At 36.8% G+C, this 72,089-nt stretch overlaps 1 protein-coding gene across 5 annotated transcripts; it reads right to left on the reverse strand.

The window, feature by feature from the left end:
• Positions 1–6,011: 6,011 nt before the first annotated feature.
• On the reverse strand, positions 6,012–60,051 carry HACE1 (HECT domain and ankyrin repeat containing E3 ubiquitin protein ligase 1). 5 transcript variants are annotated; one of them, XM_072855580.1, is made up of 25 exons: positions 59,845–59,960; positions 56,664–56,898; positions 55,212–55,266; positions 53,911–54,000; positions 52,204–52,308; positions 50,766–50,841; positions 50,354–50,485; positions 49,085–49,167; positions 46,523–46,619; positions 43,944–44,045; positions 41,386–41,492; positions 37,262–37,508; positions 30,911–31,248; positions 27,879–27,947; positions 27,128–27,215; positions 25,246–25,357; positions 25,056–25,153; positions 24,771–24,858; positions 23,499–23,648; positions 18,393–18,589; positions 13,483–13,614; positions 12,675–12,773; positions 12,310–12,380; positions 7,328–7,441; positions 6,012–6,881 (listed from the first exon to the last, which is right to left on the reverse strand). In XM_072855580.1, the coding sequence occupies exons 3-25, from the start codon at positions 55,238–55,240 to the stop codon at positions 6,779–6,781; spliced, it is 2,727 nt and encodes a 908-aa protein (XP_072711681.1). In that variant the 5' UTR covers positions 55,241–55,266; positions 56,664–56,898; positions 59,845–59,960; the 3' UTR covers positions 6,012–6,778. The 5 variants fall into 5 exon arrangements, with proteins under 5 accessions (XP_072711681.1, XP_072711680.1, XP_072711678.1 ...); XM_072855579.1 differs by lacking the exon at positions 56,664–56,898 and having other exon boundaries at positions 37,358–37,508; positions 59,845–60,051; XM_072855577.1 differs by lacking the exon at positions 56,664–56,898 and having other exon boundaries at positions 59,845–60,051.
• Positions 60,052–72,089: the final 12,038 nt, after the last annotated feature.

The following is a 72,089-nucleotide window of genomic DNA, read 5'->3' on the forward strand; positions in this document are numbered from 1 at the left end:
TTTTGAACCCATCTATAACATTTCAAACATACTAAGTGAGCGTTTTAAAAATAATGATGTTCTCCAACTAAATTATATGCCATGTATGGAAAGACATGCAATAATGCCATTTTTTAAACCCAAACTAAAGTTTCATAGGAAACCCATTCTATTTTAATTCAAATTTTATTAATTTATTCTTAATAGAATTAATATTTTGGGTTATATGCAGATTTTTATAACTGCAACTAGAAATACTGCTTTATACACCTATCTAGAAATGTTTCAATCTACCTAACTGTATAGAGCTATTTTCAAATGAAACTAAGTATAAGAGTAAGCCAGTAACCTTGTTCTAGGTTTCCCTATATGGTTTTGATTCCTACTGTCTCTGAGCTCCAGCGAGTCCCACGGAAGTATATCAGCTCTGTTATTTGTCCTTAGAGAGTAAAAAAATCATTGAATTGACAAGTGTGTCTATAAAACATATATCACAGCCTCTAGTCTATCAGCTGTATGATTATCTATAGTAAGTCTAGGTATAAACAGATGTTCTGACTTGAAAAGCACTTATCTTTACAACTCAAGAATCCCTAAGGAAGTTTAATCTAGTTGATTTAAAGCTTTGGTTCTTAGCATCAGTTTAGTAGTTGGCCAATTTTACTTCTTAACTGGAAAAATACTCTTCTATAGACATGCTAAAAATTCTTAGTAACAACAGCTGCATATACAAACTACTGATTTGCCCATAATCTCAGCAGCCTAATTGAAAACCCACCCACTATTTCAAAATGAAGGTAAGGAAAACACAAGCATACACGCAAGATCCCCAACTACAAGGCTAAAATGGAAAGCCTACTTGATTTAATCTATACAAAAATAATCCAGTTAGTAGCATTAATAGAGGAAAACAAAATCTCCACAGACTAAAACACTCTGGTATGTAGCATTTTACTATAGTAGTAGTAATAATATTGTATATGGATTTAAAATATATTATATATAATTAAAATACTTTGGGTTTATGTAATGTATATATTTAATATATATTGTTGTTTTATGCTTATTTAAATATTTATTGTTATATATTATATATAATATAGCATGAAAACCATAGAGAAAAAGAAACTAGCCTTCAAAACCTGAAAAGCTGTCTTGGGAAAACACCTTCTTGTTCTCCACTCTTCAACATCTGCATCACATTCCAAAAGCTTGTGGTGGAGATAAAAGATGCTAAACACACATCACTATGCCTGCCTGGTAAGAATTAAGACCGGGTCATCCATTTGCTCTTACCACAGTTCATATTTATCAGTCTGTTAATTAATCAGTTTTCTTTGAACATTCTTTCTAACATGCAAGAAAAATTCCCATAGAGATGGTACCATCTTCATTTTCTGATTTCTGCAAAGGGAACTGATTACCTACTACCTGGAATAGAGGATACCAGAATGGCAGTCAATAAAGGAATATGTTCAATTTAATACTGTAGCTATTTGGCTTCCTAAAGTACCCACTCCAGAAAGACTTTCAGTAGAAAGAGAGGCTCCTAGCAAATAATCTTGGATCAGAAGTAGGGATTGACTAGTGTAACGGTTCCCAGGCAAACAGCTGTTCCTGTGCATTATATACTGACACCATCTCAGATTTCTTCTAGAAACTATCCGGTCTTCTTTTCCTCCTCACATCTCTGTTGATTGATCAAGAGACTTGAGGTTGACCTCAATCATGAACCAACAACTTCTGTTTAACATGCATAAAAAGAGAAGTATGTAAGATGGGGGAAGAGAGAGAAAACAAACCTTGAAGAAGTCCTGCTTTCCGCTCTGTCCTGCCAGCATTAAGCAGACATCAGACCTTATGGAAGAAGCCTTCCTTCTTAAACTACCAGCATTACTGTATTTGATCTCAAATTTCTCCTCTGCTTCCCCCATCACTAGGCCAGGAAGCACTATTCCTCTTTTGCCTTTTCTCACAGACGAAAACCACTCCCCAAAAGCTAAGGTAGAGAAGCAAAATGGCAATTTCGGAAGGAGGAAAAAAAAAAAAAAGAATCACAGCAAAACTCCCCTATCTTTACGGACTGTAAGCCCTTTAAGGTGAATATTGTCTCCACTCTGGAGACTGCGGTGATGTTACAACAGGAACAAGGTATTAAGATATGGCATTCCCTAATTCACTAGCTGTCTTCCTTCTTCATAAAGGTGCCTAAAAAAAAAAATTTCCTTTGTGAATTCACTGGACTTTTTAAAATTAACAACACAAAAGTTGTATTAGAAAGTGGGATATGCTAAAGTACTTTTTCAATACCCTTTAGTATTTTAATAATTGCTTGAAACATTTCTTTAATAGAATATTTTATAATAAGCAGTTATTTACAAGGTCTTCAAAATGGTGACTGGGTGCTCTTAGCAAGACTTCTGATTATGATGGGCTTTTTTTTTTTTAATTCTAGAAGAAACATGGAAAATTTATCAATTGAGGAATTTGCCTTCTATCAAGATTTGCTGACACACAATCAGCAGTAGTACACTGCAAGGAATTCAAGGTTACCCTAGATAACAACCAAGCATAACCAAACCAGGGTCTTTACTGAACCAAGAATCCAGAACTCAGCAACTGTATTTAAATAATACCAAGAATAAAACTCACACAAAGAACTAAAATAGCGTTATTACAAAAATAGTTAATCCTGTTGGGAGCATTCAGCAGCTGCATTCTTTAGATTCAATCAGCTAAAAAAAAAAAAATTAAGTCTTGATGATTGAGGGAACTCTGGATTTTGCTTTTCAGCCACAGACGCCTGGCTGGCAGAGGGCACTGGGAGGAATTGAAGCAAGCCAGTGCCGGCAAAAGACTTCAACTGCCTGAACAGCAAAGGGCCTCTTGTGTCCAGGGAGCAGAACTGCAAAGACTGCTTTCCTTCAGAGTGAAGGATCAACCCATTATGCACAAAAGGAATGGCAATCGCTTGGCTCAATTTCTACACCTGATTCCTGTGCCACACCGTAGAAGTATTACTGAAATATCACCTACACGTTAAGACCGGGAGGAACACCTACACAGTATTGCTTGTTTGCATATCATGAGGGACAAATAAGGTTTGTTATTTGTTTATTCACAATGTTTAGAAAAGCATTCTGAGCAACCTTCTTCCTCCTTCCTTGCTCTATGCACCGTACATCCAGGTGGGACGTCACTGAAGAGAGCTTCCCTCCTGCTCAGGTCTGGAAGGGGAAGAGCAAGGCTTTTCTGATGCTCTACTGAGCTGCACTTGCAGAGCTGAATCAGCTCATTAGACTTCAAGAACAGTCCAACTAAACTAAAACTACAATTTTGAGTTTATACTCTTAAATGGAGTGTTCACATGCTTCCAAAGCATAGGTGGTCCTAATATTTTTCTACTGTACATGTAGAAGTCTCCAAGTCTCTGGAAAATTCAGGCCAACCACCTTCTCCCTCTCCTTCCATTTTCAATCTTATTGACTATGGAACATACAGTAGAAGTCATTAAGCTATATTTCACAGTTTATGGTTTTAATGGTTTTGCAACATTAGATGCACAACACATTTTCAAGCATCAAAAACTAGGCTTTGCTATCTAACATTTCATAAAGATAATAAAAGTTAATGAGCGCTCATGATCTATGATCTGACAAGACATCTGTTCTGTTCTTCCCGAGATAAAACACTCACCCTGCCTTGTTCTGGCACAGTGGGAGAGAACAAATATAAACCAGTTAATCATTCTAAACTATAAGCTATATTAAGTTATAGTTTCTCAACAGGCTTTTCATACCCTGTTGCTAATAGGGCACAGGTGTCCTAAAAACAGTCTTTCAATGCAATAATTAAATCCTGCTAACTTCACATGGTCAACTGCAGCAGACAGTACTGTTTAGCATTTCAGCAGGAAAAAAAAACACCTGTTCAAAACGAGCAATAACAAGGTTGCTGGTATACCAAGAGTCCATTATCAAGACCTCTATTCCCATTTTTTACATATTTTCATCATGCTTTTTTATTACTGGAGTATTTTAACAAAATTTCTTTCTGACCTATCAAGGGAGTATTTGGTACAAATATTACAAGAAATACTACAAGATACTTCATATGGGACATGAGTAACATCACTGTGGGGGAGGAAGAAGTAATCTGCCTCCCAAGCCATTTGTGAAGCTGTACCAGGGAGATTGGTCACAGGGAACTATTGAGAACATTGAGATTCTGCACTCCACTACATTTTAAAACCAGTTGCCAAGCATTTTAGGAATACTGTTTAAGACCAAATTCAGCTTGTTGATACCTATGTCACCTATAGTATAACACAAAAGTATAAGTGCAAAAAAAAAAATGAATCTGATTCTTTTTTTCCCCTTCACTCAGCCTTACAGTGTGACATGTTTTGGACACTACGCAAGAGTACGCAAGGTTTCCATTTCCTGCAAACCGCTGTATATTACCACGAAACAGAACATGTGAAATGAAAAAAGGAAAAAAGTCTCAGATTGCATAGTAATCAACAACAGTATTTACAGTTGTAAACCCTCGGATAAAGATAAAATGCCAGTTTACATAAAGAAAACAGAAATACATAATTCCTGACAAATACCTTGTACACTCAAAAACAGTCTTACACTCAAAACACTGTCCTGCAATCCATCTGCCTTGCAGAGGCACACAAAGAAATAAGCTATATAGCCAGGGAACCAAGCACTGCCCAGCTGTGCAGAAAAGCAAAGTATTTTTAACTGAAGGATGCAAGATAACTGGGATTTAATGCTAAAACCCCCCACAGCCTCAAACATCTAGCCTATCTAAATAATCTAAGCTTCCTAGAGCATGCCAGAGACGAACAGCATCTCTCCAATGACTGAAGCAATAGTTTAACCAGCTTTCACCAGATTGCCCTGCTGGAAGAGTCTGCTCTTTCCGCTAACTAAAAGCAGTATTCTCCTATAAGTTGCAGTCACAAACACTGCGTAAGAATTTAAACCAACATTTATGCATAGATGTGCACAAACAGAACTAGAAGGGAAATAAAGCTAGTAAGTCTATGTATAAAGCTTAGCCCAAAGGAAAATTACTGCAGCACCACTGAATCAGATGGTCCACAGATTTCTCTCTCACACCCCCAGAGAGGTTATGTATGCTTTAGATTAAAATAAATAAAATCTGAAAAAACAGCACCAAGCAAGCAGCCTAGACACATCAGCTGGCGAACTCAGGCTACACATGTATTAGCACTTAGCATAGGATAACATGAATGGATTAGCAGCAAACACTTTGTGCTGAGGACCTGAACCTTGAAGTTTACACATTTGCAGGGTTCGCTATGCTTGAACTCATTTACTAACTCTTCAGATCACCTCTTCAGATCAGTTAGGTCTTGCAGACATAATTAGATGTTCATCCATTAGCATTTGGTACATTTTTGGATCATGTTTTTCTGTTTAGTTTCACCTGGAGAGAATCCAGTTTGCATTCACTGAAGCAAAAGCATGACAAGCAGGGACGACCAGATTAATTTAAAGGAGAAAAAAAAAAAAACAAACAACAAAAAACCCCCAAAAAACACAAACAAACTACCAGTCCTAGCCTGAAACAAAGCAATAATGCAAACCTACCCTAGGGTCCCTAAAAAGCAGTTATGCAAATGCATCACCTACCCCAACACGTGCAGCTACTCATCATCAAAAACACGGGCTGATGAGCCATTGCTGTGTATTTTTACATATTATGAGTAATATATTCTAATTTTATGTAAACTTTGACATGAGATTCTAATTATTATAGTCTTGCCAGTTAACCTCAATAAGCTCAAGTTCCCTCCTTGTGCATTTGCTTATGTCCATTCATACACTTTGATAATGCCTTCTCAAATACTGCTTCCATGACAATTTAAATTATAGTAAGATGAATAAAATCCTGGGGAAAAAAAGAATAAAGCACCCGCAAAGACACACAAACTTGTCACATTCAGATTCTGGTAAAAATATTAAAATTTAATAATACCTTTTGAACATATAATTATGTCAAGGAAAGAATAAAGGCATTCAAACAAATGGATATAGATCTTACACAGTATTTACAAATTCTAAACTGCAAGTTGACTATAAAGTCACAAATACTTTAAATATTTAGTAGAATATAGTGTAAATTCTAATATAAATTAGATATTAACTTCATCTGTTATTTTTTCCAGTGATAACAGTCTAATCTTTACATAATATATACATTAAAATACTAAAAAGTTATAAAATTTTATTTCTGTTACTATGCAAAGAAATGGAAAATACATCAGATCTGTCTTACTGTACAATATCCAAATTGAACTTTCTGCAGTGTCCTCTGCAAAAATAAACGGCACTTTCACATGCAACAAGGCATAAAGTACAAGTCTGTCCATTACCAGTATGCCATCTGAGTGCAAAGTAAACTAAAACACAAATGTCATTCAACCATATAGTTGAAAATCAAAAGTAAACTGTGGAAAGAGATTCTGACAAACTTTCTGATTCAGACTGAAGTAATAATAAAAAGCATGTAAACTGATTTCCATACAGATCTGTCATCTTAAAAAATGAAAATGCAGAATACTGAGAAGTTTGTCGTGACAGTATCAAAGTTACTTTGACAACACATAATGGAAGAAAAGCTGATGATCCTGTACGAATTCTGAAGCCCAGCCCTGCCAATGGGCTGCAGCATCTAAGCTGCTTTTCTATTGACAGTTTCCAAAATTACTTCTGCCACTCTGAATTGCACATCAGTAGTCAGATGAGTTTTCTAGACTTCATTATGCCATTGTGTAACCATAGCTTCCACAGTGCAATGCCACAAGAAGCCTGTCCTTAAGGATTTCTTTACTTGGGTATTCAGGTAACTTCAGCATGTTGATACTGAAAAGAAAGAAAAAAAAAAAAGCCACATCACAGTTCAGCAAGAAACCCAACAGTAAAGTTTTCTAAATTAAAACCCTGAAGATGTCACATTTATGGAGCAAAACAAACCTGTGCTGCATTACAGTACCACTGGGCATTCAAATACATCGCAGGAAATTAAGGTTTTTCACTTTAGTAAATTGTAATACAATAATTTAACTTCAATATTCCCTTATTAATTTCACTGCCTTTAGTAATGCAAAATGAAGTAGTAAACAATGAGCAAACATAATGTAACATCATCTGGGTTAAAACCCACCACTTTCATGTCAGATAGTGAATACTCCACAAACTGTCCAAATTTTTTTTGGCCTTTTAATGAGAATAGTCAAAAGAACTTTTGACTGCGACTGACATGAAAAAGCCCTGTTTTTAAGATATTTCAATGAGACTAGTTAACATACCATGTGCTTGATGTTGGTAAAAGATTTGCAGTATACGGCACAGCAGCAATTGTAAAATTTTGCAATCCACTGCCACCCATTATATGGGCAAAACCACCATGAGGCACTCTGGAACTGAGAAAATTCACAGAAATTAGACCACTACAAGAATGTTATAAGCCAAAAAATATGATCTCTACGCTGCAAATATCTCTTACTGATAGTAATTAGACAGTTACTAATACTTTTATCAAGGTTCCCCCTTTCTTACCCATATCAAAATTCTAATTGTCTAAATGCTTTTAATTACAATATTGAGTAACACATTTGTCCATTTACATTAGGCATCAAATTGTTTGAATGATATTTAAGAGAATTCTGTTTGCAAAAAGGAGTCATTTCTACAACCAGTTTTTATAACAGAATGTTATCTCAGTTTAGGCAAACATCTATGACTATTTATACTTACAGTTTAAGAAACACTGCATCATAAAAAAGTTTATTCTCCAACTACTATCCGTGGGACAACTGACCAAAGCGTTCTTGACGTGTCTTTTCATTTACTACTTCAGACCAAATATTTCAAGTAACTAATAAAACCGTTACATCAGTCACAAAACCATAAGTCATACTATCAGCCAGTGACAACCTATGGCAAAACCAGAACACACTAAAAAATTCACTAGCATCTTCAGGAATACATTCTCATTTAATCATATTACTCAATTTTTTTCATTTTACCAATATATTATTCAACAATTACTCGAGGTGTAAATGGACAATAGCCCTGGAGTCTTCAGAGTCCTTCCCTATAATTTTAATGTAACAGAGACAAACAGAATAAAATTCAGATATTTTTATAACATCAACTTAAGTTGGTGTTCATTGCAAGGTAACATGTTATTACACAGCCCTCACATTAAAAAAAATATATCAAAAAAACTATAATGAAAGGATAAGGACTAAAGAAGTTGAATGTGAGCCAGCAATGCATCCTTGCATCAAAGGAAGCCAGCAGCCTCTTGGGCTGCATCAGGAAGAATGTCACCAGCAGGCTGAGGGAGGTGATCCTTTCCCTGTACTCTGTGAGAAACATCTGGAGTCCAGCTCCAAGCTCCTCCCTTACAGGAGGGACAGGGACTTACTGCAGCAAGTTGAGCAAAGGGCCACGAAGATGGTAAGGGACTGGAGCACCCGACACAGAGGGAGAGCGAGCTGGGACTGTTAAGGCTGGAGAACAGAAGTCTCAGGGGAATCCGATCAATGTATATAATTACTTGAAGGGAGGAATAAATAAGACGGAGCATGAGTCTCAAGATGGAGCACCCAGTGGTGCCCAGTGACAGGACAGGATGCAATGGGCAAAAATTGAAATCCAGGAAATTCCATTCAAACATGAGAAAAACTTTTTTACTGTGAGGTGGTCCAGTACTGGAATAAGTTGCCCAGAGAAGCTGAGGGGTCAGCACCCCTGGACACAGTCAAAACCTGAGTGGACAAGACCTTGAGCATCCAGCTCTAGCTGACCCTGCTCTGAGCATGGGGTTGGATTAGACAATCTCCAGAGGTCCCTTCCAACCTCAGCTATTCTGTGATTTTGTAGCTAGCATAGAAACAATCTGATAAAACAAAATAAACCTTCCATAAAATACATAACAGCTGTTAGAATTTTAGATTACAGGTACTTACATTAAAAACAATGCTCCCATATTCACAAAACCAAAGTGACTGTAAAAACCAGGAGCAAGAATAGAAAAGAAGAATGAAGCAATCTTTCCACTCACAGTAAAACTACTTGGCAGAAATACAAAAGAGTAAGGGTTGCTACTGCCAAATGTTAAGGAGCTAGGACAGAGTTCACAGTAATACTTTTTAAACATACCTTTAAGAGCTAGCTATAGTATCCAACACATAAATCTGTATCACCTAGCTTAATGACAGCAATGTTGGGCATATAGTTCTAGCACTGGTACATAAGGCAGCCACTATGGAGGGAAGTACTCATTATTTGCAGCATACTATTGCTGACATACAAATGGAATTGCGCTCACAGCCACAGTTCAGAACAGTTGTAAAGATTTTACAGCGGTACTCTTTCATACCGTGATTTTGGCTCACATCTCTAATACAGTGCTGCCTCCCCTGCAGTGACTTTTTTTTCCCCTCTGATGAACCAAGAGAATTCCACATTCAAGTCAGCAATAAGACACAGACCTAACTGTTGAAAATTTTTCTTCACCCCACTATTAGCTAGAAGTTTTTACACTTTAACTTATTAAAATGTTTTTCATACAACAGGTCAAAATCGTACAGTATGATCAGGGCTTTGAGCATTTAAAAGTAACAGATGGCTGCCAACTTATGCCTCCAAGAATGAGTTTTCTTTCCAAGCAAAACACAGCCAATATAGTAAAGAAAGCCTTCTAAATATGTGCAAATAAGATCACAAGATCTTACCTCTCTTACTGCATGTGGTGCTTAGGGACATGGTTTAGTGGTGGACTTGGCAGTGCTAGGTTAATGGCTGGACTTGATGATCTTACAGGTCTTTTCTAACCTAAACGATTCTACGATCCTATGTGCAAACAGCCTTCAGCAAGAGTAACAATACGATTTCATAGCTGTGGAAACTTCAATACTATTAAAATGTTTAAGTTTACATCTGAATCCTAACTTTTCTACCTATTTTTCCACTTACAGATTTTGCATATACTTGAAATGAAAACAGTGTAGAAGACCAAATAGATCGGGAGGGAGTAAAAGCATGTGGAATTGGCAATACCATCTCAAGCAGGTGTCAGCAGAAAAAAGGAGGTGGTGCCTAAGTAAACTTTCAGATCCCCAACATGAGGCACAAGAATATTTAGGCTTTTTCTTGAGTGTGCCAAAACCTCCAAAAACACAGAATCTGCTATTCAAACATTGCTCACGACAATTACTTTACTGTTAAAAGATATCTTAAAATTGGTATTAACGATGAATGTAATGGTATCTCCACTGAAACTACCACAGCAAGACTTCATTACATTGACGAGAAAAAGGTGTAAGAATGGGGGAAGACAACAAAAGACAAAGTTTAAGAAATATTCAGAGAAACACTGAAGACAATAATAAATATAATTGTTTTATTTAATTCACTAGATTAATTTCATAGTCTTTGATTGGAAAGAAAGAACAGTACCACTTCAGACACACACAAAAACATCAAGTAAGTGAATATGCAGAAGAGATTAAAGGGAAATGGAAAAAAACAATGAAAATTTTGAATGCAGCCTGCCAACCAGTACACACAGAAACAAATTCTTCACTAAGGAAATGTGACTCCAGAAAAAGGTCATAGTTTGAAATCAGGTATACTTTTAGTATACAATTTTACTTAAGATACTGGCCTGTACTAGACTAACTGCTGTTTTAGCTCAGACAACTCAGCATCTAAATCTTCCATGCCCAGAAACTAGGACTGTCTGGGGATTTATGTGCAAAAATGCCAGCTGCATACCACTATTAGAGGTAACTTTCAAAGGTTACATTTTTATGGAAAAATACACCTATTACATTCCAATCACTGAAGAAAAAACACAATGGGCTCCTACTAGCCGATACAGAAAAAAACTAAGTGATTTGTTTTTAAATTCCAGCCCAGAGCACTTAAAAGACATACCAAAAATTTCTTTCCTACTAACAAGAAATGGGTAAGAACAAGTCAGTATGTGATTTGTGACCAAAATGAATGGTGCTCAAGCACGTATTAATCAGACAACATAATTGTTTACTTGATAGAAAGCATCCTCTAGAATCCAGTAGATTATCCCAAATGCCATGAAAACAGTGAATGCCACTTCAGTATCATTTGGAATGTTTTAAGAAGCATTTGAAACATGACCTTACATCTCAAAGATCCTTATTTGCTGTCTGGATTTAGCAATGGACTAGTCCACTAAAAATGAAAGACCAGCAGCTGGTTGCAACAGATGTGCAGTTAGAACTGCAGGAATCATTTCTGCAGCAGACAAAAAGAAAAGATCGATGTGCACAGAACTAGCTTCTTAAATTGTCTGTAATCCCTAAAACCAATGAAATTCATAATAAATCAAGTGAAACTAATAGAACTTGAAGACCATGCCATTTGATGATACATCCGTGACTGTGAAATTCCTTGATATAAGAGACAAGGTTTGATGATCTTAATTTGTATTTTACCATTGCTTAACCACAAAACTTATAAACAAAAGGTCAACTACTCTACTAATCCTAGAATATGAAGGGAACATCAGATTAAGAAGATGGTGCAATCTCTACCTGCCACCAGAAGAAGACATGAATTACACAGCTCAGGTGCCACATGTATGTCTGTGGATCCACTTTGCAGAATGTCGGTATACACAAACTTGGGAACTCACCCAGCTCACAGGGGCATTTATTGCTCAAAACTTTCCTCCACTGCCCCCAAACTATAAAAGGAAATAGAAGTGGCTTTCCCTGAAGAACAACTAGAATGTAGGACAGAAATCCTATACAAAGCAAACACAGTCTTGCATAAGGTTACATCTTCACTTGATCTCAACACACTGCACTAATGTTGAATTCAACTCAGCTTTAGGAGAAGGATGTTCTGTTTACACTGACTGAAGCGATACCTAGTTATCTCACACATTAAAGCCTATATTGATTACTGGAAAAGCCAAGAGCCACATAAATATGCAACAGGAAGAAGAATATAAAGCGCAGTTAAATTCACTACTGCCTTGTTAAAAATTGCCTGGGACAGCAACAAAGGCCTCTTGCAAAGTAATCAAGTACAATAAATAAGTAATCAATCATTTTGCTGGCAATATGGGCAGCAAAAGTATTAACACACACTTTGTCTACTTTGATCAACGTATAGAACACTGAAGTATGCAAAACAGTTTCTAGTTAGGTGATCTTGTATGGTAATCTGAAGTCTCTTGACTTATTTCAGAGTATCCAGACATTATATATGTTATTACAGAAGAGTTTCTCACCTGCCAGTAACAAACTGTAATAGTAATACTCTCTCTTCCTGAGTTAGTTCTTCCACAACATCCCAGAACCACTAAATGAAAAATAAGTTAGTTTGTATTTTCCATTAAATCCTTATAGTACTTGAAAAAGATAATGGTAAAACAATAAATGGAATATTTGTGTGTTTGTAACTTAAATGATGGAAGTTTTCATATGAAATTCATACATAACAAAGCCACTTAATATAGGAATATAGTATAAAGTACTTCCACAAATTTCAGCCAAAAGCTTCCATAAACACACATGGAAAACGACAATAACAACAAAAGCACCTTTTTTTGGATTACAATGCAATAGTCTACATTCTTGAAAAAAATAATTTTACCTGAATAACTTGGTCTCCTCTCTCGTAGCCACTGGTATATTCTGTATTTTTTAACCAATCATTCACATCAATTTCTGGCATACCAGACAACAAAAGCTCCTTCAGAAGAAGTACACAGATTGTGATTAGTCCTCCTGACTAACCATTAATTTCAAGTGTTTATGCTATTTTAAAAAATAACGCTTTAAGAAATATAAAAATTACAGTGCGTTTTCTGTTTAGTTGCAACCTTGCGGAACCTACAATTCTTAATACAAGAAGATTCTTGAATTGAGGTAACTTCATATGATCTGTTTAATTTAAGCACACAGTATCAAGATACAGAAATTATTGCCAAAGAAGTTGAAAGAAAGATCTCTGAGTTTTGGCATGACTTGAGACAAAACTTGAGATGTGTTGGTTACAGAAGATCAAACCACCACAAAAAACTTATTGGAATTTGATTCTGTGACTCAAAAAGTAATAGACAGCATCTCCTTACTTTTAAAGAACTTCTGTCCTCCTGAAAGAAAATATGAAAAGGCTTAAAGGCCAAATTATCCTGATTCCATTTTGAAATTACAATTTAAGGCATTTATCACTGGCACATGAAGTTATCACATTCCAGGAAGACAGTCATTCTAAGTAATTAGGATAAACAGGAATATACATATTGAGATCCTCACTGATAGATGCCCACGAAGTAAAACCAAAGTGAAAGATACAAAATGGTTATTTTGTGGGTACTGAGCTTTACTTCTACATCGTTACACTACTGATGAAGTATGCTGAACGAAGTATTTAAAACAGTATAGGCATTTCTGCTTACCAGTTCATATTCATCAAAAAGCTGGATCAAAGACGGTGGAATGAACATATGGAACCCTTGTAAAAAGGCATTTATCTGAGGCTGAATGGCTCTTGTCATTCTAAGCTCTGTGACAAGCTGGACATACTCAGCCTGCAACATAGAAAGTGACATTAAGACATACAATAGCAAACATACATAGTGCTTGTGCAAACACACACACGTAAATGCGGTCCTCAATACATTACAAATCTCATCCACTGTAAGATGTTAAGAGTCCCTATATGCACTTTTCACACATGGAAGCAACCCAAAATAATTCAGAAGGCCCCTCAGAGTTCAGAGCCCCTTCTGCTCTTCCCCTTTCCTACCTTCCAAAGACAATTCCCAAACAGAAATGTTTAAACGGTAACACAAACCAGTCAAAAAACAGGGACTTGGACTAAGATAAAGGAAGTGAATAAAATTCAGTTTGTCATGCCTGCATCTAATACAACCACTGTTGTGATCATCTAAGGACATAAACAAGGCAAAGTTTGTCAAGAAAAATACTCTATTAAGCAAACTGACATAACTCACTCAGGAAAAAGGATAAACTTCTGAAGGAATATTTGTGAGCCAAAAAGCTTTCTTGCTTTCCCCCTATCTCTAGAAGTCTAACAGAATATATTACTTATCCCTGCAAGCTTTATTGTCTTAATAACAATTTCATTTTTTTTAAGAAAGTCTTGAAAGTCTCCTCAGTTTTTAAAAAGGCAAAAAAGACAGAAAAGCATTTATACCATATAACATAACCATGTGAATAGACAGTATCATAGTTTGCATGCTTCAGAGATTTGGGGGTTCCATCCCCTTTAAAAGATGCCAGTTAGAAAAGGAATCCACCAGAACTTTACTTTTGTTGAAAACACAGAAGCCTAGGAGGCGGTTAATGGAGGAAGGTTTTTAGAATGAGATAGACAGAAATGCCTACGTTAAAGCTGTATAAACATGTCTTACCTACCCTGACAAAACTATGCCAGTCTAAAAGTTTCTTTACTCACGAAAAGAGATTTCTACTTGAGAACAAAATTTATTCCTAGATTAAGGTACTCTGTTTCAAAGTAATGCTTTGACTTCCTAATCATGATTTTTAATAATGAAATCATGAAACATGATTAACCTCCCAATTAAACCATCTCAACTATCACCTTCCCTCAAGACAATAATCTTACAAAAATATGACCTTGATTTTTAATTTTAAAAAAACATCAACCTAAACTTTTAGGTTCTGAACCTGCACAAAAGCAACCAAGCATTCTTTCTTTCCTCTCTTTCTGAAAAACAGTATGAAGTATGAAACATTTCAAAACAGAAGAATATTTTTGAAAGGCAATTCCTTACATTCACAGAAGTACAGAGGGGTTATCATTTGCTTTGCAGTTGGAAGATACTTTTAAATGCATTACCACCATTTTATTCAAGTGAGAAGACAATTAATTTGTGAAGTGCTCTGAAGAGGAACATTACCTAAGCATATCTTCAACTGCAGAGCTGTTCCCAAAAATCCAGTTTCAATCTAGTAATCTCCCTAGGTTGCTTCTACCGTCAGTGGAACTGAAGACACCTCCCTTCTCTAATGAATTAGAGGGGTAGCCAAAGGAGATTAACTGCCCTAGACAAAAGTCAGCCTCTAAATACATCTTACGAGCTCTAGGAAGAAATCAGAAACTTTAGCAATATCAGGATTAGCAGTAGTGTTAAATGCTGGTTTTCAATGATCAGAAATATTTGTCTCACATCTTGTAAGTTCCTGTTACATGAATTAGGCTATTCAGAAAACAGAGTTGTAGAAAGAAAAATTAACCATCTTATTTTTAAAAAAATACCTTAGAAAAAATATGACACATTTTCTGCATTACAGAAATATTTACATTGAACACTTTAATTATGAAAGAAAACAGTTGCTGTGCTTTAGGTGTAACAAGAAGTGTTTTAAATAGCCTGGAACAGCCAAGCATACTGACTATCAGCAGTGGCACATGCTGAAAGACCTGTACCACAGAATTTACATAATATATGCCAGTAAAAAAATGGTCAATTTGTTTTTCCCTCTGTTCACTTCATTTACATTTTATTCCCTCTCAGAAGCCTTAGGAGCACATTACAAAACAGAAATATCTACATAGTTTCAGACCTACATATGCATTCCTACATAGTGCATAAAAGGCACAATCCAGACTTCTTTTAAGAGGGGAGATTTGATTGAACGGGCATCACAAATACGATGACAAAGTCTGGTTTGGGTGAGGGGTTGTTCTGTATTTTCCTTTGAGGTAAATCAAGCAGAGATCATGCTTCCCTGATTTCACAACTCCATATACTGTGAGATGAGGATCAATGTTCGTTATGATGTTCAGATTCAGAGAGCAGCTCCATTCCAAAGCTGGTTGAAAAAATACGTAATTTTTTACTGCCAAACAGCACAGCCAGCTCACAGATAGACAAGTCCTGGGAGGACTGAGAAAGCCATAGGATTGTGGAGATTTGCACCATTTTTTTTAAATAGCATATGGTTAAACTTTGTCTCGCTCTGATTTTATTTTTTCCTAACAAGTAGAAAGCTGCAAAAATACACACAGCAAAGAACAAAGAATCCCATAGCATGGACACTGGAAAAAGCCTGACTTTTCCCTTTGAAGTCTCCCCATTACCATGACAAAAGGCAGCTGAACCACTACTATAACTGATATTTCAGTTGGAGCTACATGGACACTCCAATTGCAAGACTGGAACATTTGCATCATATGGTCCCACAACCATTCACCTATTACACAGCTGATGTAAAAAAAGAAAATGCCCTTGTTCAATGAAAACAACTTTATACAAACAGCTATTGCTACTGCTCCTCAATGGGGCATTTACTCTATTTGGGTTTTCAATAAGAGGAAGATGGATTGTTTGGGTGATTGGGGGTGTTTTGGTTTTGGCATGGGGGTTTTTTTTGTGAGTTTGTTGGTTTGGTTGTGGAGTTTTTTTAAGGAACAAAGATTCACTCATAATTTCATTTTTTAAAAATGCTATCCTTTAAACAGGAAATCTGCTAGTGTGCATACACAGCAAATTCCTTTAGAAGCTGAATTTTCTTCTCCCAGAGGTACAGCAAATACAATAAGTTTTAAACAGCGATCTTTTATTCCTCAGGTAAAGGCAGAAAAAAAGAAAGATATCTCTTTCAGGAAAAAAAGATGGTTTATAAAGTAAAGGAGACACTTTCCTGTTTAACCTGTTAGAACTGCTAAGCTAAAACATACTGCAAAACCACGTCACATTAAAGAAGTTGGGAAAAATTCCCAAACGCCAGTAAAACACAGATCTACAATTTTCAACAACTCGGTTCGCCACTGTCAAAATCAGTGAACAAGAGACAGTGCCGTCTTACAAATGTTTGTTGACTTCACATTTTGCAGCTTCAAATTTAAAAATCAATTAATACTAACAGTTTCAAAGCTACAACAACAGTCATCTGTTCCTTACCACCTTTCAAATAAAAGCTACACAAACTCCTGTCCCTTCCCTGCCACAGCTGAGGAAGGTTGATGAGCTAGAATGGATGCACCTGTTCTACACATGTTCATTCACCCTTTTTAGTCTGTGCCCCAAGTCAGAAGTTAACAGAGCAATGTAAGCTACTAATAACTGAAGATATCCTTGTGTAGGCAAACTTCTAATTTCATGCTAACTGATAACAGTTTTTAAATAGTTGTTATGATATCACAATTTATGTCAAGTACATCTATTTTATATATTGAGACGCCAAGACTGCCCAGAAACAAGAATGAACATCCCTGCTTTCTCTAATAGGTAATAAAGAAATTAATCATCCACTGCCTTCACAATTAGACTTGTTTTACCATCTGTATTCTTTCATGAATGACTATACTGCAGAAAACAGTGCAGAATCAGGCTAATAATATGTATTCCTGTTATTGGAATGACACTCTGCTTTAATGAAAGTGAGGATTAAGCAGAAAAGAATCCAGTGCCAATTGCTCCAACACAAACTAAAATTTTGTTAGAACAAATGCTGACACCAAGTGGCCATTTACCAATACAGCAACTGTCTACGCAACTGGTAGTGCTGAATGAATACTGTGTACACAAAGCAAGTTAGGATAGCTCAACACAAATGAAAAATCAACGCATAAACCAGACATAAGGATCAAAAGAGCCAACGATACAAAAAATTGCAGGTCTACCCATGACACTCCTACAGTTACTCAAAACTATCCAGTGGGTAACCGCAGAATTCAATTAGACTGATGTCTACTTTAATTTCCAGATGATTTTCAAAAGCTGGCTCTGTTTTTCCATATTCATTTTTTAACTAAAGCTGCAGAGAACTCAGAGACTTTCCAAGCTGTTACTATTAAAGTAAATTAAAAAGGTAAATTATTTCCATACACACCAAGTGACTTGCAAATGGATGAAAAAGCTTCCTGTAGCCTTTTACTGTATCAATTATCTGTATGTTACTGTAGAGCAATCCAGTGCCACAGACTGCCCTAGCAGCAGCACACTTTGCAACATTACCTACCAATTTTACTTGTAGCAACTACTACTGTTTTACCTTCCTGGTATATACACGCATGACTTAACTTTAGGAATATTTGTAACTTTTAAAATATACCCTTCATTTAAAGTTGATCCTATTTTCCTTCTAAAAGTTCTGTCAGAAAAAAGAACCTCAAACCTGAACACTTATAGAAATTTAATATAGTACTATTTCTATAACGTGCTAAGCTAGAAAAAAGGGGGAAGAGTGTTGGCAACTTTTTTATTTTGTGCATTTCCTTCAAAACAGGTATACCATTTATGCTTCCAGTTACTCAGAAAGTCAGTCCAATTGCTTTTCTTATACTATCAACTTCTGAATAAACCTGTATACTCACCTTGTTTTCCTGTGTAACAAGTATACTTGCACCCCCTGGCTTCAATGGCACTTCTTCCATTGCTCCAAACACATCAGTCTCAACAGAGAAGGTCAGCTCTAACCCCAGATCACTGATATCGTTATCTAAAATCCACTGCAAGTTCTTTGCATACTCTGGATCAATAGATGCTACATCCTGATAATTTACAGGTATACCTAGAAAAAGCAAAGAGACAAAACCCCCTCAAATAAATAAGATAAAGCAAAAAGGGTTCTAACTTAATATATGGTAGAAGATTGCCCTCTAGAGAGAAACCAGAATAATGCAGTAAGAGGAAAAGGGAAAAAGGGATTCACCATTACTAACTACAGCAGAACTGTTACTTACTACACTTTAAAAGTATTAAAGAATCAAGTTTCCTCTGTATGTTTTTCCTCCCAGTGAAGCAAATAGCATACCACTTGAGCCACAACAATTTGTACAATTTTAGATCACTAATGGATTTCAGTAAAAGCATCTAACCATACAGCACACACAATGTTAAATGAGTTTCCTAAAAAAATCTTACCGTTTTCTACGTAACTTTTAGAAACCCAAGTATCACATTGCTCTATATAATATCATCTTTTCCCCCAGAAAATTATTTAGAACTTGGGGGAAAAAAGAAAAGACCTTTCTGTACTTAGAAAACTCTTTCGCTCTTCAGTTTTCTTCTTTTTAATCATGCTGCTATGAGACCTATTATACAGTTGAAAAAAATTATTTATAGGAATTTTACATTTTCAAACTGAACTTGCAAGCCATTTAGAAGCATTAAGAGGAGAGTTGCTAGAGGTTGGACTTTCATCCAAATACCGAAACTGCCTACTTACAGCCCCTTCACAGACATGGCACTCAAACAAATTTGAGCAAAGGTGCCCAGAACAAGGTCACCCTGAGTTTGCGCAAGAGAACTACCCTCTTCACCTCACGAGAAAGCAAACCCCAATTACTTTAACTGTCTCATGATAGATACTTTACCAAGACAGATAAATACCTGGGAAAAGGGGCAGGGGGTGAGGGTGCTAGTAGGTTTAGAGAAAAGCAAGTTATCGAGAAGTACTCTCTTTGCTTCACCATCTTCTGTGCGTTGTGAAGTGTCAGAAGGGTGCCCATTAGTAGAAGTCTTAGCACGCTATGGACTGCAGAAGCAGTACCCCAGAGAGTAACACAAAATTCAAAGGTTAGCAGCCGGTGCAAACAGGTAAGTACAAAAACTGTTACAGTATTTCCCTGGAAGAGCTAACTAGTGCTGAAATGGTGCACACACAAGCTGTAAGGCATTGTTTTTCTAATAAAGTCAAGCAACACTCCAGTTTAAGGGAGGAATAGATAATTTACTAATGAATTTTCACTGTCTTCTCTCAAAAAAAAAAATCTAACAGCTGTCTAGTAGTTTCTAGAGGACTTTCACTTTTGCCAACTAGTAAGCATATGTGCATTTCACATATGAAATGTGGAAATAATGATGTCTCTGAGGGATATAAGCAAAACGTGGGAAAAGAAGCAGACTGAAAAGTAGGAATCAAAGACTCCTTTAGAGAAGAAACTGAACTAGAGCGTTATGATGAGACTACACTTATAGTCAGCATGTTGTGAGACCAAAGCACTAAGCTCACTCATTTGCTTGACATGGTTTACCAATCAATAGACTCAGGCCAGGCAGTTACAAAGAAACTCTGTCAGATTTATCAGGACAAAATTTGAATCCCATGAAATACTATGTATCTTTCTCCTGCTATACCCTTAAGGCACCTATAGTTTGAAAAGGAAGAGAAATCTATCTTAGCATAAATGTGATAAACAGGTATTTCTGTGCAACACAGAACTTCAAAAAGATACCACAGGTAAGCTCTGAGACAAGTTCAGTAACTATTCAAGGATTTAAGGCCTCCAGCTCAATATACACTGACTCAGAAATTAATTTTTGCTTTTGTTGATGCCATTTTAAGGAGCATTTTCTATTATACTGTGAAAGAGAGAACTTAAGTCTAACAGCAGAGAGCACAGTTAGGAATTTATCTGCTATGCGTCTTTGTACGTTGGAAGTGGAAGTTTCCTTTTCCAAACACAAAAGTAATTGGCTCCTTAGAAAAAAACCAATGTAACTGGACAACAACACTAGTGAAACTATCTTCTCCTCCCGTTTAAGCAGAACGCAGACAGGCAGTTTGAGAAAAACAAACCTAAGAGGCCTTATTAATTTCTGACTATATTTCTGCCTCAGTTCTACATCTGTAATACAGTGCAGCCCTAATAAACATGAAGACCTATGGAATAATCTTTGATTTCACAACACGCAAAAAAAAAATCATGCAGCTACATACCTAACATCTTAAACACATTAGTTGTGTGTTATCTGGATCATCACTTAAGCTGGTGATCTTTCCTTGCCTACCAGATATTGTTGCAGAAAGATCTCAGTTCATCACAGTGAAAAAAGGTGATGCACGCACCTGAGTCTCAAAAAAGTAGCCATACTTTTTTGTATGTTTTGAAAAGTAGGCTACTCTTTTGAAAAGTAGCCTGTTCATACAGGTTTTGGCTACTAATTAAGGCACTTCCACATCATGTCTGTGGACTGAAGAGAAGAGTTTCCTTTGAAAGAGGAGGAGACCTCCTCACTGTTCCTCAGATAGAGGAGGTCTTACCACACAACTGGTGGATTCAGTACCATCAACAGGAAAGGCTACAGAAAACAAGGATCTCAGCGCAAGGTGATAAACCAAAGGAATGGAAACTACCTCAGGCTTCAAAAGATTTCATACTCCATGACTTAAGGCCTGACAAGTAGCTGAAGGGAATCTCTCTGTCTGTAACCTGGTAACTTGTATTTGGCATGAACAACAGTTAGCATAACCCATAGCTGAACCTGAAACAAAAATAAACCAAAAACCCCTAAGAGCATCTGCTGCTGTGCAACTCACGTTCCTTAAGCAAGAAGAGAGGAGATGCACAAAGTTGAGGGAAAAGGCCTTGGAAAGGTTTAAATAAACCATTCCGAGGAAGAAAAAGCAACTACTTTGGGAAGTGGAGGTGTAATTTTCCCAGTTCTCCGAGTCTGATAAGTAACAAGAAGTGTCAAAAACCTGTGAACCTTTTGAACTTAAAGATTATGAATGTGCACAAAACTCTCGAGTTCCAGGATGCCTGTTCAACAGAATGACAAGACCTTACAAAGAGGGACTGGTGAGATCTTAACAGACTACTCGCTGCTGTTTGTTTTGCAATAGTTACTCTAGCAAAATGAAAAAGAAAAAAAAGAGTAAACAATAGGTCATCTTGTCAATTCAGAAACCAACAAATCCAGTATATAAGCACAATTCAAACTAGAAAAGAACCCAAATTAATTAGTAGTCATTTCCAAAAGAGGTGACAAGAGCAACACTTGACTATTCTCAAGGTGTCACTGAACAGCAGAAAAATATGTTTTTCTCATTTGTGAATACATCACAGGGAGATTAGCCTGTAAGCATAATTCTTCTGGTCACACAGAGGCATCCCTTGATATCAGAGGCAAACCCTTAAGTCAGTGCCAAATTGTGCCACACAGAGATATGTCTACTTTGGAATCACTTTCCTACGTGAAGATCAATGACCAGGGAAGCCTGATGAGGCATTGCCAACATGGTGCTGCTTCAGATTGGCTGTCCTCCATTGCCTCTTGCCCAGTACACAGTCACACTCCTGCAGTAGAAAGCGGTACTGAAGGAGAGAAGTAAAATGCATCTCTTTGTCAGGAAGATCTTGACAGAGATGACTGAGCCTGCACCATCAACAAAGTGAAACAGTGTTCCCTGAACACTTTCAGGGAAGAGAAACAGTAAATCTGAAATTGATCTGTCCTGGACTCAGCAAACATCACAGGAAGACTGTAGGTAGACAGAATGATTACAGAAAAACAGAATGAGATGCAAGCAATCCCTTGAAAACCTTCCTAGGTCTTAAAGTAACGAGCGGTTCTTGAGGAAAAGTAAAACTTCCGACATCAAGCTATCTTATACTTCCAAAGAAGATTTAAGAATAGCGCTTAAACACAAAGGAAATTCTACATAAATTCCTTTGCTGCTGCATGCACTTAGAGGAGTGACAGGAACGCAAAGGGAATTTACCCTTCCATCATATATTCAGGCAAGACGAAAAGTTTTAAATGACAATGCAGAACAGGAGCATCATGTTTGACAATCAAGAGGCACAAAGGTTCTCGAAGAGCAGAGAAGGGCCCTAGACCACAGATACCACCAGCTAACAGTGGTCCTTCTCTATGAAAAAGAAGAGTTACATTTTTATAAAGACTTCTGACCAATCTTCTTGAATGCTACAGTAAGCGTATGAATTAACTTTCCTCAGGAAGGAGACAGGATGAACGGCATTAGTTCTGAAACACTACTTCAGGAAACAAGTAGTATTTGTTGCACTGGGTACACAGGGAGGTTTGCAACAGTATGGATTCACCTTGTTTTACACAACTGAAGAACTGCAGGCCTAATAAAGAATGGCCAATAGATTTTTGTCAGAGTTCATAAACATTATCAACTTTTTAAGTCTGTCCTAAGTTAATTAGGGAATGATTATTTTCATTTCTCAAGAATTACATTAGATGACAGGACAGATGAATTTCACAACTGTGATGCAAAGAATTACATACACCACAAAAACAATTGGCTGCACTAGTCTGCCTTTCAGGCATTCCTAGTCAGCAACCTTAAAGACAATTAAATTATATGATCATGCTTTAGAGAGATTAATGATGCCTTCCCTGTTTTTAATTTAAGATTCATATTCAAATATAAATTGAAATATTAGCTATTTTAATAAAAGTTGCTAACTGTATAAAATTCCCCATATAGTTTTGCAAATGTATTTCTGTTTTTTGCAACTATAACAGTTCCAAAGAGAGGCTCAGACTGGAATAGCAATTACTGCCATACTATGTTGTGACTCTGATATACACAAAAGATTAGCAAGACATTAATTTCCAAGACTTTTCCACTTTTAACACATACACACAAAAGTAAAAAAGGAAAGGGTTTACTGCTCAGACAACCATTATGACTAATAAACAGAATTTTAATAAAACCATACCAAGAATATGTTTGTAGAATGACCTCGTGAAGTAAATGTTCACCAACTGCCTGTGATTCAGAGCTAGCCCCAGGATCTGGCCTGCGAAACGGAAGTAGTTCAAATGATCTGGATTTACAGAAGAGTTGCTGTTGGGCTGGAAAGTTGTTCCTATAAAATAAAAAGATTATCATGTTTCATGACTTTTTTTTTTTTAAGTGACATTTATATTTATCAAATTCAGTGGTTTCAGATGCTTAGTTTAAGAGTTTCACTTTGGGATTCTGGAAGATTCTTTGGAGATTTTTGTTTACACCAAAAAAACATCAGAAAGAAATGTATTAGAATGTAATGACATCCTGTTATTACAATGATACTGCTTAGCCAGTCTCCAAGGCACCACTCTGAAATAATTATCATCAACATAAGGGTAATCATGATCTGCTAAATTTGGTCCTTCATCTTACTATATTGACATGTGCATTTTTTGCTCACTCTAAAGGGCAACGGTTCTATCGACTTGTGAACATGCTCAAAGGAAGGATCAGAATGCAGCCACTTCCTTTCATCTAGCTCCAGCCAGACATAGACAGGAGACAGTCCAATCCTGGTCTCCTTGGAAAAGACCATCTCAAATAGACATCCCTGAACTTTTCCTTTTAACTTTCAGGAACTAATCTATGCCTCTACTGTTGACTGAATTCCTTGCCACTTCCCGAGACTTTGTAAGGTAGAAAGCAAAACATTTATCACTGATTATTATGTGAAATCTTTTACTGATAAAGATTTGCTTTATATGAAGCATCCAAAAGACAAAAAGTCAATACAAGGTAGACCTGTGGAGATTAACATCTGGTTTTACCACAAAAATTAACTGATTGAGTTTGTGTATTTCTAAAAGGAAATAAAGGAATACCTCCACAGTTCCCTTGCAGATGCAGAAGGAAAACACTTTCTATACTGCTCTCAAAGTGTTATGTCCTTCTACTACCAGGCAGAAATAGCATGAACTCATTAAAACCAACAACTCTCCTGTTACAAAAAGGGAGAACAAAAATCAAGGGAACTTCAAATTAAGAAAAATATTTCACCTGTAATTATAAAAACATACAATTACCAGCCCACTTCTCTCTATATATAAGATCAATTCTGTCAGTGTTGCTTTTAAAAAGTAACAATCTTATATTCTGAAATGAATTACGTGACTTTTTTCTTGGATTATAAAAATGCTTTTCTAGAAGATGACACCCTAAGATTAGGAGAGGGGGAAAAAAAAAAAAGGCAGAGGCCTACCATCAGCTGACTGGGTAAATAAGGCGTAATCTGGGTTAACTATTTCACTGGACAAGATATCAAACCACTCACGCACCACACCCTGTCCCTGCATGTCAAAAGAATAAAACATGTTAGTACATAGAACTTTCATTGCACAAACAGTTACGCTGGGTAACCACGTATTTCTTAATAAAGTATAAAAATTATTTTAAATTAGGATTTAGTTCAAAATGATACTTGTGAAAGACAATTAATATTTCCATATATAAATACCATAAAGGAAAACCATGCAATTTTACCCACCATGCCTTCTTCTCCATGAAATCTCACAGCAATCCCCTGCTTTAGTTTTGCACAATTTGCTTTCGACACAACTTCACAGCTACTCCTAAAAATAGAATCTAAATACAAAGCACCAATTAATTTTTTTATCTCAATTCGTTATATTTCAATGTATTTCAAAGATATGCTAATTCCATTTATAACACAATACCTCTGTGAACCAAAAGAATGTCATTTTCATTGACAGGCCTGTGCACCATGTCCGAATCTGGCTGCCCAGCATGCAGATGTTCATAGAACCATTCACATCGATCTTTAAATGGCTACAAAACAAGAGGTAAACCATACCATACAGATGCATTCAACTGAGTAATTCCTCTCTCATAAGCATGACTGGAAAATGGTTATGCATACTTCTCAATTCATTTTTGAGATGTGCAGAGTTACTCAGTGCTACCTCAATATGCTATACAGTATTTTGGGAAGAGGAAAGGACTAGACATGCCCTTGAGTAATTGCTGAAGTCTGGTATGCAGAAAGACTGGACCACCAGTTACCTAGAAATAGCTATCGGAGTTCACTACACAGGAGAAAAATAGCACAAAACTTCTTCCAGGGCAGGAGGGGAAGGAATCTAGATAAGAAGTCACTGGCTTCTGTAACATCACTGATTGTCAACCACAGCTGAGCACAGAAGCACAAGTGATACAAACAAGTTGTATTGTAGTAAAGTTCATTGGCAATAAAAAAACAGCCCAAGGGAACCAGAAACCTTCCAAAGCAATTTCTAGGTGATAAGGTCCTAGCTTGTTTGACTCAGTACTTAGATTGACATTTTGCAGTTCTTCTGAGACAGATATGACACAAGTATGGCCTCTCTCATCTATCATGATTCACAGCACCTACTTTTAGTTGATCTAACAAACAGGGTATCAGTTCTCAGGGTCTCTTCATTATTCATAGGTAATGAATTTCAAAAACACACATTTCAACAAAAGAATGAGTAAACAATACACCTACACCATGTCCTAAAAATGAAACTGAATTACCAAAACCAATGTACATCTAAAAATAAAGACACATTACTGTTCACAACTAAAGAAATAAAGCTTTTGGAACACACCCTACACAATTATTTGGGTGTGTCTGGTTAGGTAGATGAATTTTACCTTTGTTTTCAGCAAATTCTGTCTTTGACCAAAATATTTTAATGTAAGGAACCTTTCTAATAGAGAACAAAGCAAAAGTATACTAGTGTGTGCTAAATGAAGGAGTTCCAAATAGCTCATTATCACCCAAAGACCATCTTCATTTGTAATAGAACAAATACACAGCTCTGTCTGAGCTACATGTAGACAGTCATAATCTTTTAAAGGTAAGTGATGAAAACGTGGCAGATGCTTAACACTACAGTGTTACGTAAAGCAGCAGACTTCCATACGGGGGTATGCTCGCTAATTTTTCCACTTAACTACACTAGTCTTCCCCAGAGTAACTCTTCATTCTTGAATTCATGTCCTGTGTTAAAACTGAGAAGTGAGTTTAGGATATGCAAGACATCATGATTTTACTCAAAAAAAAGAAACCAAAAAACCAATCCTAACAAAAGAAAATGGTAGGAAACAGAGCAAAGGATAACAAGATGACACGATGTTTCACTGAAGGAGCTGCCACTAATTAACTATGGCCAAATCAGCCAATAGTGGTGTATTTATCCCCTGGTTTGTCTCAAAATGTAAGTCAACTAAGGAAAAAACACAACATTTTAAAGCTCATTCTATTAGATGTGCACAAATAGATTTAATAATAGAAAGTAAATTCTGTTTAACTGAAAGTTGGACTTGTAAGACATTTAACATTGGTCATTTCAAATGGACTTACACATGAATTTTAAAGACTTCGCAGTACAGAAGTCTGGCTGCCATGTCTGTTTAATCTGACCTTTCAACATCCCAGATTCAGCAGCACTGGAGGCCACACTTAGTTCTTCCATCCTCCCCAAATGGATTTTTTTTTTTAAATATTAGTATTTTTAAACAAAACGCCCTCTTTATATTCATAGAAACTGTAACTAAGCATATCCTGGCATTTACCTGAGCTTTTATGATGTGCATAAATCTGGACATTAGTTCAGGACACTCAAGAAGAAAATGAAAGTGATCAAAAATTATTTTGGGATTTCTGAAAGAAAAATAGGTTAGAAGCCTGTTAGTCTGAGATCTAATAATAATGCTTCATGATACACAAAGTATACATAAAGAGACAATGCAATTAGTCATATAGAAAAGTTCCAACAGACTCTTCTATTTCATAATGTTTTCCTAACTCTTGTTTCCAAATGACTTATACTACCTCATCCTTTGAGCATGGAGGATACAAGCAGCTCTCCAGACAGAAGCAAGGTTATAAACTGGGCAGTCCCAGAAAAACTCTGGAAACAGCCAAATGTACAAAGATGGTTTAGACTCCTTTAAGAAGTTATTAAATATTACACATTTGAGGAAGAATGAAAGTTTTCATCTGCCTCAAAAGGGAAGGCTTTATTTGGAACAAAGATGAGGAAAGAATCCATTAAGGAAGTTATTCTGTTGCTCTGTGAAAAGGATTTTGTTTACGAAATCTCACAGAATCTCACAAAAGGATTGCTTACATATGCAGAAGAGTTCATTTAAGCCTGAGCTCTGAATCAATAATATACACTCCCTTGAATTTGGCAGGACCATTAAAGTGCATATGGTACATATGCCACAACAATAACCTAAAAATACAATTCAGTAAGAGGAAAAATTAGTCTAAATTATTGGGGGGGGGATGATCAGAAATTCCATACTTCTTGAAGCTTACCGGTTAACAAAACACTTAAGGACATCATCATGTTTACAGACAAATTCTATAAAACGAGGCGATGTCATCCTATTCAAAGAAAACAATAAGATGCTTTTGGTTAATGAAATTGAAAATTATTTGAATTACATAAATTGTTGCATTTTTTTAATAAAATACTATGCAAATAGAAACTGATGTTGTTTAACTAGTCAATCATGAAACAAAATACTCAGCAGCATTAAGATTTCATAATAAACTAACAGAAAAGGCAAAAATGCCAATAATCAAGAAGGTCGAGCAACCTGATCACTAACTGTTATTAACTATATGAACAAAAACCCCTCAACTAATGGAGATACGCATTCTTCTATTAAATCCTTCCAGCTTTCAATACAACAATGGAAGTACATATATGGAAGGACTGATATTATATGCACAATATACGTGATATGCACATTGTTCTATACTCTTGTTCATTGTATAAAACTCCCACCACACACCTTGTAAATTGTGGTAAGTGAGGAAAAGAGCCAGGAAGAAACAACATGACAAACTTAGCAAACTTAATGAGGGGTAAGGTGGTATTTAACGGCTTCATGAAATAACAAAACTACTTGCCAGGCAAGCGTCTCACACTAGTATGGAATTTTATTTTTTCCTCATACCTCTCTCTCTATATATATATGTAACCGGAAAACAAGGGAAGGATTAACATGGGTGCAAATTTTATTCCATTTATTTACATCTATGTTCTGTTTAAAAAGAGAAATTGTTAACTGGATCCTTTAGCTTCAGCAAAAGCTAATGAATATTTGCAAACAAGAACAAAACCTTCTCATCAAGTGCCTTGAAAGGTTGTGAAAAATAGTACTTCAAAAAGTCCAGGATAACAATTCTAGAACTGTTGCTGTTCCCCACACCAATTTAGACAAGAGCTGCTCATTTTATATAAAACTGAGCTATTTTCCTTCTCTCCCTTACTCTGGTTTGAAGAAACAAGTCTCACCATATCCCTCCCCTCATCCGCACAAAAAACAAATAAGCGAATAAAATCTTCCAGAGACCAAATATGAACATTTTAAACACACTTCTGGTCTGAGAGATGATCTGAAAGTATTAAACAACTAAAAGTCTTCCCTGAAAAGAAATGAACTCTCTATACCTGTAAATTGCCACACAAGCTGTAAGATGCAATATACAGACAAGAGAAAAAAAAACAAAAACTTAGCATACACTCGTCAGTTTTGATGGTGAAAACTTGGAACACTATTTCAGTATATTAATAAAGAATGCCTAGATTCAATATCAGCATTTGCAGAAGAAAAGCAATCATGGCAAGTAAAAGAAAATAACCTCAATATTTCAAATGTTAACCAGCTAATTTTCCATTTAAGCATGAAATGCCATCTTTATTGTATGAATATTAGGAATAATGGAAAACTATGAGCTCTGTTTACTCTCCTCCATTAAACATAAAGACACTCAAATCTAAAACTAAAGCCAATCTAAATTATTTTGTCTGAAAATGTCATTTGTTATAATTTCAAATGTTATTTGAAGATAGCAGCACTACTGAGTTACACCATTGTGCCATTTACTCCTACTAATATGAAAACTTCGGTAAAACAAAGTTAAGTCTCTGATCTTCGTACTTCTCTACGCAGTTCCAAAAAGCCTTAAAGCAACACAGAATTCAGGTGTGCTCTGCCTTACTTTCCTGCATCCCAGGGAGTTCTCCCAGTTGTCACTGAAACAGTTCTTACTCTCCTGGTTTCTATGATAACTCTCAATTAAACTTACGTAGTACCCACAGGAGTTCTCCCTAACCCGAGGCATAAATTATGCATAGGGACAGACCCATTAGGCAAGGCCCATCAGCAAGTCACCTGGACACAGGGAGACAGTCACCTCTCTGACTGAATTTTGGTATAAAGAGATAAATTGGTGGGATGAAATGTACTTAATCATTTCTATAAACATTTCTGCTTTTCATTTGGCTGCTGTAAAGAATACTTTACTGGCATTTTATCTTAGCGAGGTTTGATGGAGATTTCAAGGGTAAATGGCTAACCAGCAGTTCCTTTTTCAAGGTGGTGTAAAATTAAAAGTACTGAGGGGCTTGTGGAACATGCTGATCCCTAGATCATCTTCCAGAGTGTCCACAGAGGAGCATGCCCCAGACAAACAGTACCGGCCGACTTGAAAGCTTTTATTCCACTAGGTTTGGCAGAGAAAGAAAAACTCTTCCAGTGGCTGGGAATAACCAAGAGTTGTCATGTAGTGGGAACCTTGCTTCCAGGTTCCTCAGGGAGCTTGTAATACCATCATACTTGCCTAATCCTCCACTCAAGAGGGTCAAAGGATCCTTTCCTTGCAAGTTCACAAATATAATCCATAACGATCTTGGCCAGACTAAGACCTCAATTACAGTGGACACACTTTTTTCTTTTTAAACCAGACACTGATTATATTAAATTTACCTAAGTTGTAGTGCCTGCTCCACACAAAACTGTTTGCCAACCTGGGACAAGATTCCAAGTGAGCGTTACCTTGAGATTTAACTCTCCTTGTTATAAACTTCTGCAATATAGCCAAACAAGTTTTGCCCCAGCTGTCATTTTCATACACAAAGACAATAGACATTTTTTTCTGAGCTTATAGCTGTTGTTGCATAATCAGATTAAATTTAGGGATAATTTCATATTAAGAACCAACAGCAGAAAGAGCTAAGTTTCAAGAGATCAGAATTACATTTCCTGCTAGTATCCCACATGATTAAAAAGAGCCATTAGACATTCAATATGAAATCTGCCCCAATGCAGTTACATTCATAGGTAGCAGCACTATGGAAAATTTGAAATTTGCTGTGCTGCCTGGTGCCATTAAAGCCAAAAAAAAAAGCATTCAAATAACTGAACTAGTGAAAGCATTAAAAAGTATACCCTTGACTGTCACTAGTATCATCTGGTCAGCACCAACATTCTTCCAAGAAAGCATATATGATTTTAAAATTGTAACAGTTTCAGTGGCAAACAGGATCCCCTCCTTACCCCTGAGGCATCTGACAGGAGCAGCACATATAAAAGGCTTGAATGACAGCACTCAGCCTGTTTGCTGTCATGGAGATAACATCCTGGCAATCAGCACAAGCTTCCTGCTTCCCGGCAACATCGTATGCTTTCAACTCGCCAGTGTCAGTGGATAGCTCTTTTCTGCCCTCGGGTCCTGCAGCGGCAAAGGAAGGCGTAGGAGTAGCATCCTGGTGATCTGGTCCTTTTTGCTTCAATAAAATAGAAGTAATGTTGGCAGAGTCCCTTTTGTTTTTCATCAGCTCTGTGGCTATAAGAACGAGCCATTCATCTAGAGAATGCCAGAGCAGTTCCAGCGGCTGCAATAAACACATGCAAAAACAGACAAAAAAGGAACATGTTGACATTAGATAATATACATTAGATAATATTAATGATGCGATAATCCTCTTAAGGCAAATAAATATCATGCACATTTAAAAGCTTTAAATGATCTTTTAGAAGTCATGTTAGAGATAAGAGTCAAATACTCAAAAAATTCTGTACTTGTAGCCATAGAGCACAAAGAGAAAATTTCACATAGAAGAAAAACAATCAAGCAGCAGATGGAATAAAGATAAAATAATTTAGAAAGGGTGAAACACTGAACTATTTAACAGAGTTTGACCTCACGGTTGTTACACAGCACACTACTGCCTGACTGCTGCAGTCAAGCACAGAGACAGTAATACACACGTGGAGTTTCCAGAATAAGAACGTGTCAGTTCTTTTTTAAGGCCCTGGTCAATGAAGCTCCCTCTACCAGGTAGATGGAGCAAATCCCAGACAACACCACTGAGATTCAGACTCATGCACACCTCTAGTAAGATGTGCTTTATGCATAGCATGAGTTCATACTACCAAAATGAGCTGTATGAGATGTCTTAGAGTAAGGGTCACCAATACCTAGCTTAATGAAATATAAACCAGTATCAGTAGAATCACATATCAATTTTTAATGCTATAAAATTTTATTTTAACAAAGTCACTCTTTATTCACTACCACCTGCTTAAAACCAATATAGTTGAAACCTGGTACAATTCCATCATTACATATTTGGTGTAGGTGCAGGTCTACTACAGAGGAGAGAAAGGGCTGAGAGACCTGTGGCTTTCTCAAGAGCATTTCAAAAAAACATGAGGACTGACTGTGCTGTCCCTTCATGGTGTTTAAGGGGATGTTTCACAAGCATACAGACTAGTGAGCACAGGGATGTGTATCCTACAGGGAGGCAATTCTGACTCAAGTCTTCCATAGCATTCCAAAAGTAAGAGTGAACTTCTAAATGCACTCCTTTTTCCATATATTACTGTTGCATCGACACTTTTCACCAATTAAAGCATTCAAAGACTTAGTAGATACTGAAAATTATGTTCTTATCTTCTAAAGTTGCCTTTAAAGATTAAGAGCTATTCTGTACCACAGCACACCATACCAGAAGTTTACACTATCTGGAGCACTGTCAGTACACCTAATAGCGACACGCTCTCAATACACAATAAATTCTCATAAAAGCTGTGTATTAAACAATTCTGTTGAAACTTACCATTAAAAAATTTACCATTATGCTTCAATTTTTTCCCAATAAGAAGTTTGGGGAAAGCCAGCCTGATGTCTAAGACTGGTAGGCTTTGCTCAACATACTGTATGATACTCGCTTAATCCTTGTACTCCTAGTGACCACACATTTCTCTAGATGGTGATCTGAATACCTCCAGTGTAGGTATCATTTTCTACATAAATGTCGGCATACAGGTTCAAGTTAGCTTATTTCCAAGACCTACCTGGCAGACCTTCACCACAAAGCACAATGTAGAAAAGCTTTCTAACGGAAAATAGGATTCATTGAATATATGGAAGGATTAAAATGCACCTGTGTTCTTAACACGTAACTCACAAGAAACTAGGTAGTTATTTACTAGAATAGTAAAATGTAGTTTTCTTCTCCCAAACTTTTCAATGCTTAGCTTGCTAGGCACCATTTTTCCACTGATATCTTGTGTTTTATCTTTTATTTCCCACACACTTAGCATGCCTTTCAGAACTCTTGCAACTGATTTGTTTTTCCAAAGCTAGTTTTTCAGATTCTGATCGCAAACTCATTCAAAAGTGTAGTCAAGCATAGCGACTTCAACATTTCACTTTCTTTTTTTCTAATCTAACTTCAGGATGTAAAGCACTCCTCTAAATATTGCCCACCACCTCCATATCCATGTCAGCATTTTATGTTAGCATCCACGAGCCGACCTTTTCAAGCATAATATGGACATATTAAATCAAACCATTAGCAACAACTTTTCGAAACTACAAATCAGCACTCTTCAGTTAATTCTTACCACGAACCGCATATTAAACACAAACCTCCACTCAACCTTCAGTTTTCATATCTCATATTTCAGAAAAGTTTTTTTGGAATTATACATCTGAGTGTGATCAAGTACCAAGCTTTTACAGCTACACACCTCATCTCTCAAATGCAAGGATTTAGCTATGCAACGCCTTCCTCTCTATCCATCTAGAAAGCAAGACACTAGAAATCAAACCCATATCCAAACTTCAACATTGGAGCAAAATCTTTTTCCAGGTGACAAATAGCTAGTCTTTTAAGACACAGGGAGCAGGAGATCACTAATCCATGAAGTGACTGTGTCACAGCAGGGAAGTCAATTCAATTCTAGGAAAGAATAGTATCTGAAATGAGGGAAAGTGTTACAGGCTTCCCAATCTTGTTCAACTAGATAGGGAGATTTTGCAGCAAGTTTCCCTAATATGTGATCATACTGAACAGCAATTGGAAGAGCGATGCATGAAAAAGTAATGAATGTAAACCTGGTCAAAATTACTATTCATAAAGTTTCTCACTGGTAAGATCTCATTTGAGTTAGCAGTAGCTTGTTTCAAGATTGGGTGTTGAAATTAAATGACTATTTTGTTTCTTGCAAGATCAGTACAAGAGTGTGTCTTAATTAGCTAGTGTTCCCACTTTAAAACATTTGGATAGGCCTGAATTGACCAGGCCTACAATGAATTACAAACAGGGAACTTCAGTAAAGCAAAGATGGCCCTGTGATTTTCTTGTCCTTGTGAAGCAGTAACATTCCTCAATAGCATCAGATCAAGATATACTCACATTTTCAATCCCTTCCAAGCTAGATTACAGTGACAACTCTTCAAAATATGTTCCATCAGTATACTAATACAGAAAACCTTAACACAGCATTAAGAAAAAAGTCAGAAGAAAGTTTTTCTTCATTTCTTATACTAGACAAAATATGGTTTTCCACCAGCTTTTTAAAAGGAGTTATGAAGTACATCTTTAAAGGTCATCAGGTACAGATCTATTTGGACCTAACAGGAGTGTGTTCAGAAGGAAAGGAAACAATCTCTTATACCATGCAATAAGGCCCAATAATGTTCCTCTGCATATCCCACAAGCATACCACAAGACAGAACTCCTGCCACTGCTACCCTCAGTCCTTCCCAGATAAAAGTTTCTAGGTCCATTCTCGGAAGAAGACAGTATTGAACAACAGATTAGCTTCCTATATAGTAAAGAAAGACAATATCTACAGGTCTTCACTCGCTCAAATAAACGGCATTCAGAGAAGTGGGTGGTGACCTGTATCACTTCCTTGTGCTCTGGGAAGTACTCAAGACCTTACGGGATATGAACCAGCAGTGAGAGAGACTTGGTTTTCCCCATAAAACCCGTATCAAAATTCAAATTATCTACAGCATTTATCCCCACAACTGAATTTTAAGATCGGCAGCAAACTCCGGTTTAAAGCTACTTTCCTCTAGAATTTTCAATATGGATCTCAAATTTAAAATCTTTAAGTTCCATGTTGACTTTTTTTAATACAGATTTAACTCCCGTTTTGGAGCAGCAACCTCTGTGGTTTCCTTAATAGTCTGTACTAAACAGTTACACTGCCTATATTCAAGAAAACTCAGATAAAACAAAAACCAGAAAAGGAGTTCTTTGTCACTAACATGCAAGTCTCACATGCAAGTACTGGTACCAATGAAGACATACAACTGCCAGGTCTTCAAGTAGCCTCCGTACCATTGCAATAATCTAGAGATATAGTGGGCTTTTTCCCTTCTCCCAAAAGGCAAAAGGGATCATCACAACCACATTTTCAAGGAAAGGACAAAAGTTAAAAAGGAAAGGGAAGGTAGGAATAAGAGAGAACACGAAGACACCCAATTGACTCAGCACTATGTCTAATCTCCCATTACCCAGCTACTGTCAATTCAGGGAAGAACAGGCTAATCTAACCACAACTGAAGATTAATTTAGCATTGCCAGACCTGTGTGCCCTATTCCCAATTGAGAATAAGTTCTCATCAGCAGTTCTGTATTTTTGAGTTTGAAATTTAAATCAACCTTAAAAATACCACAGAGACAAGAGCAGCCCTAATGAAGGGCTGCCTCAGTTTTAACACTTCTAAAATAAGTAATTTAAAACATTAACAAAATAAAAATTTCAGGATTATTTTAAAATTATTATTGTTAGCTAATGCAACAGTAGTATATATTTTGCTCATTTATTTAAAAACGTAAATGTTGTTTTTACACAATTAAGAATTACTGATATTTTCTGTGACAACTGTGCCAGTTGTGTAATGTAAGTCTACTGCACAAGACTTAATTCCATACTAAATTGAGAAACAATTCTTTCAGCATACAAAGTAGATTGGGAACACAGATAAGTGATTCTGCTGAAATACAATTTCCATTGCAAATTGCAATTGAATGTTTTTGTTTGTCTTATAGCAAGTTCTGAAATGATCCAGAGTTGAAAACCATGAAACCTTTATTGTTTTTCCTTTTTCAGCTATGAATAAACACAAAAGGCAAGGAAATGAGGTCAGCTACTCTTAAAATCTTGAAGAAAAAAAGGTAGCAGAACATCTACACAGAAAGGTAACAGAATATCTCACTGCAGATAGTTCCTCTATTAAGTGCATTTAACATCTGCTTGTTATTTAATCTGTTCTATTTAAACCAATTTTCATTAAAAGTGCTAGAAAATGCTGTCTTCAATAAAATTATTCTTGTATTTGGGTAGGGTTTTGGTTTTTGAAAATGGAAATCTGGTTAAACTCACAACATGCCAATCTAGCGCAATATATTTTAGTGAGCAACTAACTCTAAAGGACAATTATTACATTGCATACTGTACAATGCATTACATTTTGCACACAGTATTTTTCATACTCAAGAACTAGGTTTATGTTCATTATATAAATCAATTTGTTATTAAAACTATTTTGCTATCAGAAAAAAACATTTGTGCTTGTTTTTTAAACAGTCTAATGCTTTCCTTCTTTCCAAGAGAAGAAATTTAAACAAAAACTGAGCTACTTAACTAAATATAGTTGGAATTAAGACTATCATCTTTCATGACCTTCTCAATATAGCTCTGTCTTAAAAGTCATTAGAAGTAACCTGATGAACACATACCAGCAAATAAATACAGTTATTTCAAAATATCGTTTTCACAACACTCTGGAAGAAATGCAAAGGTTGAGGAAAATTCTCATGTAATCATTGGCATCTAAATTTGCTGATATGAACTGTGCCATGTAAGAGTATGGAGGAAGATGGGGGGGAAAAAAAGAGACTACCCTTCAGTTCTTAAAATTTAGGTGCTCTGAATAGTATGTCAGTTATATACCCAACGCAGATTGAGTGGCATGCAGGAAACTGGGACTGCTTTACAAAAAGGCAAGCTATGATTTTCTACAGAGGGATTCCTCAACCAACACATATTAAAAAAACCCTTCAGAAATTGAACATCTAAATGGCAAGCACCTAAAGCAAGTGTTTGAAAACAGTTATAAATCAATAACCTTGCAAGTGTAGTAGTAAGCTGGTATGTTTCAAAGCATGTAATAATAAAATTCAAGAACAACTTGGGAAAAAACTTCATGGTCACAGTGAAAACAATGAACAGATTAAGAATTCAATTATTTCCATTTATCTTGTGAAGCTGGATAAAACTGAATTATCAGAACTCACAATGAATCTCCAAATATCATTTTGAAATTACATTAATACAATCTATTATATTCATATTACCACATTTTGAGATTACTACACTCTTAAATAACATAATAGAAATAAAAACAAAGTTTACCAGAATCAGCTGGGTAACTAAACCTTCAACATCTAATAAACAATATATTAAATAAGAAATAAACAGAAATCATAAGATGAGATGTGCATCAGTGGTTAAATGAATCCAGTGGAAAAAAAAATAATTAAGGAGAAGGAAAGAGGTAGGCTTAACTTAAGAAGGGATAGGGACATCAACCAAACTTACTTCCTGTTCATGAGATGTCTGATTAATGAATGCATGCTTTGTGAAATTCATCTCTTTAACGTCTATCTTCCTAACAACATCATATACTTTTCTGACCTTGAACACCTGACTTCTTGGAGTTTTATTTCCATTGTAGCCCATGTCATTTCCATTACTGGGAGAGGATGGGCCAATGCGAAAGACATGGCAAAATATCCTCACGATCCTTAAGAGACTCTTCATTTGAGCTTCATAATTACTTGACAAGCTGGGGGAAAAAATGGAATATTTAAGTTTCTTTTCCTAGATGAAACAATTTAGTATATTAAGGAGTAAGCAATCTAATGTAGGGTCTGACATACATGTTGAAAAAAACCCTAAGTTTTAAACCCTAGTGAATTTTATCTTTCATTTCCTGCACCAGCCCCAAAAGTCAAATATAAGCACTATAATTTTACTAACATGTACTCATAATTTTAACTAGAAGTTAAATAAGAACAGCAAATTCCAGATCTTGCAAAATACTTCATTTGTTTTTATGCACAGGTACACTTCTTATGAACCACTGGTAAGAAATTCAACCGCTTCTTACCACTGGTAAGAAATTCAAGAATCTCATACGTTGAGATCCTACTACAGTAAGGATCTCAACGTATGAAACAAATTGGGATATCCAGATGAAAATGTTTTTCAATCCAGAAAAGATAGCATCCAATGGTAAAAGCATGCTGACTAATGAGATATGCTGCCACAGCCCATCCTCACCTAGCTATTATCCTAAATGCCCCTTAACTACCTCAATCAGACAAGGGATCAGGATGGTAAAGATGCCACTATTTCTACTCAAGAGAAACGTCATCTAAAAGACACAAAAGCACCGCTATGTTATTTATGTATCTAATAAATATATTAAAAGTTTTATTTCTTAACTGAACTGGCCAACACTAAACTCTGTACCAATACAGTGTAGAATATGAGATATTCATGAGTTCATGCACAAGCAGAATATTCTCCACCAAATTCAACTTGGTTTTCTTTCCTTAAACCCAAAGTAGTAAGAATTATTCTGTCTTGAACACATAACAAAAACTGCAAGAAATTAAAATTTTTTCTACTGAACTCTACTCACTTATTATTTATAAGTGAGCACATATTCAATTCTGTCCTTAAAGTACTTGTAGTTTAAAAGCATGCTTTCTAACTATAAGATCAGTATACACCAGAAAACTGACATCTTAGAGGATGCTGTAAACCTCTGATGCAATTAATAATCTGTTAATTCACAAATCTGCAACATAGCTAGTTGTAACTTCAAAGTACCTTTATCATGACCTTGCTCTCCCTATGGCATGGGTAAAAGCAGAAAACCTTATTTTTTTCAGCACTACATTTTAATGACTGCCAGTGAGGTGTTAGTTTTAAAAAAACACATACTAAGAATTCTACCGAACTGATATACAAAGGATTACTTTCTTGTCACAATCTAGACTTTCACCAGAGAATCTTTCAGTAAATCGAGATAAGAAAGGAACACAAAGAGTAAACAGCGCAACAGTAGGAATGTTAAGTTTTTAACAAGGTGAAGAAAATCCCCTGACTAGCAGGCTGTAATTATATTACCAGAAGCTCTGGTCACCGCCACAAATTAGCCTTTGTAAAATCTCTGCTTATATATACCAACAGAATCTATGAATACAAGAAGCTAACTCAAGAAGCTAACTTAAGTATTGGAAAAAAAAAAACCAAAAACACATTTTGACTGAGGTTTATTATCCCTCAGCAGCAGTGTTTTCCTGGTGAAATTTCAGTTCAAATCTCCTGGTATCCAGGAAGAGGATCCACATATATAAGAAAACAAAGTGGTTTTGATAGTTTACTGAAGCTTTTACCAGCATGTTTGTAAACACTCAGCTAGGCCCAACCTGCACCAGCAAGACCAAATCATGTCACATGACAATGACTTCTTGGAAAGAGGAAATACGCAATGGAGGTAACGCTAACTGAACAGGCTCCTTGCTGGTATTCAAGGCAGAAGTCCCCAGGCAGAAGCTTGGTGGCACTCCTGGCTACCTGCTAGAAGCATTACAAAAAACAACTTTATAACTAAACAACAAACAAACCCAACAGCAGTGGGCTGCAGGTTAGGACCCAGTAAACTAACAGTGATGATACTAGCTCAGCCATGCAGGAGTATCATTATTGGAGGTTTCCACGTACAGAGTGCATTTTACATACTATTTGTTGGAAGGAGAGAGAGAGGAAAGAGGCCCAAGCTCAGAGGGTCTATTTTCACCAAGTACTACCTTCATCCTTGCTATGTTAATAATAAAGCAACTGAGAAAACTAAGTTGAAGCAGAGATTGAAGCCTCTGACAGTGAACAGAATTGGAGAGAACAGAAACACAGTTTTTGTGAAACTATCTTGTAATAGAAAAAGAAAATAATTCCATTTTCCTTGTGACATATTACAAAGTACCAAAGAGAAGTGGGCCAGTAAGAGTCCACAGGACAACCTAAGTACAGGCATTTCTGGAAAAGCCTGCTCATCCAACGCAATGCAAAGCTTGCAACTTGTCTTCAGCCTTCGCTAGTCAACCCACATGCAGCAGTACAGGAGTACATACTGGCTCAAATTCAGAGACAGTACAAGCACATAGATACTGTTTCTACACTCATGCTGAGGGAGCATTGCTCAATACAGAGGAGCAATAACAGTAAGAAATCAAATCTAAACACAGTCAGTTTAATTTACCTCTGAAGATACTGAAATAAACAAATACTGCCTCATATGATCTAATCCAGCTACCACGACTTCTGATAATGTCCCCATACAAAGCAAGTTTGAAACCCTTTCCTGCAGAATAATTTTACACTTTATTACAGTTTATTTGTGGGAGATCTATTGGCTCTAAAGAAGTCTGGACACAAGAGGAACGTGTTACAAGTTAAGCTGATTACACACTGAAGCCCAACAACAGCTAAAGTTCTTCAAAAAGTTATCTTTGCAGCAACAAAGTGTCATTAATATGTCTACGCACTTTAGCCCCAAACATTTGAGGGATTTAAGTCCTTCATGCTCATTCATCAAGGCAAACACCCATCAGAACAAGACTGTGATTAATGGTGTCATGAATTTCCTAGCATTGTCTAGGAGTTCTACCTGCTATCCACAAGCTCCATCCAAATTTAACATGATTGATGGGGAAGAAAATAAAAAAGCACCTAGAAATAAGAATATATTATTTAGTCTCCACTAACTGATGGGCTCCTCGTGCCCTGGCCCCAGTTGAAGAGAAGCATTCAAAGTCTTATTCCTGTACAACCTATGCTGACAGGCCTCTCCGGTTACAGAACACTCTTAAACCTCTTGTTTCCAAAAAGCCATCCAGAACATGTTAGTAAGGAACTTCCACTCATGCTTTCAGGTTCTTGACCTCTTTCAGTAAAGATTTTCTTAGCTTCTAGTAAAGCATAAAGGTTAAAGCAAATTCAGCTAGCTTTTGAAAACAGTAAAATGTTACTGGTGTTCCAACAGATTACAGATAAGGCATGTTGCACAAACTCCCTCCAACAGATACCACAAAAACTAGGAAAGCATACGAGGAAAATATGCTTGCCTATTTTATGTGTTTCCCCAAGTAACCACTTCTTGCACTGCTGAGACAACACACTGGTAGATGAAATTTTTGGTCTCATATTCGTAGCCATGGAAGGCAATCAGAGCCAGCAAACATGAGACAAGTGTCTGAAGTAACAAAACTCTCCTCGAACATACTAAGAAAGCATGCAAAAAAGTAAAGATGTGGAAGAGAAGAAAAAAGGAGAGGCAAATAAAAAGGAATGATTGATAGTTGGCTAAAAAGCTTCCCTTCCTAGAGCTGACATAGCCAAACTAACCAAACAAAAAATACACTTCTCTGCAACTCCAGCTTCTAGGCACCAGCAGCTATACAAGGACACCAACTTTCTCTCCTGAAGTCCTCGTGAAGACAGTGATCTGAACAGGCACTGTTGTACAGAATCAGATTTGAGATCCATCTACTCCAGCATGTGCCCAGCATCAGATAGTTTAGATTATTAAAACTACTAAGTGGCACCAACTACCAGGTAGCTTATCAACCTACTTAGGATCGTCTCACACTTACCTAAGCAGTTTGTGACCATTTGTTGTAGCAACTTCAGCAAGACTTGTTAGGATTTTAAGATACTGGCTTTCGCTCTGCTGAGACAAGTGTTCCAGAACTTGCCGCAACTGATACATTAAAACAAAAGAAATTTCATAGTGTCATGAAGCATGATCAACATTTAATTTAGAACATTATCACCCAAGTGTTAATATCTAGCAATATTAATGCACGCCTATATTGTCCAACATCTAATCTAACCTCCGTTAACATTTCATTATAATTTACAAAGATTACTGAAAAGGTATAGATTCTACTGTGAATGTATGTACTACAGGATATATAATATTATAGAATGCTATGAACGCTGAATGCTTAAGCATGTACTATTAAATTTATTTTCATCTGAAAAATTAGTGGGATACACTTTCAACTTCTGAAAGCTAAGAGCATATTTTGAGTTTCATAATTCATAATTTACCTGTCTCCCCAGTTCACTCGGTTAGCTTATGACATAGTGTAAATGAACCTTGGATCCTAGAGTTTGCTCTCACTACCTTCATTTTTGCTCAAGATACTGAATGTCCTTCCTTGGATAAGAAGCCATACTCTGCTAAACAATAATTGTTATGATCACCCTCTTCTCAAAATTGTCCTTCTCCTTGCTAATACCATCACTTGGCTCACAAAGACTAGATACTGCTAATGCCCAGACACTGCCCTGTCTTCAACTCCTTTGTTCTACACTTTTCTCTAGCCTACACATTTTTTTGCAGATAAACTAACTCTTCAGTGGCACTGCTCTTCATGAATTCCTATTCTATCCTCATTTACTCCCTTCTCTCTCACCTTCAGAAAGTTCAGTAATCCTTCTCATCTCCTGTAGAAGGGTGGAATGAAATAGAATCTCATAAAGGTCATCTAGTCCAACACTCTGCCCCAAGGCAGGAGCACTTGTATCTGTAATCCAAACTGGCTTGCCCAATTTGCCTGCCTGGTTTTCAGGTGTCTTCTACTCTGGAAGCTCTGCAGCTTCACTAACTGATCTCTTCTAATACTTCACTGTCCTTGACCAAGTTTTTCTCAAGGTTCAGTTGAATCTCTAACTACAAATGGCTAAGGCAATTACCTTTCTCTCCGCAGTCTGACGATAATTTTTCCAGTTTGTCAAGAACATTTAAAATGCGAGTCCTGACTTCTAACATACATCCAGTCTCTTCAGGTCATCACTTTCAGATAATATGAACTGGCCATTATCCAACACTTTGGGCAGAACAGCTCAGACTTGGCCACAGAAAACCACACTTAAAATATGCTTCCATTTTGGCAATGAAGCATAACTACACCATATATTATCTAATATATTTCACATACCCTCTCATTCAGATCTTGGTTTTGCACACACCTCCACCATTACTCAGACGAAACATTCATTTTTCTTGCTTACTGTCTTCACTTCTACAATATACAGTAATCTGCTTTGCCATTTACCTTTCTGTAGAAAGTATTTTTTGTTCCATGGTTTCAGTTCTTTAACTTTAATTTGAAATCATCTACAACATCTCCCCGTGTTTCTAACATACACTTTGAGAATTCTCACCTCTCTGTCATTTTACTTTGTAAAACTCAACCCTGTCTCAGAAATTAAACACTGTTTCTATATAGACTTATAAATCCTCAGTTTTGTAGTGGAACTAATGGGATATCAGAGAACAATAAAAACTTCAAAAATCTAGCAAACCAAGTTCAGTGAAGTGGCAGCCAATACCTTACTAAATCTATTCTTTCTCTTTTTTTTTTTTTTTTAAATTTACAGTCTGTAAAATTGTTTGCAGTTATTTTCAAGCAAACAATATATTAAAAACCCACAGCTAGCTAGATTTGGAAGGGGAAAAGAGCACCCCATGATTCATTTCCCCCTACACAATCAAGAAATAAAAATTCCTTTCCTTGCTTTTTCTTTGCTTTAGATTGCACTACTCCACAATAATAAAAGAAACAAGGTATAGAAGAACCACTGAAAAAGGAAAAGAATAGTTTCATCTACAGCAATAATAACCAAATGAAACTGCGGCTGCAATCTTTTACACTCTAATTGTACAAGGCAACTTCATACAGATGAGTTCTCATACTCCGAATGTTCAAATTCATTGTAGATGATTCAAGCCTTGAGACACATCCTAGAATGGATATCTGCAGATAAGCACTAAATGAAGGAAAATAGGCCCCATTACACAAAGTAATTGTATATATAGAATGCTCTACCGGAACCTTTGTATTGAATCTTGCAATGAGTCTGCTCTTTCAATTCTTACACTGTCTAGATCACTTTGCCAAATATGCAAAATTAGAACACTAAATGAAAATAGATCCTACATTAAATCCCAAATTCTTGTGTTTAAAACTATGTGAAGGCTGTACATTTTCCATGGGGGAAAGAAAAGTACATAGTGGTCAACTACTGCAGCACTGACAGTCAACTGCTGGTAGCGTCTTGTAATCAGGACACTCATATCAAGCAATCGGATCTCCACAACACAGACAGATCGGTAACTATAAAACACATAATACTGTATTACCATGTTTTCCCGTAGATCTTCATTCTGCGTCATTTGAATTATTGTCTGGAAAAGTCGAGGATGGTATTGTATTAAGACTTCACAAGTCTCTCCATAACCACCCTAAAAAGCAATAGTTCAAAAACCACTTTAATTAAAAGAAACATTACAATCGGGGTTTATACTATTACAAGCATTAAAACCTACTGAGGATTACAATTTATTTTTTTTAAATGCTGAATGGAGAAATCCAATCCTAAAATAAACTGAAATTCAATAATGTATCAAAGTTAGATATCACAAAACATTCGGAAGAAGATGGAATCAGATTCTTTCAGTATATTGGCTCACATATATCCGCTCCCTTTCTTCTGTTTTTTGAAAGACTTTCTTACTTAGAAAGCCAAAGTTACATTTGAACAACACTTGACCTAACAATTTACCAGAGATTAAAAACAGTGCAATATTTAGCTTCTCTTCCCATTGCTGATGGATGACACGTCTGCCTAATCACACCCAGAATCTAATCCTTCAAAACAACTATTTTCCTAAAGGTTTTTAAGGCACAAATCTGCCTTGTTAAAGGAAGAAATAGGAAAAACCCATGAAAGGGTTATTTAACTTTAAAATCAATACACAAGTATGATCCACTTGATCAACAGCTCAGACTAACTTCACAGCCTTTTGAGAAAAATGTTTTTTGGAAAGAACAGAACTTGAATTTGCGGTTTATTTGTATCAACTCTTATTTAACACAGTTGCATTTTTAAGCAGGCACCTAACACCTGAATACACATCAAATTCTACACTGGAAAGATGACCACGTAATGTATTAAATGCTGCAACTCCAGAGGCTCCTTCTCTTTGCATGACAGTTTATAACTCGCTTCAGTGATAACAGATTCATTTAATTGTTGCTGGTGCCAAGAAATTAAGTATTAAAATTAAAACCACCCAGAATCCGCAAGAATTAAATAAAGTCAGCTCTTCAAAATCAAGGTAATACCATGTCAGCAAGAAGTATATGAATCTATAATTTCAGTCTTATAAAAACGTGTACCTACTCTGAAAAGCAAACCTGTAAGCAAAGAATAAAGCCCTTGATGTAAAAGAAAATAAAAGATTTTGGTTTATCCTTTTTTACTTAGTATCATGAACTTGTAAACTAGATGATCTTGAACGCAGTAAGATCTTCACTACAAAACAGCAAACACTAGGTGTCACTACTCACACCTAAAAAAAGTTGTCAGAATTTTATGTATAAAGTGGTGCCCTAGGGATTGTAAAACTGGAGACTGAAGCAGACATTTGAAACACTAATCATAAAAACTAAGAATAGTACCATTAAGTACACACTGGTATACTGTCTTACAGGTCTGTGGCTGCAGAAATCCTCAAAATTGACTAGACTTCATGTGGTTTTATGGTAATGGTAAGTAATTTTGCCATAATAAAGAGAAAAATAAAAAATCTAACTCTGAGCTTCACAGTTGAGCCAGTAGCAAGACAGTATAGTGATCTGGCACTTCTGAGTGACCGGAGCTGAGAACTTATTAGGATTTCTTATATGCAAAAAGAAATGCTGTAAGTAACCTAACTTGATCAAGACCTTCCACAGATAGTCTATGAAATAAATCTTTTGTGGTTAAACATTCCAAAAATATCACACAGGTACTGGAGACAGCAGTCTCTACCACATACACACAGCTACTTCAACTGCAGGTCTTAGGCACATGAGGAATCCTCAGAAATTAAATAACTTGAGATTAAAATAAGCTGCTAGTACAGCAAAAGATTTGAACATTTCAACTTTATCCTGCCAAACTAATGACATGCACCAAGGTAATGTGACGTCTGCTAAGTGCAGTGATTTTTTTTTTTAGCCTCCAGTTCAGTTTTCTAGTCTGATGATTACTAGCAAAGATTCAAAAGCTTCCATTCATTCATGTTATTTACAGACTGACCTTAAATTGATCCTACAGAAAAATGTGTATGTGTTCACAAATCAAGAAAAGACACCCTAGCAAGCAGTACAAACAATATTTGGTATCAAACAAGAAAGACTGCATTTTGCACAGTAGTTGAAAATGCTTAAGACTTTTGTTCCTCATCCAGATATAGTATTTGGAATACCTTTGAAAAGTAACAGAGTTAGCACCATGTCAGTTTTGTTTGTTTTTATTAGTAATATCTCTTCAAGAGAAAAGAAATTCTATTAGTTGAGATTAAAAAAAAAAAAAAAATCACTCCTTTCTGCATGCCTTTACCTCTCGTTAACAGTTAAGCACCTAAACAGTCTGTTACCATTATACCAAGGTTTCCCAAACTTTCTAGTCAAATGGAGCTCTGCAAACTCTTTGTTTCTCATGAGCACCAGTCCTGCAAAGTCTTTAAAGATGTTAAAGACTTTTGCAAAGGGTACAAATCGGGAACCTGCTTGTAGGATCAATTTAATTGCAAAAAAATTATTTTTGCACTTCTGTTTTGCCAAAGGACTACCATCTTTCATAGGCCTTAAAAATAAAAAAGATAACATTGATCAGGTAACACCATAGTAAGTGATAGAATTTCACAGAAAAAGAGTGCTGCTAACTCAATACCTGTACACAGAGATCCAGTGGAGTAATACCATTTTTGTCTGGTAAATATTTGGCTCCTCTCATCAAAAGAATTTGTGCAGTGTCTCTCTGACCATGACTATTCAAAAGAAGAGAAGAAAGAGAGTTAATACAGCACTTATGCTCTACTACGAGTGATAAATCTGACTTTACTGAATCTAATAAACAAAAGCAACATAAGCTAGGAGAAAACAAATAATTATGGTATGAAACTAAGTAGAAACACAGGATGGAAGATAATGCCACTTATATTCTTCTACTACCTTTCAAGGCCACTACAGAAGCACAGCGCAAAATTAGGTATGGCCCATTTATCAAGCCAGAGTCACTCTCATCATTCAGAAATGATTCATCCTAGCCTAGCCTCATAAATATGTATGAGCTGCATTTCCTGCGAAAAAAGAGCTCTTTCTCAGTTCACACCCTAATTTACTTCACAGAGAAAGTTTTTTTTCACTGGGTTCTTTGCTCACTCCTACCAGATTTGGGGAAAAAAATAATCTAATTGTGCTTTAACCATCAGTAAAACATTAGTAAGATTTTTTTTATTGATAAAACATCTTTTTTTAAACAAGAGTTCAATACATCACTCTTGGCTCTAATTTCTTTTAACCAATACATGTGAATGTTTTGCCTAGCCTTTACATGTGAAGAGTGATGAGTTTTACTTTTCCATTCAGAGTCTATTTCACAGGCTCACTGATCTATTTACGGGTTGTACAGGACACTTGTTTCCTTGAGTCAAGAATTTCACAAACAACTATTCCAACAGGACATCATTTTCTAGAAAAACATAAGACCAATCATTATTTCTATCCGTCAACACCTAGAGCATATACTTTCCAAAACCCTTTCTTCTGAAGAAAGTGAGAAATTGGGTACCAGCAATTAGATGTTGACTTCATTAAAACCACACTGAAAGACTAGTTGACTATTGCTTTCACTGATATTTAGTGCATATACTGACAAATGTAATACAGAAGTATCTAAAGGGTGAAATGAAAGATTGATACAAAAGACACAGTAATTAAGGTTACAGATACAAGTTTTTCAATGAAGTTTTAGATCGCAAGCTAGTTTGCAGTGCGCCCTTTACACAAAGGTATATGAGTATTTGCTGTCCTGGAACACATCAAGGCTGCCTGCACTAACAGTTCAGGAGGGGCACAGGAAAAGTGACAATTAACAGCTGAGAGGCAAGAGGTAGCTTCACTGGTCTCTCAATAGTTCCCAGCTGAGTACTCCTCATTCATGTCCTTCCAGCCCAGGAAACCAACAGGTTCATCTAATATACTGGACTTTGTCCAATGCAAACAGTCAGCTACCAGATCTCAGAAAGGAGCTAAGACTAATGGCCTCCTTGAAGCACCTCTTCATTGTGATTCTCTAGACTAAGTGCACAATGTAACACCTTGAAAAAACAAGGGTTTCAGGGTCAGACTTTGAGCACCAATACCCTTTCTCCAGCCATCACCAGCCACTGCTACCACATCCTGCTCTCCCTGTCATCAGGGACCTATAACCTTTCCTCCCGGGTGGCAGCACCACCAACTGGAACTTCTGACAAGATGCTGATTTCCGCTATGCACCCTGTTCATTCTAGCCTGCCAGCTGCTCCAGTTGTTAATTTCTAAAGGAAGATCACCGCCGTACTTGCAACACATTCCCTTCTCATGGAAAACCTCCAAGCCGAGGCAAGTTGCTTACTTCTTTTAAAGTGGATGCCAATACCAGTCCCTAAATCAAGCACCAAGGCAGTCAACTAGCTAGCAGCTATTTATTCTCCATTTCCTTCCTTCTCAACTGCCAAGAAGTCAGCATACACTAGCTCCAGAGCTCCAGAGACCCGGGCTCCCACAACATAACTCTTGGCAGGCCACCAGGTCAGTCCATTTCTCCCTTTGTTTATATTAACATTTAATCATAGGTGAACTATTTAACCTGTAACCAAAACATAGGGATTATAAAATTGTAAATGTTCTACCAAATAGCAGAAATGCTCCAACTAAAACAAGAGGTCATTTATCATATGTGATTAGTTTTGAAATAAAACTAAACTGTGAAAAAAACAGCATTAATCAAAGCAACAACATAATTTCAATTCAGCATTGTAACTTTAAGGCATATGTGCACATTTCATGTACACTGTAATACCATAATGTACATTAAAGAATAGTCAAACTTGCCTTATAAAAGGCTGAATTTTTAGTTTACTCAAAATAATCTAAGTTGGTAGATCTCATTTTTTCAGAAAAAAGTTCAGCATTCATTGATTTATGAGTCATGCTAGAACATGCACAGCTATGTGTTTAACATGTCTGTTAGAAAGAGGTATACAAGCCTGCAGTACTAACTGTTTAGATGAATCACTAAACTACATTCAAACATGAGGCAAGATTAAATACCAGTCAGCTTTTCTGTCTCCTAAATTTTGTGCTTTCTAATCATTGTTACTGCAGAAGGAAAAAAAAGAAAAAAATCAATTTCATTTTTAGCACAGTATTCAAAAGTATTCAAAAGTATTCAAAAGTTAAGAATATATACCTGCAAGCAAAATAGAGCGGAGTTGCCCCTGACACATTCGGCCTGTTTATATCTGCACCACTGTCTAGCAAACACTGCACAGTCTAGAACAGAAGAAAATACCAGCATTAGAAAAAGAGCAACAGAAAAGTCTATTGCCTTGCAAGTATTATTATTGTCATGCATGTCTAATTATACTGAAGGATTTAATTTTCAGTAATGAATCTCAAAACCAAAATTCCTAAACACTATATGGAAAATCATGGCTGTCAGAGCTCATAAAGGTTCCTTTGAACTTCCCATTTTAATAACAATGCCCTTTATTGAACTTCAGCTAATCCCAAAGACCCCTGGAACTACAAGCCATTTAAAAAGGAAAACAACACTTTTTAGAGAAGTAAACCTCAACTTAGTGACAGCCATAAACAGCCTTATCAGAAGGTGAAATTTTAAACACACACTACAATAGAAGAAATAAGTAAGCAAATTCTAAAATATGAAAACATTGAGCAGACTCTCAAACAACTTTTGCTATATTCCAGTCACATAAAGTAGATAAATCTATAGGTAACACTTTCTCAGAACTTGGTCTTCCCAAGTCGAGCTCTGACAATGACAACAGAAAGGATCTGGGTAGAAAGATAATTATTTTTGAACAGTAAATAGTCCTGGAGACAATCTGATTAATTCAAGATCACTACTCTACACGGTTGTAATGCAGTTCAAGTAAAGCATCCAGACCTGTACTCTGAGAGTAAATAGCCCTAATGCAAAGCCAGGTCTAAAAATTATTCACACGGATCAATAAAAGAAGAGTCTATGTGAATTTGTTTACTTCTAATGTTAAATATCTAACTGACCCAACTCTGTGTTCATTTTTTATTCACAGTAAATTAAGATCATTTCAGATTTCAAAAGCAGATAATGGATGGTAAAATTATGAATCAAACACAGCCTAAAAAGTAAGGAAGAACATTTTAAAATGTTTAACATTACATCAAAACCTGCAATCAACAAGGCAATAATAGTACTACAGAACAGCTGAATAGTATACAGTAAGTCACTTAAAATCCCATAAACACTGAGATCAATCATCTCCACAAGAATAAATTAGTTGTTCCCATGGAAGTCAATGCAGTCAATACTAAGACAAACAATAGAGATCTTCACACTTCTAACCATTATCACGTGCATGACTAGCCTGAAGTTTACAAAAAACACACACAACACCACTGAGGCTTTACCCAATTCTTCACAAACCCAGTGTGTTAATAAAATTTAGAAACTTACTGTCTTGTGTCCATTTTGACAAGCTACATGAAGGGCTGTCTGTCCCATTGCATCTTCAACATCTACATTACTGACATGCTGAACAAGATCATGAAGCAATTCTGTTCGTCCATTGACAGCCAACCAATGAATCTAAGTACAAAATGAGGATATATATGTTTCCTTTAGCAATAAGTATTTCATAAATATGATTTTTAAACCTGACTGTACTATTGTCAACATTTTCACAAAGAGAAGCTTTGAACAATACTACCATATGCTTAGGTACTTCGATCACATCTTTTGATTCTTAAGGGCACTGGACACACAGCAGTTTTGTCTATTTACATGTAAGACAGCAGATGCTTAAGAAATGAGAATCTTCAAATTCTTCCTTAATTTTAAGAGCACCATGAGAATAAATAGCACTTACTGCAGTCAAGCCTTCATTATTACAAATGTTGACATCTGCACTGTATTCCAGCAGCTTGCTCATACATTTCTTCTGGCTATAAAGAAAAGAATACATTAAAATGCAGCGAGGGAAAATAATTTACGAAGACCAAGTATCTTCTTAGAGCTCCACTCACTCTAATTCATCATTGTACAAACCATAGCAGGTAGTTTTACTTTATAAGGAGTATGGTATTGTGCATGTGAAAAAGAGAAGTGATCATCAGTAGCATCAGAGACTCACGCAGTGCAAGGGTAGCATATAACAGCACAGGGCTCAAAACATAGCTGTGTAGCTGAATGTTTTTGTGGAAAGTGTAGAAGTACTTCGTCACCACTCTAACAGCTTCAGCTCAGCATGAACTACACTCTCAAGACAAGAAGAGTTCAGCTAATGGAAATCCATAAAGTTCATCATAGTCTGCACACTTCAGTGAACACATTTACAGTACACCACTAAATCATTATTTAATGAGACACTCATTGTAACACTATGTAAATCTTTGGCGAGTACAATAACTGCCTTAATGAAAGTAGGGGTGTTTTTCCTACTTCATGTTTTGTTTGGTCTTTTAACACTGTCTAACGTTCTAAGTGCTTTACCCTTAAAAGTTTATTCTTACTTTTCCTTTTTATTTGGTACCTCTCACACCTTTCTCATGCCTCCTTTCCACATAACTGTCTCCTGTGTGTATGTCTGCATTTCACCATGTGCCACTTGGCTGCTTCTTTCTCCCTTCCCCTACAAATACTCCTCCCACATACCTAAAAGCCACTAAACACTCCCTCCTCATCATTTGAAGTACCAGCCGTGATACAATTCATTTACTGTTAACACATACATGCTCTAAAAAGAAAAAGATGTTACCATCACTAGCTGTGTGTTTCCACATACCACAATTCAAGAAATAAGATCTTAAAAGATCTTAAAAAGGTGCTTGCTCACTGTTTTGGTCCCCCCCCCGCCCCCTCCTAATATTGTGCAGGCAAACTTTGTATTCCTTTCCTTGTAGTAAAAACTTCCTTGGAGACACTATCTGAGAAAAATCTGAAACCTCTGAACCCTTCCAAACTCTCCAGTGTCCTCCCCAAAACCTTTTCTTATTTAGCTAACTGGAAGGTGAATGCATCCCTTGTTCGATCGCTGTTGTAAGAATCATTAAGCTCCAGCTTAACACTAAAATGACTGACACTGAAACTGGCACTTCAAACATAACTTCCTATTTACATAAAATTATTTTCTGAATATTCAAAGTATGGATTTTAACTTCCATGTTCCCTGTAAGTGTACCAACCCTATTTTCAAAAGTGAAAACCAAAGTATTTTGTTTGAACTATGCAAAAATATTACAGAACATGTCAGCTCAAGTATATTATGCACAAAACCATTTTAGAAGTTTTAAAAACTTTTTTCTTACCCATTCCTTGCTGCTAAATGGAGAGGTGTGCATCCTGAAATGTCCTGATAGTTTGGATTTGCCCCTTTTTTTAATAATAGAACAAGGCATTCAACTGATCCACAGCTAAGAACAAAACAAGGAAGGGAAAAACTGTAACAAGGATATTTACAAACCAAATCTATTTTGATGTAAAGACAACAGCAATACTATGTACAGATTACATTCAGTAGAAAATCTTAACACAAAACCATTTTTACACCCTCATAGTTCAAGTTACACAAAGCTAAAGGAAAGACACTTAAATGCAGTGAGAACTGACTGATCATAACTTGCACTAATAAATAGGTGCTAGCCTTCTATGTGATTTTAGTGACTTTAAAACCCAACAGTGAGTCTTGAAGACTGCGAATTGTTTAAAATGTAAACTGTTTGAAGTGTTTTGCTTACTATTTCCTCTCACCCCCTTCATCTTTAATCTATTCAGAGGACTGAATTTTCCATTAAATAACAATTCCAATATCATTTTTTTGGTACACTTCAGTGTCTGGAGGTTATGTTTAAAAGTTTAAATATCAGAAAAATTCTAAAACTCATACAAATTTTTGTATGAAACTGAAGACCCAAAGGGATGAAAACTGAAGACCAGCTGTACAATAAGTTGCAAAACAGCATCTCAATGACCTCTTAATGACACAACAACTAGCCAAGATAAAAGAGAATCCAGAAACTAACTGCAACACGATTTCTTGGCTTTTATGATCAACAAATACAGCTTTTCAAAGATACTTCTAAGATGTATGCTAAAAACTTGCTTGCATTTTTTTCTTTAAGTACTTTCTTAAGTAAATTTTATATAAGCAGCATGTAATTCTGAGATGGAATGTCTGGGAAACAGATATTTCTAAAACAGTCTGCTTCTACCTTTAGTGTGCCCAAATACCTGCTATTTATATAAAATACTACTAGTATTTCTTTTATTTTTACTTTTTTTTTTTAACAGTTTAAATGTAAGAACTTTCAAGATATTTAAAATGGGACCCAAATATAGAACATTCATTCATTAGTTTAAAGTTCAGTTTCCTGAAAGGCAATTTCAAAAACTGTCTGGTTCACTTCTATTAAGGTTATGTTAATCTGGCTGTTTCTTGGCAATATAGATTTATCCCCATTGAAGAGCTACATAAATAATAAATTATCTAGGTCACGGATTTGGAATTTGCACTTAAGTCCTTTATCCAGGACACAAAAATTTATTAGAAGCGAGCGGCCAAGTTATATCCCCTTCAATTATGGTCACATGAAGAACTTTGGAACAGCTGCTTCCCAATGAACATCCAAGTGCGTCCCACTGTTTTAGAATACTTCAAAAACAAGCAGCACCCGCAGACAATGTTTCTCTAAATCTACAAAGGCAAGAGTAACTGAGCCATACAGGATACACATAATGGCTATGTTTCTACACAGACTGAGATTTCACAGAAAGCAAAAAAAAGTATCCACCAAGACTTCCTTCACTAGAATTTGGAAAGCCATTTGATATCATGTGTAAAACCTGCCCTCTCAGTGAGGCAGGCACATTGCTAAAACAACAAACAAAATACAAAAAAGAAGTGTAAAAACAAAATGTTAACTGATACTACAGAGTTTTCCTGCTTACATTGGTGCCTTAGATTTGTGGTAATACTTTCATTGTTAACTTCTGGACTGGACTCAAGTAAGTCTTACTTTGCTGCAATATGAAGCAAACTTCTCTTCACACGTCCAAATGCATAATTCACATCAAATTTTGAATTTGACAGCAGCTCTGAGACAGACCTTCAAACAGAAATATAATTTTAATTAAAAATAGCTCACAATATCCAAGCAAAGTATATACTGTAACTTGTACACAAGTGCTCTGTTTCTTATTTGATCACTATTTCTTCTCCCTTCAACTAATTTCTGAACAAGAGATCCAACAGCTTCCAAGCATCTGCATATTAACAGTACTTTTACTCTTTCACTTCTTACTTGTACATAAAAAACAAACTGTGACACTGGGCAACTGTTTCAAATGTAAACTAGTAAGAATTACACCAGATGGCCAAATCACTTCTTTACAAATATGGAAAACAAGCATATTAATAGCTTTGCTTTGAAAAACAATAAATTCTCATCTTCCTCCTTATCTCAACACAGACATTCTAACTAGATATCCAGCAGCTTTCCCAAACACAGGCTAAGTTCAGAAGGATGACTGATATGTGAAATCATCGTGATGAAGTAGAAGGACACATGATATGCCAATAGGTTAAGAAATGTAAATAGGACCCTTCAAGCCCTAATGAAATAGTACAGATATGATACTAGTTAAGATAAAATATTACAAAATAGGCAAAACTGCAAGTGAACTGGTGATTTCAACCTCCAGTAAAGAGCTGATGACATAATTTAAAACCCTTGCACACAATACCAACAAGATATTATGTAGCAGAACAAATGTTTATCCTGATTCAATACACAGTTTACAGTTTCAGTAAGAGTTACTACCTGCTTGCCTACAAAACTCAGCAGAAGGTAACACCACTTAGCTGGCCCAGGTTCCAACCACTTCGAGGACAACTGGGTAAGAGAAACAGCTGCTCATCTGAGGAATCCCAGAAGTATCAATCTCATTGTCCAACTCTTATTCCATGTCTTTCTGAGATGTCTAATGAGACTAAGAGCTTCTATGTCATCAATAAATACACACTTAGAGCTACAACCCAGTTACAAAACAATGCTTTTGTTCTTATCCTAGGACAAATTTCTCTATGTGCATCAACAGAACAAATCCCAGCTCCAGTCTATGGCATAAAGTAAAACAGGTCTCAGGTAAGAATATGCTGGGATGCACACAGTCAGTGACTAACTTCAGCTACAGAAGCTATCTCAGCAATTCAGCAGCAGAACTCCTGAGAGTGCTCTAGCAGCTACAACTCTAACAAACATGCTGGTTTTTTGGACCTTAAAAAGAAAAAAAAATGGAAATTTAAAGCAGCTCTCACCTGTGCTGGTCAGCCATAACCATTGGCATTAATGTATAGACAGCAGTTTCATTATCTGTGAAGAAATTAAATTACTCCATTATCATAAAGAAATCTTCTATGTAAAATAAATTCATGTAGCAACACTTATTTACCTTTTAAAGTGTCCATTGTTCAATAGATCATTATTTTTACACAGGTTATACGTACCTAAAGTTTCATTATAAAGAAAAAGCCACCATACTCAGAAGAGGTAATTAACAGGATTGCTATACATGAAATTTCAATGTGGCTTTTTTTCTTTTACAAAGTAATAGTTACAGAATTTTCAATGGAGCATCAATTTCTTTAAATTGACAATTCTGTTTATTAAGTCAAAGTATTTAAGAAATGTGCATTAACAAAGAAGTAAATAGCTTATTTTAAAAAGAAGGAAATGTCCTGTGTTCCAAGGTGACTTCCATAGTCCTGATACCTATGAGTTTGTAAAAGTGATTTCTTTAAACCAAGTTACTGCATAACTACTCATTTTTGTCTCTAAACTTGAATACCTGAATGCAATAAATTTCATTTTAATTTCTAATCAGTTTCATATTCCACGTTTGAAGGCAATGAAAAGAGGCCAGAACACAAAGATCTAAGTCAATGGTGGGAATAAAGTGACATTCAGCTATACAGTCTCTGTGAGTGCTACTGCTGCATGTACCAGCACACTGTATGGGTATGACATGCCTGTTTGGTCACTTATAGACTTTCTGGAATAAAATATTATTTTTAAAGGATGAATTTGACAAAACTTAAAAGGCTTTAAGGTATAATAATTATTAATATTAATGTACAATAATAATAAATTATTAATGAAGTATAATTATTATATTTTCTAGCTTGAAACAAACTACCCATTGTTGGGAGTACAGTCTCCAGATTCTTCACGTAGATGCCAGCTTATGACAGGAGGGACTACACTTTCTGAGAACCCAGGTATATTGTTCTAGGATATGGAAATATAGGTCTGTTCTCATAAAACTTTTATTTTGAACTTTTTCCTCATCATCTTAATTGATCCAAACACCAAAGTTACAAAGCAATAGGAACAGGAAAAATTAAAACAGACCCAAACAAGTGTAGTTTCTCTTATCTTTTACACACCATACTTCTATATGTTCACTACTTCCACTAGATAGGTGAGCTGACATTTACCAAATATTAATTGAAGAACTCTTTAGTTATCAAGTGGAGTCAGAGAAAGCCTCATCATGCTGCAGCTATGCCATTTATTATTATTCCTCTACAGTGCTTCAAGATTAGTGCTGCTACCCACTATGTGAAGCAGTCTGTCTGTAGGTAACCAAAGAAAGAAGCAATGCTAATCTACTATTACCTTTGAACACTGAAAATAGGTAAGTCGTATTCAAATTCAAATCACATTAATTCTGTTATTTATAAAAACTAAAAAAAAAAAAAATTGCTTACAGTGAAAGCATGATGGAAGAGACACAAGCCTCTCAAAACACCAAATGATGTTTCAAAGCTGCAGAGTAATTCTAACCATCATCAAGTTCAAGGGTTTGACCTCTCTATAGGTTGTTCCTTATGGCAAGAGCTCTGTGAGCATCAGACAACTCCACCCCCAACATGCACCACTAGAATTTGACTGCTGGGGGACAGGGCAGGCTGGAAGGGAGGGGAGACACGCAGAGGGAGAGTCCTGGAAATAAAATTATATAGATGCTAAATAAAGATATCAATTGTGGAAAAGATTTGATCACTTTTTAAAAATGTATCCATTATTAGCTCCCAGTATATACAAATGAAAAAAAATTTCTTGCTTGAGCTCTGTTCCACAGATCTCTTGGCAGGAAGATAAAGCTCTCCAACTGAAACAAAAAACAGAATTTGAGAATGCCAACTAAATGTGAGCATGACATCCTTACGTATTCTCACAATCATGCCCTATTAAAGAGAAGAGGTCAAAAAAAAAAAAAGAAAATCTTTAAATATACCAGCACACTTAACTGAAATGCTTAATACTGATACTAATTAAATTTAACTATATTGCAAGTTTAGAGATCTAGAAAAAGAAAAATATTACTATAGCTGGGCCATAAAAGGTGTTTATGATATAGTTACAAAACCAAGCCCTTTGCTATTCTATTAACAGAATCTACACTGTGGAGCATATGCAGATTTTCCCAGAGTTTTTCTGTACAAAATAATTAAAAGGGTGTGGGACTAAGGAGCTTTTGTGCCTATTTTTGGTAAATATTATCGCCATTCATAAACAAACTCCTATTGACTTAAAGTAAAAGTACATGACACCAGGGGGACAAAAAGCATTATATGCCTCATGCACTTACAGAACTTATCTGTTATCTAACTTGCTTGCATTTCAAGTCATGAATACCTAAAAACAAATAAAGCACCCAAAATACAGAGTCAGAGCCAACAAAGAGCCTAAAAGCTACAACTTCGGGCTGCAAGGCCTAGTTTTCAGGCCCTGAGCCTTAACAGTAAAATCCAGAAATTTATGTCAAGTTCTTCAGTGCCCAGAAAACACCTGCTGAAGGATACTTCAGAAGAGTGATGAAAAAAACCCAATACTATTCCCTATTGGCAAGGTCAGCTCAGGGTATTCACTGGCACTGGACTCAGGTGTTAATGCTTGCTTTAAAAAAAAAAAAAAAAATCACACATTCATCATCTAGAATCCTGCCCTGACAAGATACACTTAATATTTTATTTCATAAGAGATAATTGGCTTGCATTTGGCAGAGATCACATCTTAAAGAAGTGTCAGCACCATCTGTATAATACCTTAATGGCTACAGCACATGCAAAGGAAGTTAAATACCTGGATTTAGTGCCTTCTTCAGCATAAAAAAGTTCAAACATACGTCTCCATTTCCTAACAGAGTACTATGACTCTTAGTTTAAGGATGTAGAGGTTAACTATTTATCTTTCAAATTAAAGCTATTCAAATGCATGTGGGGGAAAAAAAAAAATCATAATTCAAGAGGCCGGACACAGCACACAAGAAGCCACCAAACCACATACCATACTAGACTGGTGGCGGTATTTTCTAAGCTGATCCTGTCAGTACGTGTTTGGAGCAAAACACTACAACCCAAACCTGCTTCTCAAGAAGAGTTTGGGCAGGCCTGCATGAACCTAGGGAACACCAAGGTCAAGAAAGAAGACACATAATGAGCTAAGATGTACCCAAAGTTAGATGGTAATTGAATGGAGGTTTTCTTGAAATGTAATTTGACATTTCAGCACCTGAAGTCCATTTATCTCCATATTTCAGTCCAACTGTTATTTGTTTCATGTAATTCTTAGAGAATACATACGACTGACATTCCTTCTGCACTACAGGGCAAGAGAAGTACTTGTTCCAGAGCTCACGGGGCTTGCATTTGCACTACCACAGGCATAATTACCTCTGAAATGTAAGACAATAATGCCCAAGATAGGAAGAAAACAGCTGAACTCAAATTCAGAATGAATTTGCCTACACTAGTACTGGAATAAATTTAAAGTAGCTCCAACCAGCATATGTTGTGCTAAGCATTATTCATATTACCATTATCAATTAGTTAAACTGGTGCTACTACATTATTTCTGGAAGTCTGAGCTTACATTAACAGTATTACATCAGTTTTCACTGCTGCCATTCAAGAGCTTACAAGCAGCAGCAAAATCCATCTGAAACTTGTCTGTCATTTTGTGAAATTTATGAGCAACTGCACTAGCAGACACTGAAACTGTTGATGGGTGACAATAAGGAAAGGGTGTAGCAGCTCAGCATAAGGGGAAGTCCATAAGCAGCAGCCAGGAAGTCCTAACTGGGAATACATAGAGAAAACAGAATATTACTCATTTTCCTGCAACACTGGAAATGAAAGCTGGCAGACATACAGCCAAAGACTCGTCCGTAAAAATAAACCCTGAAGAAAGTACAATGACAGCACATGATTCACAGGAATAGAAACTTTTGCATATCCAAAAGCTTCTGCAGGGGTAGTCTTCCCAAAGGCTGGACCTAGCTGGAACACTAAACTACTTGCCAGAAGAGCCTGAAGCTGTATTTTCAACTCCATCCCGATATCAGGTAGCTAGCACCCATGAAAAGTAGTTTAAAACCAAAAAAATTAGGCTGTGACCGGTGACAGTGACTTACAACACCTTTTCAAACAAAATTCAGCACTATAAAAAAAACCCACAAACAAAAAAAAACCCCAAAGATTTACCATCACTAGTGTGTCACCAACGAAGCACCCGACGAGGGATTTAAAACAGGATAAAAAGAGGGTCCAGCACCCCAGACCACCCCCTCGCCCGGGCCCAGGGGCGGCAGCAGCGGGCAGGGGCACCCCGCGCCCTGTGACAGACACCGCCGTCCTCCGGCGGCGGGACACCGGGGACAGGAAGAGGACGGGGAAGTCGCTGCTGTTGTTGTTGTCACCATTACAAATAAAAAAGCCCCTCGGAGGTGAAGGGAAGGAGCCGATTTCCATTCTCCCGAGTCGCCTCGCCAGGCGGGGCTACGCAACGGCCCCCGGCTCAGCTCACCCCCACCGGGCCGGGAGGGTCCGGGCCGGGGAGGCCGCCGCGGCCCCAGGGCAGACCGCCGCCCCGCCGCCCCTCTCCTACCGTCCGGCAGCTCCACGGTGCGGGCGCGGCGCAGGGACCTCGTCAGCCGGTTGAGCTGCTCCATGGCTCTCTCCATCCTCGGGGCGCCCAGCCTGGAGCCGCTGACGCCCCCCGCTGCCGCCGCCTCGCCCCTCAGCCCATTGCGCCGGTGGCGGCGCGGACGCTGCCCAGGCCACCGCCGGCCCCCGACCCTCTGCACATGCTCAGAGGCCGGAGGGCTGCGCGCATGCGCGATGGACGGAGACGGAAGGCGGGAGTTGCGCACTGGTCGTAGGCCGCACCGGCAGCGAGGCGGCGGTGCTTACTTCAGTTTAATTTTTTCCTGGGGGACAAAAGAAGAGAGATGCGGGGGAAATAAATTGTCATAAACCTGTGAATATGGGTATTTAAACATCTCTTTGTTACGGTTTTTGGAAAAAAAAAAAAAAAAAAAAAAACCAAAAAACAAAAAGCTGCCTTTTGAAATCGCCTCTACTGAGTGATCCTGCCAGCATGGCCTGGGGCCTTCGTGTCCCCAGAGCTACAGGAGGTAATGGCCCCTGGCAAACGGGTCTGAGCAAGATGGGGCAGCTCTGCTGCAATCCCTGCCCTGAAATTGCAGCCAGGCTCATCAGAGAAGTCCCAGGCCGGGGGGAAGTGGGTTTTCACCAGCCAAACTTGAGAGCTTTAAACCTGAGGCGTTACTGAAAATTCAGAAGGAAGCACATAGCAGGGATGAAAAGTGTGATTGACTTTACTAGCACTTTCAAAGTAAGCACAGGAAAAGGAAGATTGAAGACCTGTAACCTAAAATAATATAAGCAGCATTTAATAATAGCAATAATACGTAGAGTAAGACATGAGAAGCAAAGAACAAAGGTTCATAAATTATTTTGTCAAGTCTTTTTGTGTTTCAGTTGTCACTCCCAACTACAACAAAGCAGATAAAGCCCTTGAATCCAAGGAGAAATTGTTATACTCTGAGAACAGACTAATGAAAGATGAGTTAGGTGCTCTTAAGTCAGCTGTGCCTCATGAACTCCCTCCTAAGAGCTGTCAAGACCTAGCTGAAATGGATTCATGGAGGATAGGTGGGGTTCAAAAAGAGCAGGCATAGTACCTGCCACTGTGGAGGAGGAAAACCCGGCAATTTATCAGCAAGTCCGTGTAACTTAAATTCCAGCTAAAGTGACAGAACAAAAACTGTAGATACCTAAAAGTCAACAAGGAAACAACTGCCAGAGTGAGCCTGTCAATTCATTTCTTCTTCTGGCAGGATAATACACGTTGTCAAGTGTGAAGAAGCATTCAATGTTGGGTATCTTGGCCTTAATGATGCTTCAGGTGTTATTTAATGTAATCTCGCCAAGACAGGGAAATACGAATTACATGAAAATTCTATAAAGTGAGAAGGTAAAAATGGTGGGATAATCATACCCCAACAAGTTGTTATTGGGGTATGTTATTGGGGTATCTACTTCCGAATGCAAGGAATTGTGTGGGAATCCACAGGGATCTGTTGTGATCTGATTCTGTGTAATGATCTCATTGTTTAATTCTGTACGATGTATCCCGGAAGGACAAATTGGAGAAAATAGATCTGAGAATTGGAAAAGGTTCAGAAAGGACAACAGGGACAATCAAGAGATGTGGATTGGCTTCCATGTAAGTGGGAACTGAGTTGGAACTCTGCTATCTAGAAAAGAAACACTGGAGAGGACATAGTAGAAGTGGAAAAATGATGAGTGGCATGGAGAGAGGAGATGGGGATCTATTGTTCACTCTCTGCAGTCAGGTAAGGGGACACTGAAGAAAGCTGGTAACAGTTAGTTTCAGAAGCAAACAAAAAGAGATAGTACAACTGCAGTTTTAGTTGTATTGCAAATGATGTGATGATTGCTGAAAACTGACATAGTAACACTGGAGAAGTTCGTGGAACAAACATCCACAGAAGACAACTAAATACATAAAAGTCATATCTGCCTCAGGAAGCCCCTAACCTCAAATTATTTGGAGCTTAGATTTAGCTTGGATACTAGAAAAATATTTCCTGATAGCCATAGCAGTAGTAGAATAGGTTGTCTGAGGAGACATATGATTAGATAATTTGCAAGAGGAGCATATGAGAGGAGTGATGTAGATCCAGTCATCTTGCTTTGGGATGAAGAGATGACTGGATGACCGCCTTGGAGTCCTTTCCTAAAATTCTGTGGAAAATACTAGGTATTTATTACTTATATCACAGTAACACTGAACACTCTTTGACCAAGAATCCCCAATCCCAATCACAAAAATAAGCAATTTGCATGATATAAAAAATCCAAAATGTGAGGAGGATAACTTTTAAGTGAGAATTGTTGAGGAGGAATAAAATTATACAGTGAGTTTTAATGTTGTAGTAAAAGGTAACTGAATGCTGTGAAAATGTAAAAAAAAATATTCAATTTTTCAAAAATAAATGTTCCAAATACCCACAGCATTGTAAAAAAGAACTCTATAAGTTAATTTGTGATGTGCAAATTTTCTATTTTGAAAATGCTAATAAGCATAACAACAAATGAAGCTTTACCATTAATGTTTAAATGAGATACCAGCTAACAACTTTCTTTTCTCAGCAAAATTAATTATTTGAATGCAATTTTAATAACTGTTGGTTTGTTAGATGTATGTTTCTACTGGTTAGCATTACATGGAATATTGTAGTAGACTAGAAATGATCTGGTGTACCACAATACCTAGTTCCATGTGACAAATTTAAATACCTAATTGCTTAAGGTTTACTTTTTTGATCTGTCAAAAAAGAGGGAAAAGAAAGATTAGTGTCCTGCATCAATAAGATCCTGTCTCAAATTAATACCTACTAGACATGTGGTGGCTAGACTCCAGTCTTCTCTAAGAAATTATCAGATGGCTTCCAGTCCTTTTAACAGATTTATTTTTCACAGTGTTTTTTAAAAGGTAATTGAGATGTTGATTATGCAGGCAAGACTTATGAATTTAACACACCCCGATGATGAATGAAAGGAGTTTGTGCTTCTTAGGGATCAGACTTCATTTACAGATAGCAAATAAAAACAGAGTAGTTGTTTAAATTCTAAGACAGCCTTTAACAACAGAAAAAAAAAGAACAGAAATCAAATGGAGGTTCAGAAGAGGAAAACAGGTTGCTAACCTGCCTACATATCTTAAAAAAAACCCTAATATGTAATAATATTCCCTGATCTTCATAAAGCTCCTAGGTACCCAGAGGACAGCCTGAACTCCCCTGGCAGATGATAGCAGCTGAGGTATTCCATTGAAAAGTCAGTCGATTAAAATATCTGGAGAATCTAAGAGGGCATACACAGTGAAGGACCTTCAGCACTGGAATTCGTTGTCTCCATTGGTCTGATAGTCAGAATATCAACTTTCAAGAATTTTGCAAAGCCCATCTGTTTTCTCAAGCCTTTGTTTTATTGGTGATTGAAGAGTATTTTTTAGTTTTAATTATGAATGACAGTATTTAAAGCTGTTGGGTTTATAGCTCTGTAACATGTAAAAGGAATTAAGAGCAGAGAAGAATTACGTATTTTGAATATTATGAGCACATGTCTGGTCAACCTGGCTCAGGAAAAAAGATTTTATTACCTCTGAAAATTTACGAAGAGAAGCAAGAAGAATGATCAATGATGTGGAATGGCTTGTCTATGAGGTAAAGCAAAGAAGACTAGGACTCTTGCATGTGAAAAGGATGGATTCAAGTGGACACAATAAAAATTTATAAATCTTATCAGTGTGGACCAGGTGACTAGGAAATGAAGTTAATGGGCAACAAGCTTAAAACAAATGTGTTGCGGAGGCCAGGGTGCAAAGTGTGTTCCAACAAAAATTAAGCTGTTCATGGAGTACTGGGTCATCAGCAGATTTTAAGCATGATGGATGTAAGTACAATCTGACGCAATCGCTGAACTACAGACTTCCACAACCAGGTGTGGCAACCAGGTAAAGAATCACACTGTGCACACCTTGTTCCGTAAACTCTGTAAGTATGCAAGAGATGTAAGTGACAGATTCGTCACCCCTCATGGTCAGACACAAGAAGCCAGACTAGCCTTTTGTGGTATGACAGTTCTTACCTGGAACAGCATGTGCTCTGGTCTGGCATTTTTAAATGCCTTTGCTAATCTCCGCAGAAGAGCAAATGTGCCTGTCCCTAGCTGTGTTGCCAAAACAATGCTTCCTCCTTCCCTTTTTCACAGGGTTCTGCTACCTGGATCTTGCCACACTTTCCTCCTTCTCTTGCAGACCTGCATGATATTGTTGCCAGGACAATACTCACCTGCAGCACATTTACAGAACACTTTCTCTACATGTGGAGGCTTGGGTGTAAGATGAAAATGGGTCCTATACATGCTTTTTAGAGCACAAAAATTAAATAATTTTTAAAATATTATGTTAAAAATGTGATTTATTTTGCCTCAAATACTTGATGGAGTAGAGGAGCCCTTTCAACAAGAATGTTAGCCCAACTTGAGTTTATCACGTGTTTCTTCTGGCAGATAATGGAACAAGCAATAGGATATAAATGAGGTGTCATCACGTTAGTCATGGTTTTGAAATCCATCCTGTGTCACAGTCTACCTCTCCTGGTCCAAAACATTCTATAGTTGTCTTTTTCGTATTTCATTGGTATTAAGAAAGAAAACGGACCAACTACAGAATGTCTCCATACTTAAGTGTTCCTTAGAAAAATTTGTATGTGAGTTCTATTTAAGTAAAATAAACAGTATAATGCAATTCTCCCCTTCTCAGTCTACTTCTGTAGGCGAGTCGGCAACACTTCACATTCAGCTTCGCCAAAGGCTGATGATGCTGCTAATAGAAACAAACAGTATTAGCATGCTATTAAACAGTGACAATCTGTGAGCATATCCAGAGCTTTTTCCTTTTATTCCAGGTTTCAAAGAATGAAGGTGTTCAGGGGCTAAGATTAGAGCTTACTGCAATTTCTAAATGGCCTTACTAGGGTAGAGGATGAATTAAATTACCTCTTGAAGTCCCTTTCCTTTTGTGTGTGTATGATTCTGGATACACCTAATAGTAGAACCACAGCATATGTGAACAACATGTTGTTTGCCTTTGCTCATCATAGCAATCAAAGAGGAGAAAAGCAAGGAAACTTGAAAATATATGTCCTTTCTAAAAGAATGTCTTTTGAGACCTTCTGTGAGTGCAATGGTATCTCAAGGGTACACCACTGCCACAGGACATACTTAGTGGCATCTTTTAAGAGCATCAAAATAAAGGGCTGAAACAAAACAAAAGCATTAAGGGTATGCAATCAATAGCAAAATGTTACAAATTCTGTATTTACCTTCTAGTTCAGTGGTAAATGCAAAATATATTCAGGGATGCATGTTCAAAAGTTAAAGGATTGTTACAGCAGTGATATAAAATCCTTAGTAAATTTTGTTTTAAATAGAGAATGTTATACAGTCTGGATGCACAGTGCTCTGCAGTCAGCAGGGCAGAAACGCTACTAGAGAGCAGGTAGACAGTGAAGAGATAACGATGTAAGCTCTTGCTCTTACTTCAGCCAGAGTTGCCTGAGTTTATGTTTTTGAGATTTTTCTTAGTTCTTCTTGGGCCACAGGATGAATAGAATCAATGATTATTACCTTCCATGTTGTCACAAACTTCTCAAGAAAGAAGGGAAGGCAGATACCCACTACCTGATGCCTTTCCCTAGCAATAAGCTACACAGTCTCCCAACGCTAAGTACAAGGCCTTCCTTGACCTAAATACAGGGTCTCCCACTACTGATCTCATGAGGTCTGCTATCCAGCCAAACAGCTCGGGCTTCATCAGGGTAGGAAAAGCAAGACCCTTTTCCCTGACTCATCAGGGAAGATCATCAGCCAAGCCCCTCGACTAATTTTGCTCCTGCATTTTTTGACCCTATTTCGGGTTTTCTTGCACAAACTCATTCTGCTTGCCAAGACATTCCCAAACAGATAGGACATATTGATGGGCATTTGCAGCTTTCAAGCCTTATTCTTTCCACTGTAGCAGGAAGATGTCTACAAGGAAAAGCATCTCCTGAAGTCTAACAACTCCTTTGGTTGATGACTGTATAAAAATTCAAGGAAGGAAAATCCAGTGGAGGCCCAAAAGCAAACCAGGTAGTGGTAACGTGATCTCAGTGGTCAGTGTCAGTGGTCACAAATTTCAGTATCACTTTTAGAGGCTGACGTAACTCCAGATCCACACAGCTGGTTTGAGGGCTGCATAAATGGCGAAGGGTCTTTCTTTTTATAGTAGACTATAGTAGACTTTGTCATCCTAAAAAACCTCAGCTCAACCCTATGAGCTGTTAGTATGTCCTGGGAAATTCCTACTTGAACAGTGTGCTTTTGCAGTGGTATTGATACTGTCCATGCCTATATGGACTGCCGTGGAGAATTGGGCACCTGCAGGTGGTAATTAATTCCATCTAGTTTAGAAATTAGGTATTACACAGGGATGGTTTAGGTATTACACAGGGATGAAACACCTTCCGAGGTATCTGTAAGACACCTGTAGTAAGACTAGGTCTCAAACTGAAAACTTTTAAGTGACTAAAATTAGCTGAAAGTAGTAAAATTAGCTAAAATTAGTTACACCGTGACAGGTATCATCAATAATACTTTGAAATTTTATTAACTTCTTTGGTGTCAAGGAAAAAAATGTCATCCCAAGGAAAGACTAAGATTCCCAGCTTACAGCTTTCAAATCATTTGCTGATTGAATGCAGTCAGCAGAGTTCTCTTCAGTACTGAGATAAGCAGACACTAATATATCTATCCATTGCACTTGCATATCTAAAGATGTCATGTTCAACTGCCTAAGAGCAGTTGGTCAAATCTGTCTTTCACAGTGAATTAAATCAAATCAATTATCAGTCCTGCGAGCAAAACAGTGTCCGTGGATTTTACAGGAAGTTCATTGCCGTGAGCATTCTCAGGGGAGACCAGAGATAGACTGTTTCTTTTCAAAAAGATAATACCATCAAAACAATTAAAACTGTGGAGCTCATGGCATTTATTTTGCTACGAGCAAAGTCTTTGTCAGAGATAAAAATTACTGTATTTTCAGGATTTGGAGGAATGCAGATGGTTGTCAGAAAGGGACTGAATTACTAAGTAAAAATAAAAACCTTCAGCTCTTTCACTCCATTTTTTTTCTGTACATTCTTCACGCAGACACAGAAAATTATAAGAAATTTAAGCTAGTTAGCCTGCAGCATAGAAGAAAGAGAGAAATTGATATTGATATTTCTGTTTTTAAATCTCCAGAGAAATTTGTGGCATAAAGACTTCAGTGAACTTTGGATCTCATTTTTTGTTGCATCTTGTTTATCATTAGATTGCTAGGTCTTCACAAAAAGTCTTCTCTGGACAGTGCTGGGCCCAAGCATCCAGTCCTAAATTGGACCTTTTTGGCATCACTGGATGCCAAAAGATAGGAACAACAACAATGTGTGGGAAAGTGCATTTCAGCTATATTCTATTGTTTCCTTTTACCAAAAAAAGAGATTCTGCAAAAGTTCAGGTTCACTTTAGCAGGCCCTATTCAGTTACTGGCAAACTATGAGACAGAACTACTTGAAAAAAAGATCAAATCTCTTCAGAAAGGAAAAATATCATTAAATATTTACAAATAGCTAAAAGAGTATCTTTTTTTTTTGTCTGCCACTCATACTGAAGGAGCAGATAGCGTGGTAGCTCATGTTTCATCAAGGAATGAACTAAAAATCTAACAGAGTATGATGTTTTTATGGGATACTCTAGATAGGCAGGCATGATCCGATGTGCTTCCCCCTGCAATTCCATTAGCCTTGATTCCTTCCCTAGCAGTGGACTCACGAGTGCAATATAAGTTCTTCCTGGAAGCTGCTCTGCCAGCAGAGATTTTCTTCTCTGCTGCATTGCAGTGTTAGAAGTCAGCACATTTTTGGAGTGTGGCTTGGAGCCATTTTTCCCAACAGCCACGTGCTCCCTGTGGACTGAGCCAACTTCTTCTGGACATGCCAGCAGACTGAGGTTGGAAACTGCCTGCATCTTCTGTGCAGGAACTTGCCTGTGCTGAAGATGAGGCTATGTAACACAGGACCTTTGCAGAATTATAGTAGAGATCAACTTAATTCACAGAGACCTACTTCAGCTACCTTCCTCTTTCCTATGTTACCATCGAAGAACATAAGACATTCACAGAAAACAAGTGCATGCTGCTTTCCCTCTGTTCTTGAGAGGACTGCTCTTATGGCTGGATAGATGCTCTTAGGGACTGAGGAAATCAGATGAAGACAGAGGACTATGCATAATCCCAGTGAAAACAATGATGAAGGATCTAGATGTGTCTCTGTGAATTCACTACTAACACAGCTGCATTTCTGCACTATACACTAATTCATACAGCTGTATTTTAGTAAATCTGACCATGTAAAATGCTACCGCATTTAGACTTAAAGTAACCTTTTGGGGATATATTAGCTGTGTATCATTGGATAGATAGGCTTTATACATATATACATGAATCCTTGTTTTTCCAGATGCTTTTTAGATTCCAAAATCTATCTTTAGCCTTGTTGTCAATAGTATTGAGGGTAAGAAAATGTAGCATTAAGCTGTTTCACTTTTAGCTGTTATCTGGACTGGAAATCAATTGTTTCATTTGCATATCCATCTTAAAAACAATCAATGCAACCTTGCTTTGTTGTCAATGGGATTTATAAGACAATAATAATAACAATATGGATTATGTCCACATTTATTTCCACTGCCAAAAGAAATGTGAACTTGGCTGTATTTAGATTTGAGTTCTGAGCCTCATTATTTGTGCTGTAGGTGACAAAGCAATACAAATAGAGAATATCTCACAAAATAAGATACATTATTTCTATGTCTTGTCTTATTTTTGAGGAGTATTATCCTATGTAAAAAATGCTGATTTTATAATCACTTAAACCCATTTTAATATCTTCTTTTAACGAATGAAGTTAGTTCCCCAAATAATCAGAAGGCCGTGTTCTAGAAAGTACAAATTGTGTATACTTTGGCTGGGTTTCTTTTCATTGTACTATGAAGAGATTTCATCGAGGGGGGAAATTCACTCAGAGAAGGCTCTGAAAGCACTGCAGTTGCTTTGATTCTGACAGTTGGCAGGTGAGTAGCTGTGTGTCAGGACATCAAAGAAGCTCACCATCACTTTTTCTGGTTTTATTTTATCTGCATTGTTGAACTGTCAAATTCTCTCCTTCTATTTCTTTCCTGCTTTACTATATGAACTATACGAAATCCTGGTTTCTCTTTCTGAAACTTATGACAGTGCTGCAAAAGAGGTACAGATCTTTTTAAAATTTGTTTTAATTCTAATTAGAACCTAACGTAAGGTTGAAAATGTTATTGTCTATTTTTATGACCCACATGATTTACACTGACTCTCAACAACATTTCTAAACTAAAGTACCATCAATTACAGTTTGTGCAGCATCCTTTTCTATTCTCTGTAGAGCAGTTAGTGCTACTTGATGCCTACCTACATTTCCTTAAAGCTGAGTTGCTGAAATTTCTCACTAATAAAGCATCCAGGCTCAGAGATATATTTTTAACTCTCTCTTTGTCTAACACATCTATGCTCCTGGTCTGAAGCAACTCTGTCAGTTCTATTATATTTCTCCCTATTAATATCTGAAAAGGAAGTTTTACTGTGCCTTGAAACAAATCCACAGTGCTCAAGGATTAGAGTGAAGATACTTTGAACCGTTTCCATAATGTCATAGCCCTTAACTTTGCAAGATCTTCACTGGAGCCTGAAAAGCTTACAACTATGTCTTATTAAAAAAAAACCAACAGCATCGCTCTTCTTTTAGTAAAATCCATCTTCTGCACAAAGCATTTTTGAGCAGAAAATACCAAGAGGTGAGTAAGACATGGACACAGGCCTTTGTTTTGCTAATCATTATGCCTCTCTCTGTATATTAGCCTAGGCAGAATCAGTAAAGAGCCAACTATTTAAACATCTGCTTGGGCAATAAGAAGTCAATAATTATTCTGTCCTTGTCTCTCTAACTTTGGTGATGCTATTCATGTAACAGTCTTGCTGGCTGTCATGTTTTCCCTACCACTTCTTTGGTTAGTTGTGTTGCAACTTTATTCTGTGCAGCTGCAGCTCTCTACAGATGTGAGGGTTTTTTTCCTCCAAATAATTATGGCAATTTCTTTATATTCTTTCATGTTTCTAGAACATGCATATTTACAGTTCTGCAATGGTAATCCTGACTTAAGGTCCCGTAATTAATTATCTTTATACTCATCAAAGGTCACAGTAAGGAAACCTAGAAGGTGAACAATGCTGAAAAACTATGTTACATCCTGAACAACAACCTAGACATATTAAATGAACAGTGGAACTAATTATTTTGTTGAATTTGCTCCAAATTTAGAGTTTACGATATACTGAGATTTTAATTATCTATCCCTGTTTCAGGTCCTCGTTAACTCTGTAAAAATTGCATTCAGGCTGGCACTATTTGCTATCATTCTAGAATTTATTCTATTTTGAACAACAAGCGAAATCTATTAATTTGTTCCTGATCAACTAATTTCCTTCATGGAAGTGTATTAAAACTGGGTTAATTTTAGTTGTTAGGAGACAAGGGAGCATTCTGTCACTCAGAAAAGTTCAAAGGCAGGCAATCTCCTTTCTTTTCTCAAGCAAATAAATAAATGAATGAATTATATACACATCAGAAAATACTGGGTTGTTCTATCCTTACTTAACACAATAATAACTGGAGATAATGGTCTGCTGTTTCTCTGCTACTTGCTGCTGATGCTGTACAGGTGGCCTCCCCTTGGTATCCCAAGCTTCCTGTAAGGTATTGCTGCCCAAGTTGTTGATGCCTGTGAACAAGCTAATAAAGTACCAACGGAAGACCAGAAAGTTTCAGATAAATGTCCAAATTATGTTCCAGCTTTGAATCAACATATTACACGTTGCAAATTGCTAAGAAAGTAACTTCTACCTTTAAGTTCAGAAGAATACGAAGATGTAACCTCATATTATTAGGCCATCCCTGAGATTAAAAAAATAATGCAGCAATTGCTATACTGTTTGGACTGGCTATAATAGTATTTAATGCTCTGAAATGGATCCTATTTTGCAGACATTGGCGGTGTGTCTTTTACGCTTGCACCACAATAAAAGACGTGATGAAACCTTGGGGAGCACAGCAGTGCTCCCAGTGACTGTCTTGACTAAATATATGCAAAAGGCAGGCCTCGCTCCACACATTCTGCTGCTCCAGCTGGACGCTGGTAGCTTTTAACTCACAAAAGACAGAACATCATTAGAGAGCTTTTCAAAGTGTACTCCCTTGTTACTCTAGCCAATGCCTTTAAGTTTGTTTAGTGTTCTTGGGTAGTTTTAAAAGTTTTTTTAAAAGTTTTAAAAATACTTAGGCTGATAAATATCAGCATGTAAACAGAGACGTGTTAAAGAGGGCTGTGACTGCAGCGGTAAGAACGCTTTCGTACATTAGCAATTCAAAACCATAAAGCTCTGAAAAAAAATGGAAGTAAATTTTGATACCAGCATTGCTTCTTTTCTCAGCTCCCTGTTGAGGTTACTGAATAATTTTCAGAATCATGTAGCTAACACACGATCGGTGACATAGAGAAGATGTACAATAGCTATTTAAGCCAAGGGAGAAATTCAGTCTTTCCTGAGAAACTTGAGCAGAAGGCAGCATACAAAAACCAACCACAAGATGTCAGCCTTAATGAATTACAGTAGATTATTCTGATTGGATCCTCCCTGATAAGTAACTAGATAGGGAAACACTATTTATCATGTTGAAAATTCTGTGGAGAAAGTAATCTAAGAATAATATTCTTAGTCATAAACATATTCAGAAAAACGAATTATCAGCTCCAAATATAGTCCCTACGCACATTTGTTTCTACTAGGAAAAAAGCTGAAGATTTAACCCTTCTGCTTGAGACTCACAGGAAGGACATAGCAGGGATTTGTCACTCCCCACTTGCCCTTTTTTTACACTCTTTCTCTTAGGCATCTGCTGTCAGAGCTGGGGTATGAGACTAGGTGGACTTTTGGCTTTTACCTGTACAGCTGTTTTTATTTTCCTGATAATCCTCACCATGTTCTCATCCTACAGTTCTGAATGCTTGTAAGATAATGACAAAGTCCAATTTCCATTTCCAGTCCATGTTTGGAGACATCCAAGT

The sequence above is a fragment of the Ciconia boyciana genome, chromosome 3 (genome assembly GCF_034638445.1).
Source record: "Ciconia boyciana chromosome 3, ASM3463844v1, whole genome shotgun sequence".
NCBI classification, from domain to species: Eukaryota; Metazoa; Chordata; class Aves; order Ciconiiformes; family Ciconiidae; genus Ciconia; species Ciconia boyciana.

Coding starts and splice junctions, on each gene's coding strand:
- HACE1 (XM_072855577.1), bottom strand. CDS start 59,920: ATGGAGAGAGCCATGGAGCAGCTCAACCGGCTGACGAGGTCCCTGCGC. Junction 37,509..41,385: donor AATGGTCACAAACTGCTTAG/GTAAGTGTGAGA, acceptor TTTTTCCCCCAG/CTTGTCAAGTAATTATGAAG. Junction 25,154..25,245: donor CATTCTTTTGGTTCACAGAG/GTATTGTGTTAT, acceptor CTTTGTATTTAG/ATTCTATTTTTAGGAGTAGC.